Raw genomic sequence first — 69,366 nt, forward strand, 5'->3', positions numbered from 1 at the left:
TTCCTGCTTTATTAACATACATCACCAATACAACTTTACACTTTTCCCTTGCTTACACAATTGCCTTTCCCCAACACTAATACTTTCCTCTAAAGTGAACTTAACCAACAACAAGTAACTAGAATAAGAAGATAAAAGTGACAAAGAGAAGATATAACACCTGTGCAAAAATAACAACTAATTAACCTCCAAGAGCAGACAAAGAAGCTAAGGAACTGATTAAATTCGTCAAAATAAAGAGATGACCAGAAAGCAACAAAAATCTACGAACCAAACCAATAATCAGGAAAACATGGCTGAATCCAATCAACAAACCAATAATCACGAAGGGGAGCAAAACTTGGCACAAGCAATGAAAGATCTCAGAACATTTATCACCGACAAAATTGATGCAGTAATGAAAGAGGTTAACAACATGAAGACATCACTTGGAGGGGAAATTGCAGACATACGCAAAAACATAACAGATATGATGGGAATGAACACCACAGTTCAAGAAATCAAAAATACACTTGCAGCAAATATCAGCAGACTAGAAGAGACAGAGCAGAGAATTAGTGATGTGGAAGACAGTACATCAGAAATCAAACAGATAGTAGAAGGGGTCAATAAGAAGATAGAAAAAATCCAATTAGGATTTAGGGACCTGAATGACAATGCAAAACGCTCAAACATACGTATTATAGGCATTCCAGAAGGTGAAGAGAAGGGAAAGGGGTCAGAAAGAGTGTTGCAGGAAATAATGACTGAAAACTTCCCAAATCTACTGAAAGAGACAGATGTACATATCCAAGAAGCACAGCGCACTCCACAAGTCATAAACCCCAACAGGCCCACCCCAAGACATATACTTGTCAAATTATCCAATGCTCAAGACAAAGAGAAGATCCTAAAAGCAGCAAGAGAAAAGAAAACCATCACATACAAGGGAAGCTCAATTAGATTAAGTGCTGATTTTTCTTCTGAAACCATGGAGGCAAGAAGACAGTGGTATGATATAGTCAAGGTACTAAAGGAAAAAAATTTCCAACCAAGAATACTCTATCCAGCTAAACTAGCATTCAAACATGATGGAGAGTTCAAAATATTCGCAGACAAACAGAAACTGAAAGAGTATACCAACAAGAAACCTCCCCTTCAAGAAATTCTAAAGGGAGTTCTGCAGGAAGAAAGGAAAAAACAGGAAAGGCAAAGTTGGAGGAGAGTATAAGACCAACAACAACAACAAAAAAGACAAAAAAAAATATACAAACAAAATATGACAAACACAAATCCAATCAAAATATGGCTAACACAAATAATTCCTTGATAGTAATAACACTGAATGTCAATGGATTAAACTCACCTATCAAAAGATTCAGACTGGGACACTGGATAAGGAAATATGACCCATCCATATGCTGTCTACAAGAGACACATCTTAGACCCAGAGACGCATGGAGATTGAAAGTGAAAGGCTGGAAAACAATCATACAAGCTAACAATAACCAAAAAAAGGCAGGAGTAGCTATATTAATATCAGACAAAATAGACTTTAAATGTGAAACAATTGTGAGAGACAAAGAAGGATACTACATTTTAGTCAAAGGGAAAATCTGTCAAGAAGATCGAACAATCATAAATATCTATGCCCCTAACAAGGGTGCCTCTAAATACGTCAGGCAAACGCTGGAAAAACTAAGTGAAAGAATAGATACATCTACAATTATAGTGGGGGATTTTAATACACCACTATCAATTCTGGACAGAACATCTCAAAAGAGAATCACCAAAGACACAAAACATCTGAATAGTATATTAGAGGAGCTCGATCTAATAGACATATATAGATCGCTACACCCAAACACAGCAGGATATACATTTTTCTCAAGCGCACATGGATCATTCTCCAAGATAGATCATATGCTAGGCCACAAAGAAAGGCTGAACGAATTCAGAAAGATTGAAATCATACAAAACATTATCTCTGACCACAGTGGAGTCAAGCTGGAGATTTGCAAGGGAAAGAAGCCCAGATTTCACACCACGATTTGGAAATTAAACAACACACTCTTAGAAAAACAGTGGGTCAAAGAGGAAATCTCAAAAGAAATCAATGACTACCTTGAAACAAATGATAATGATAACACAACATACCAAAATTTATGGGATGCAGCAAAAGCAGTACTGAGAGGGAAGTTTATAGCCATAAATTCATATATCAAAAAAGAAGAAAGAGCAAAAATTGAAGAACTAACTGCACATTTGAAGGAATTAGAAAAACAACAACAAAGTAACCCAACAGGAAGAAGAAGGAAGGAAATAACAAAGATAAGAGCAGAACTAAATGAAATAGAAAATAAGAAAGCACTTGAACAGATAAACAAGACCAAGAGCTGGTTTTTTGAGAAGATTAACAAAATTGACAAACCTTTAGCAACACTAACAAAGAAAAAAAGAGAGAAGATGCAAATTCACAAAATAAGAAATGAGAAAGGCGATATCACCACTGACCCCACAGAAATAAAGACTATCATAAGAGGATATTTTGAAAAACTATATTCCAACAAAAATGACAATCTAGAGGAAATGGACAAATTCCTAGAAACACATAAACAGCCCATATTGACAAAAGAAGAAATTGATGATCTTAACAAACCAATCACAAGCAGAGAGATAGAATCAGTTATTAAAAATCTCCCAACTAAGAAGAGCCCAGGGCCAGATGGCTTCACAGGTGAATTCTATAAAACATTCCGGAAAGAACTGACACCAATCCTGCTGAAACTATTCCAAACCATCGAAACAGAAAGAACATTACCCAACTCCTTCTATGATGCCAACATTACCCTAGTACCAAAGCCAAACAAAGACATCACAAGAAAGGAAAATTACAGACCAATTTCTCTAATGAACCTAGACGCAAAAATACTTAACAAAATACTTGCTAATCGTATTCAACAACACATTAAACGAATTATACACCACGACCAAGTGGGATTCATCCCAGGTATGCAAGGATGGTTCAACATAAGAAAATCAATCAACGTAATACACCATATAAACAGATTGAAGGAAAAAAATCACATGATTATATCTATTGATGCAGAAAAAGCATTTGACAAAATACAGCACCCTTTCTTGATAAAAACACTCCAAATGATTGGAATACAAGGAAATTTTTTGAACATGATAAAGAGTATATATGAAAAACCTAAAGCCAATATTGTTTACAATGGAGAAATCCTAGACTCCTTCCCTCTAAACTCAGGAACAAGACAAGGATGCCCACTGTCGCCGCTCCTATTTAACATTGTCTTAGAAGTACTTGCTCGAGCACTGAGGCAAGAACCAGAAATAAAAGGCATTCAAATTGGAAAGGAAGAAGTCAAAATTTCATTATTTGCAGATGACATGATCCTATATATAGAAAACCCTGAGAGATCTACAACGAAGATTCTAGAACTCATAAATGAGTTTAGTAAAGTCGCAGGTTATAAGATCAATGCGCAAAAATCAGTAGCATTTCTGTACACCAATAATGAGCAAGATCAGGAGGAAATCAAGAAACAAATACCATTCACAATAGTAAATAAAAAAATCAAATACTTAGGAATAAATTTAACTAAAGAGGTAAAGAACTTATACACTGAGAACTATACAAGATTGTTCAAGGAAATCAAAGAAGACCTAAATAAATGGAAGACTATTCCTTGTTCATGGATAGGAAGACTGAACATTATTAAGATGTCTATCCTACCAAAATTGATCTACACATTCAATGCAATCCCAATAAAAATCAATGCAGCCTTCTTTAAGGAACTAGAAAAACTAACTATGAAATTTATTTGGAAAGGAAAGAGACCCCGAATAGCCAAAGACATACTGAAAAAGAAAAACGAAATTGGAGGAATCACACTACCTGACTTCAAAACATACTATAAAGCTACGGTGGTGAAAACAGCATGGTATTGGCATAAGGAGAGACATATAGACCAATGGAATCGAATTGAAAGCTCTGATATAGAACCTCACATATACAACCACATAATATTCGATAAAGCCACCAAACCCTCTCAACTGGGAGAGAGTGGCCTATTCAACAAATGGTGTCTGGAGAACTGGATAGCCATATGTAGAAGAATGAAAGAGGATTACCATCTCACACCTTATACAAAGATCAACTCAAGATGGATCAAAGACCTAAATATAAGAGCCAAGACCATAAAAACCTTAGAAAGCAGTGTAGGGAAACATCTACAGGACCTTGTAATAGGTAATGGATTTATGAATATCTCACCAAAAGCACGAGCAGCAAAAGAACTAATAGATAAATGGGACTTCCTCAAAATTAAAGCCTTCTGCACCTCAAAGGAGTTTGTCAAGAAAGTAAAAAGGGAGCCCACACAGTGGGAGAAAATATTTGGCAATCATATATCTGATAAGAAACTTATAACTTGCATATATAAAGAACTCCTACATCTTGAAAATAAAAAGATAAACAATCCATTTAAAAAATGGGAAAAAGACTTAAACAGACACTTCTCCGAAGAAGAAATACAAATGGCAAGAAAGCACATGAAAAAATGCTCCAAATCTCTAGCTATCAGGGAAATGCAAATCAAAACCACAATGAGATACCATCTTACACCCATAAGATTGGCAGCTATGAAAAAAACAGAAGAATACAAGTGCTGGAGAGGATGTGAAGGAAGGGGAACACTCATCCACTGCTGGTGGGAATGCAGAAGGATCCAACCATTCTGGAGAACAGTATGGCGGTTTCTCAAACAACTAGCCATAGATTTGCCATATGACCCAGCAATACCACTGCTGGGAATATACCCAGCAGAACTGAAAACAAGAACACAAACCAATATATGTACACCAATGTTCATAGCAGCATTGTTCACTATTGCCAAAAGTTGGAATCAACCCAAATGCCCATCAACAGACGAGTGGATCAATAAAATGTGGTATATACACACAATGGAATACTACTCGGCTGTAAGAACAAACACACTACAAACACATGTGATAACATGGATGAATCTTGAGAACCTTATGTTGAGTGAAGCAACCCAGACATTGAAGGACAAATACTACATGACCTCAATGATATGAAATAAACAAGCTGCCCTAGATAGCAAGAGACTGAACGATAGGCTTGCAGGAAATCGGAGGGTGGAGGAAGGATATGAGCCGATGTCTGCAGGGGTGGAATTTAAGACGAGATGGTGGTAAGTATGAACATAAAGAAGAGATAAAAGGGGGGCAAGGGGTTGCCTTTGCTTGGGGCTTTGCGGGTTTGAGGGTGGCTGGGGAGGGACGGGTGGGTAACGTTGCCCAAAAGTGGGGGGAGGGAGGGGTAGCATACGAACCAGGAGAGGGTCAGGTGTTGGTGGAGAGTAAAATGCCGAGAAAATCATATCAAAATATAATAAAGAGGGTTACCTGTTTAGAATGCTCGGAGGGGAGGGTCTGATGCAGGACGGGCTCCTGGGGAATGTCTAAATGCTCATTCTGCCAGAGTGGGTGACACCATGGGGTAGAAACCCAAGTAGTGAGAGTGGGGGTGGACCCACATCCTGGGGAGGACTAATGCCATCCAATAGAGGGAACTGTATCCCTCGAGAGAAAGGGTGGCTCCCAGGGCATTGGGGCAGTTGAGCAAGTTAGGCCCTGAACACTATTCCATCTATCTCTGGAAGTGGCTCCTCAGGAAACGGAGGTTGGCTATCACTGAGGGCACTAAGGTGGAAGGGAAAATGGACGTTAAATGTGTGGAACCAAAGTAAATGGGGGGTAAGAGAGGAGTTTCTTGAGAGTACACAAGGATGGATATAAAACATGTAATATTACACCATAACATATAGGAGATGACAGACTGATAATGTAAACCATAATGTAAAACATAGGATAACTAAAAATGTAAAGAACTGTGTATCCTAAAGTATGCACCATAATGTAAATACAGATGTCACCTTGTTAGAAAGCTAATGTCTCAGACTCTGTACATCACTTTAAGTAAATATGATATGAATAGGGCGTAAGAGTATCACTGTGGAAGGGAAAAGGTTTTCTGGTGGATGTGTGGGAGTGCTGTATATTATATATATACATTGCTGTGGTCTAGGACTCCTGTGAAGAAAAGCTGAATAATTAGGGGGGGGGGGGGAAATAGGATGTGGAATTTTTTCAAGTCAACATTCTTTATCTAAGTTCTTTATCTAACTTTATCCAAGTTCTTTATCTATCCTTTAAACTCATCGCTATATGCCATTCCCTAGTAAGGGACCATGACATTATATTGGGCTTCAAATTTCGGGGAGTTCTGGATCACAGAGTGTTTCAACAATGGCAATGGAGGGATACTGGTATGGGATACCAATGACAGATGATATATGACTGACAGGGAGCTGTACAGAACATATGTCCAGGGTGCATGGTAATGTTTGGATATACTCATAGTGGCAACAATTAAAAACCACAGTAGGGGGGGTACTGGGTTCCCGGCCAGTGGTGCTCTGTCGTGGTCCCTAGGGGAGCAGCGACAGTCTCCCAGGTACAGTGGTGGGGACCGGGAGGGAGTGAGGGTTCAACAGTGAGCCCCCGATACTAATGACTATGCTTGTGAGCTGATAAACCCAAAATAATAACAAGGCCTAGAGCAACTTTGTGCCTGGGAATTCCCTTCTGTCAGCCTTCATGTTACTCAAATGTGGCCAGTCTCGAAGCCAAACTCAGCATGTAAATGCAATGCCTTCCCCCCAGCGTGGGACATGACACCCGGGGATGAGCCTCCCTGGCAACGAGGGACCACTATCAACTACCAACTGATGATGCAACTGGAAAATGACCTTATATGGAAGGTTCAATGCGGATCAGCAGAATATCCATGTCTACATAAAATACCATGACTTTAAAATGCTGTTTGACCTAAAGTAAGGGGGAAATGGAAAGGAGAAATGAGTTTATATGGCTACGAGTTTCTAAAAAAGAGTCTGGAGGCTGGCAGAAGGTTTGCCCTCATGCACAACTGAGCAGAGTCAGAGAGACAGATAAAGCAGATACAACCCCCAGATATTGGTTCCTTTGAGGGCTAAAGAGACCCATGGGAGTTATGGTCATGGCCGATGGGGTTAACTACCAGGGCAGATGGCCCCTCTTTGGAAATGGTGTTTATGTGTGATGAATCTGGACTCAGATGGGATCTCCCTTCATAAGACTTTCATGCTAATGTGCTGGAGGTGCAGTTAATGTTGGGGTTTAAGATATATTTAGGGGATTTGAATCTCTGGACTGACAATGTGATAGCCAGATCCTGAGCCTCAACAGACTCCAGCACCTACAATCTGATTTATTGGACTTACCACACTCAGCTAAGATGGAGGTGAAGAAGGACAACCACCACACCATGGAGCCTAGAGTGATTACAACTGAAAATGGGAGGATTGCATCCAGCATCCAGGTGGAATCTGAGCCTCCTCTTGACATAAAGGTGCAATGGACACAACCAATCCAGTGTCCACATAGAAGAGGTGGCATTGGATTGGGAAAAGTGGACATAATGGACAAAGGGTATGGGGAAAGGCAGGAAGAGATGAGAGGTGGAGGCGTCTTAGGGACATGGAGCTGCCCTGGATGGTGCTTCAGAGGTAATCACCGGACATTGTAAATCCTCACAGGGCCTACATGATGGAATAGAGGAGAGTATGGGCCATGATGTGAACCAATGTATATGAGGTGCAGAGGTGCCCAAAGATGTACTTACCAAATCCAATGGATGTGTCATGATGATGGGAACGAGTGTTGTTGGGGGGGGGGAGAGGGGGGGTGGGGGGGTGGGGTTGAATGGGACCTCACATATATATTTTTAATGTAATATTATTACAAATTCAATAAAAAATAAAAAAATTAAAAAAAAAAAAAAAAGAATATAAATGTAAAAATCCTAAGCAAAATACTAGTAAACCAAATCCAAAAGCACATTAAAAGATTATACACTACAACCAAGTGGGATTTATCCCAGTAATTCAAAGGCGTTTCTACATAGGAATATTAATTAATGTAACTACCACATGAATAGAATGGAAGATCACCTGAAATGACACAAAAAAGGCACTTGACAAACTCCAGCAACCGTTCTGGAATGAAACACACAGAAAACTAGAAATAGAAGGAAACATCCTCAGAATCATAAAGGGCAGATATGAAACCTCTGGAATAAGACATACTCAATAGTAAAGACTGAGCGCACATTTACAGGGAACATGGCGGATGGGATAAGGCGATAAGGCTCAGCTCTCACTAAAACAGTGGAGAAAGAGCCAGGGCTGCCTTGAAGCCTGCTTTGGGGAACAGCAAAGCAGGACACTGCTTTAAACTCGCAGGAGAGTGAGGGCCAGAGAGATGGACAAGCCAAAACAAGTAATCGTGAGTTATTAGGCCTCCCGGCTGCCTGGATATTAAGCAAGAGTAAAACTCCTGGCGGATTATATCAACCTTAGGGCAGAGCAGTCCTCTTCCCCCTGCCAGCGCCTTTGGATATATACAGAAGGGGAAGGTGCTCTGAGCCCTCTGGAGGGCGCTGCACAGGTAAGGAAGGCAGGGGAAATCGGGGGTCGCTTGCCTCGGTGGCTGGGAGCGGCCCACGTACCCTGCCCTCAGGACCAAGTGCCTAGTGGAGCCGCGGGCTCCTAGCTCCAAAGAGGAGTGTGAGGGCAGCTCACCCATGAGGAAGAGGGTCTGGAAGCGAGGAGAGCGATTTCTTTCCCGAGAATTTAGTCAGCTGGGCCCCTCTTGAATCTTGGAAGGTACCCTGACTCAACTGGGAGAGGGGAGGGGGATCTCCTCAGAGAAGCTGCCACATCCAGTCAAATGTGTAGAGAGGAATTGCATCAGAGAAGAGGCAGAGACAGGCGGCTGATCAGAGGGCTCCAGCGACCTGCAGGGAATCTGCAGGGAATCTGCAGGGAATCTAACCTGCCTGAGGGAAAGGGGTGGATGCCTTCCCACAGGCTAAGCAACCTAGGGAGGCAGAAGAGCTCAGTGCAAGAATTCTGCCTAGCGCGTGTGAGGTCCCTGGTGCAATTCCTGCCTCTTCTTTGAGAATTCAGGCATCTGGCTGAAACTTGATGACAGGAAAAAATACAGACATTCTCTTTGTATTAGCTTTTCTCGGATCTCTTACATATAAAAAAAAAAAAGTTCCTTTTTAAAAATTTCCCTAATTTTATTGACTAAAACTGGTTCAAAACTTGCCTAGGGCAGGCTACAGGGAAGTGATTGATGAACATCAGCAGCCTGAAAAGATGCTTAAGGGTCTGAGAGAAAGATGTTTTTCCATGTTTATTTTTGTTTGTTCGTTTTTAAATTTGTTCCTTCTGTCTCCTTTTTAAAAATGATTCACTGCTGTCCTGTTTCTTGTTTGTTGTGTTTCCCCTTTCTTTTTTCCTCTGCTTGTTTTTCTTTTTTTTTATTCTTTTTTTATTTTGTTTACTGATTTACTCTACCTGTACTATTTTTTTCTCTCCTTCATCTTTATATTTTCTGTTTTCTATTGTTGTTCTTTCATTCCACCTTTTATTTGGTCTACAATTTTTGTTGTTTCTTTTTCTCTTTCATTTTTTCTCTATTTACTTTCTTTTTTACTTTTTTCTTTCTCTATTTTCTCTTTTCTTGTCCTCTCTTCGCACCCTTCAGCCTTTTACTTCATTCGGTATAGTTTTCTCTATTTTGTTTCTTCTTTCATTGTTTCTAATCTTATTTGTCTGTGCTTCTTATTTGTGTTAATTTATCAATTTCCTACATCTTGTACTATTCCTCTCCTGCCTTCTTCTATTATTATTGCAATTATTCTTTTTCTTTCCCTTTCTCTGGTCCTAATTGCTTTTCTTTCACGGAAACATAGACAACAACAACAAAAGAGAATAAGAGCAATGAAGGTCAAAGTAAAACCTTACCACACACAAAAAAAACAAAAGCAAAATAAAATCAAAGAATAGAGAGAGATGCCGATCAAATGAATAAATCCATCAAGATAAACAGATGCGTAGATTCCAAAAAAAAATTTCCAACCCATACTAAGAAACAGGAAGACATGGCACAGTCCAACAAACAAACTAAAAACCAGGGAGATGCAGAACATGGAACAACTAATCAGAGATGTCCACAAAAATATCATGGATCAACTTAATGAAGTGAAGGAAGTGATTAAGAATATTGAAAAGATACTGGAAGAGCATACTGAAAAAAATTGTAAACATACATAAAAAGATAATGGATATGATGGTGATGAATGGCACAATCCAAGAAATAAAAAATATACTGGAAGCACATAATAAAAGATTTGAACAGGCAGAGGAAAGAATCAGTAATGTGGAAGACAGTACATCTGAAATCAAACAGATAGTAGAACAGATAGATAAAAAGATATAAAAAATTCAGCAGGGACTTAAGAATTTGAATGACAACATGATACACACAAACATACACATTATAGGCATCCCAGAGGGAGAAGACAAGGGAAATGGGACAGAAGTAGTGTTGGAGGAAATAATGGCTGAAAACTTCCCAACCCTACTGGGGGAGATGGGCATGCATGTCCAAGAAGCACAGTGCACCTCAAACAGTATCAGTTCTAACAGGTCTACTCCAACACGTATACTTGTCAAATTGTCGAATGCTCAAGACAAAGAGAGAATACTCAAAGCAGCAAGAGAAAAGAGAACCATCATGAAAAAGAGAAGCTCAATAAGATTAAGTGCTGATTTTTCACCTGAAACCATGGAGGCAAGAAGGCAACAGTATGACATAGTCAAGGTGCTAAAAGAAAAACATTTCAGGCAAGAATTCCCTATCCAGCAAAGCTGGCATTCAGAAATGATGGAGAGTTCAAAATATTAGCAAAGACTGAATGCTTTCTCCCTAATTTAAAACCAAGTCAAAGATGCCCACTTTCACCAGTGCTATTCAATATTTTACTGGAAGTTTTAGCCAAAGCAATCTTGGAAAAAAAAAAAAAGGAAATAAAAGATATGCTAATTAAAAAGGAAGAAATAAAGTTGACCCTATTCACAGGTGGCATAATTTTGTTTATAGAAAAATCCCAAAGAATCCACTAGAAAGTTCTGACAACTTGTAAACAAGTTCAGCAATAAAAGATAAGCATTTAGACATCATTGGGTTTCTATATACCAGCAATGAACAACATAAGTTGGAAATCAAGAAATCAGTTCATTTACAATAGCAAATAAAACCATAAAATACATATGATAAATTTAACTGAATTGAATGACATGAACCCTGAAAACTATAAAACATTGCTGGAAGATATTAAAGAAGAACTACATAATTGGAAAAACTTCCCATGTTCATTGATTGGAAGACTTAATATTGTTAAGTTGTTGACACCACCTAAAACAACGTATGAATCCAGTGCAATCTCTATCAAAATTCTAGAAGCCTTTTTTGCACAAATGGAATAGGTGACCTGAAATGGATAATGAAGCAAATGGATTGTAGGCCAATCTCTCCCAAACACACTTAAGAAGAAATTCCAACTATAATTTTATTAGGAAATAGAATTCATTAATCTAAAAATATTACTATAGACCAAGACCAAGTTAGGTGTATGCCAGGAATCTAAGATTAAACTAACATTAGAAAATTTAGTTTCCGCCTCCTTCCAGCAGGAACAGGAGGCACCTTGGCTAGGGTTGGCTGTGGTACCTTAACAAGGGAATGTGCAGTAGTGGGGAGGACAGCAGCATGTGGGGCTGAGGGGGCTTCCAATTGGCTGTTCCCATGGACTTAGATAACCAGGAGAAATGACAGAATTAAAGTATGAGTTCAGATGGCAGTCAAGGTGTGATCACTCCTCCTCCCCCTCCCAAGGTGACTCACAATGAGAAGTGTTTGACCACATTAATGAAAATGACTGAGAATATATCAGGGAGAGGAATATGTGTCCTGATCTACGATGGGATTTCAATATGATGGAGCAGAGGAAAGGAGTTACTCAGATACTGCAGAGTTCTACCTTTGGGGAAGACCTGAATTGTCATAATTTCTTAGTACTTACAGTTACAAATGACAACTGAAGGAGTGCTGAGTTCCTAGCCAGGGGAACCCTGTCACATTCCCAATGAAACAGCATCAATCTCCCAAATGCAACAACAAAGAATATGAAGAAGGGTGGTCCAATGAGGAGCACATGATACTGATGACTATGCTTATGAACCTGTGTGCCTGAAATTTCAACTAGGCCTAGAGCTGCAGGGTACCTAAGAGTTACCTCCTGAGAGCCTCCGTTTACTCAAATGTGGCCACTATCTAAGCCAAACTCCGTATGTAAATGCATTACCTTCCCCTCAGCAAGGGACATGACTCCTGGGGATGAGCCTCCCTGGCACTGAGGGATTACTACCAATCACTAGTTGGTGATGCAACTAGAAAGGGACCTTGAATAAAAGGGGGAAATGGTAAAGATAAATGAGCTTATATGGTTAAGAGTCTTCAAAAAAGAGTCAGGAGGTCATCACAGGGGTTGTGCTTATGCATGCTCCAGCAGGATCGCAACACCCCAGCAGGATCCCAACTCCAGGTACTGGTGCTCCTGAGGGCTATGGGGACACACAGGTTCTATGATCATGGTGGCTGGCTCTAAAGTTCATTGCCTTGTTAGTGGGCCCTACCTGGTAGTTTGTGTTCCTGAGTGTGATGGTGTTGGACTCAGATGTGAGCTTTCTACACATGCCTCTTCTATCACTTTTACTGAACCTGTGGTTGGTTCTGGGTTTGGTGTATACCCAAGAGAGTTCAATCTCTAAACTGGCCAAGTGCCAGTTGGGCCCTGAGCCTCAGCAGAGTTGCAGCACCTACTCTCCAGTTTGTTGGACATACACAGGTCAGCTAACAGGAGGTGAAGATGGTCAACCACCACACGAGGGAACCGAGTGTGCCTACCACTCCAAGCAGGAGAATCACATCCAACAACCATGTGGGATCTAAGCCCCCTCTTGATATAGAGGTGGAGAGGACATCACCAACCAAGAGTCCACAGGATGGAGGAATAAAATATGGATTAGAGTGAACTTACTGGTATGCTACTATAGAACTATTGTGACTAGTAAGGGAAGAAACTGTAGCAATTATCTGGAGAAAGTGGCCAAGGTAGTTGCTGAGGGTATGGAGAGGGAAGTAGAGGTGATATATGGTGGCATTTTATTGCAGGGACAGATGCTTGATATTATATATCCTGCCATAACCCATTGAACGTACAGGGGGAGAATGTAAACTACAATGTAAACTATAATCCATGCAGTGCAGCAATGATCCAAAATGAATTCACCAAATGTAATGAATGGGCCACAGTGATGAAAGAGGTTTTTGATGTGGTAGGAGTGGGGTAGTGGGAAGTGGGGTATGTGGGAAACTCTTATATTTTTTAATGTAACTTTTTTTTGTGGTTTCTGTACCTCTTAAAAAAAACACGATTTATTATTCAAAAAATAAAATTAAAAATTAAATAAAAAATTAAAAAGAAACAGTCTCCCAGGTACAGTGGCGGGGACCAGGAGGGAGTGAGGGTTCAACAGTGAGCCCCTGATGCTAATGACTATGCTTGTGAGCTGATAAACCTAAAATAAGAACAAGGCCTAGAGCAACATTGTGCCTGGGAATTTCCTCCTGTCAGCCTTCATGTTACTCAAATGCGGCCAGTCTCGAAGCCAAACTCAGCATGTAAATGCAATGCCTTCCCCCCAGCGTGGGACATGACACCCGGGGATGAGCCTCTCTGGCAACGAGGGACCACTATCAATTACCAACTGATGATGCAACTGGAAAATGACCTTATACGGAAGGTTCAATGTGGATCAGCAGAATAGCCACGTCTACATAAAATACCATGACTTTAAAATGCTGTTTGACCTAAAGTAAGGGGGAAATTGAAGGAGAAATGAGTTTATATGGCTACGAGTTTCTAAAAAAGAGTCTGGAGGCTGGCAGAAGGATTGCCCTCATGCACAACTGAGCAGAGTCAGAGAGACAGATAAAGCAGATACAACCCCCAGATATTGGTTCCTTTGAGGGCTAAAGAGACCCATGGGAGTTATGGTCATGGCCGATGGGGTTAACTACCAGGGCAGATGGCCCCTCTTTGGAAATGGTGTTTATGTGTGATGAATCTGGACTCAGATGGGATCTCCCTTCATAAGACTTTCATGCTAATGTGCTGGAGGTGCAGTTAATGTTGGGGTTTAAGATATATTTAGGGGATTTGAATCTCTGGACTGACAATGTGATAGCCAGGTCCTGAGCCTCAACAGACTCCAGCACCTACAATCTGATCTATTGGACTTACCACACTCAGCTAAGATGGAGTTGAAGAAGGACAACCACCACACCATGGAGCCTAGAGTGATTACAACTGAAAATGGGAGGATTGCATCCAGCATCCATGTGGAATCTGAGCCTCCTCTTGACATAGAGGTGCAATGGACACAACCAATCCAATGTCCACATAGAAGAGGTGGCATTGGATTGGGAAAAGTGGACATGGTGGACGATGGGTATGGGGAAAGGCAGGAAGAGATGAGAGGTGGAGGCATCTTTGGGACATGGAGCTGCCCTGGATGGTGCTTCAGAGGTAATCACCAGACATTGTAAATCCTCACAGGGCCCACTGGATGGAATGGAGGAGAGTATGGGCCATGATGTGAACCATTGTCTATGAGGTGCAGAGGTGCCCAAAGATGTACTTACCAAATCCAATGGATGTGTCATGATGATGGGAACGAGTGTTGTTGGGGGGGGGGGAGAGGGGGGGTGGGGGGGTGGGGTTGAATGGGACCTCACATATATATTTTTAATGTAATATTATTACAAAGTCAATAAAAAAAATCTAAAAAAAAAGAGAGAAGTGACATTTCATATTCTTAATTATTTTAACTTATTTGTTCTCTTATGAGGTTAAAATCATTATCTATGATTGTCTATTTCTCCCTTTACTTAAGTCAATTTTTGTATTTTTCAGAATGTTATTATATTTACATTAAGGATTTTTGTGTCTTTTATTGAATTGTGTCTTTTATCATATCTAAATGATACTTTTTTATCTCTGAAATACACTTTTTGTTTTAAAATCTACTTTTAAAAATATTATTAATATAGCCACAACTCCTTAATTATATATAGGGTTTATATGATGTGTATTTTTCCATTCTTTTGGCTTGATCCTGTCTGTGACCTTCTATTTAAAGTGATTGCCTTACAAAAAGCTTTATTCCAATCTGGCAATCTCTGTTTTTAATTATTTGAGAAAGAAATGCCTTTAATGACTGTTGTTTTTTTGTTTGTTTGTTTTAACACTTCAGCCCTTTAAAATTATCATTCCATTGTCTCCTTTTTTCCATTTTGTTTGATGAGAATTCAGCATCATTCATATTTATGTTTTACTCAATAAAGTATATCATTTTTGCTTCAAAAAAAAATTAAACAGAAATAGAACAGATGGAGAAAGGCCACAGCCCAACTGGATTATGAGCATTACAACAGATTGCAGACGGCATCACAGCCAGCCCTTTCTAGGCTTTACTTCATCTCTCCTCTGTCCTGTCATGGCCAAACCTATTCACTACCTTCCTGGTGAAGACAAATCCTAATATGTGAAGGGAGAAAAACTTATGCATTGTAAACCTGCCTGCCTATAAGGATTTGTTCACCTTTTTGGATGGGCACACCTGGAAAAACATATCTCAGAAAGAATGAGGAGCAGGACTTCATTGTAATAATTCCTAAATGCTTATCTTTTTCTGAAGCCACAGCCTCTAACTTGGGAAAGTAATATAATAAGAGATATAGGTTGACCAGCAAAGTAGTCATTTGAAAGCTGACCATAAATACAGAATTGAGTCCGTGTGCTGCAAACTATTCAACTAGTCCTGATGTTAAATGTGTGACATACATCCATACCCCTGCAACAGGAGCTGTGTTCTCCATGACATGTGTCTTCAATCCATTTCTCAAAGTCCTTGATCCTGGAAGAACTCACCTATTACAAATTTCAAGGGTTACTAGATGAACCAGAGGAGAGAACTCAACTACAGAAAGTTCTGGAGCCAAGTTGCAAAGTGCTGGTTCTCAAGAATTATGGTGTGGTAGCTCTTAGAGAAACAGTTGAGGAGGTTTTTCACTATATACTTAATGCACAGATGCCTATGAAATGCAGGTGTGGGCATTAGCAGAGGAAGGTGGAGTAGACAATCTACTTTTACTGGATCTTCAGAAGCATAAAGCATTCAGTTACACAGTTACAGGTTTTAGAGGAGGAGGTGTAAATAAAAGTGTCCATAAAAAAATGGAATTTTGGCAAAATTAAGTTTGAAGATGGCCTCAGAGTAAGTCAGGCAGGGTGATGCTCTCTTACAAAACAGAGAGGGGTAATAATTGTCCAATGGAGCTGCTTTGGGGATCTGCACACCAGGAGAGTGACATATGTAACGTTTAGGAGAGAATGGAGACAGTGAGGTGAAGAGGCCAAATGAAAACTAAAAGTTACTGGTCCGGCAACTGGGAATGCCACCGTGTACTTCATTCTCAAGGGAAAAGGCCTTGGCAAAACATGCGACTGAGAGCCACCAGAGGAGGGCAAAGTCATATTCATCCCTGAGAAGTGGGAGGGTGTGGTGGAGGGCTGAGGATATTTGTCTTCATGAGATTAAATAGCAGAGCCCAGCTTAGAATCACTGACTCAGAAAATCCAGTGTGGTGGAGACTGAAGGATTCTTCTCTGTGAAATGGTTTCCCAAATAGTGTCATCTGCTGGCAAAGGGGCGTGAAGTCAAGGGTTGTCTAGTTCCTTCCCAGACCCCATAGGTCTCATCAGTGCCCTATTGCTGGGTCCCTGGATCTCTTTTGATAACTTCAACAGGACAATCTTAAAGTTTGAGGAACAATTGAACCAAAAATCAAAGAGTGTAAAACAAAACCACCAAGCAACTGAGAGAACTATATTGTAAAATCACCAGCATAATGAGGTGCCTATATATGAGCAAAAATTTACAAGGCATACTAAGAAACAGGAAGATATGGCATAGCCAAAGGTACAATCCAAGAATCATGAGACACAGGATTTAAGACAATTAAGCGAGAAGCGGACTTGGTTCGATGGATAGGGCATCCATCCACATGGGAGGTCCACGGTTCAAGCCCCGTGCTTCCTTGCCCTGTGTGGAGTGGTCCCATGCACAATGCTGATGAGCGCAAGGAGTGCCCTGCCATGCAGGGGTATCCCCCGCGTAGGGGAGCCCCACGCACAAGGAATGCGCCCCGTAAGGCAAGCTGCCCAATGTGAAAGAAAGCGCAGCCTGCCCAAGAATGGCACTGCACACACGGAGAGCTGACACAACAAGATGAAAGACCAAAAAGAAACACAGATTCCTGGTGCTGCTGATAAGGATAGAGTGGTCACAGAAGAACACGCACCGAATGGACACAGAGCGGACAACTGGGGGTGGGGGGAGAGGAAAGAGAAATAAATTTAAAAAATAAATCTTAAAAAAAAAAAGATAACTAAGCAATGATGTTCACACAAAGCTCCTGAATCAATTCCAAGAAGAAACATAATAGATAAAGAGATAATGGATATTGAGAAGACAGTGTTAGCCCTCAAAGCCAGGCCTTTGGAGATAACAAGAGATGTAGAGGAAATAAGAACTTTAACCCAAGAGTTGGGTAGAACTTATATTTATTATGTCTGCAGACAGGAGCCAAGGTCTAAAGCAACACAGACCTAACTCCCATGCTACAGGTTCATTCTTGCTTAAATACCTAAGTTCCTACTTAGCATTTGTTTCACTTATGCATATGGATGAACTTTTATGCATATGGATGAACATACACAGCTAGTTATATAGTTGTATGATTACTATGTTTAGGAAATCTTGTTTGCATATATATTTAATGTACAAAAAGGGGTGGATAACTCCACCCCTGGATGGAAATTTCACTATGTTAATCAGGCAAGTTGAAGTGAGGACAGCAAGGGGCTTTTTCTGCACCAGTTGAAGCTGATTTTCATACTTCATTGCTTCAATAGGATCTTCTTCACCTCAAGAGAAGATTTTGGCATCAAGAGCGGGTTGCCTCTCATTACCTTCCTTTTTTTTAAAAAGATTTATTTATTTATTTATTTCTCTCCCCTTCCCCTCCACCCCAGTTGTCTTCTCTGTGTCTATTTGCCACATCTTCTTCTTTGTCCGCTTCTTTTGTTGTCAGCAGCATGGGAATCTGTGTCTCTTTTGTTGCATCATCTCATTGTGTCAGCTCTGCATGTGTGCAGAACCATTCCTGGGCATGCTACAATTTCTTTTGTGCTGGGCAGCTCTCCTTATGGGGCGCACTCCTTGTGCATGGGGCTCCCCTATGTGGGGACTCTACTGCATGGCACCGCACTCCTTGCGTGCATCAGCACTGTGCATGGGCCAGCTGCACACGGGTCAAGGAGGCCCTGGGTTTGAACCATGAACCTCCCATGTGGTAGACAGATGCCCTAACCACTGGGCCAAGTCCGCTTCCCCCATGTTTTTTAATGTACTGTTTTTTGTGGTCTATTAGCTTTAATTTTAAAAAGTTTTTTTTTTAATGAAGCCAAGGATATCATCAAGTACAATTAACAGGAAAATGAAATAATAATGATAGGTTTAAACATAAGAAATAAAATAAATAATAATTTAGAAAAACTGAAGTTAAAACTCAAAAATTCAGATATTAAAAAATACTGGAAAATGTTGTTGTTTTTTAAGTTTTGGACTTTTTGCCTTCTATCACTGTAATATCTACTGTCCTGTATGTACAGTGACATTATTTTATTCCATTTATTCCCCCAGTGTCTTACTTTTTTTTCATTTTGTCTTCAAAGAAGTTTTAGGTCACAGTAAAGTCACATACAGAATACAGGATATTCCCATATAACCAACAGCCTCCCCCTTTTCCCCTTCCCATATTAATAACCTTTCTACATGTGGATGATATGTTTTTTACTCTGATGTACAAATACTGAAATATAGCTACTAGTGTGGTCAATGGTTTACATTATGGTTTACATTTTGGACCATACATTTTATAAACTTTTGATGAAATTACGCATGGCCTGTATCCATCACTGCAAGATGACGTAGAACACTTCCGTTGCCCCCAAAATGCCCCTGTTCTATTCTACTCCTCCCTGCCCCTCCCCTTGGTGCCCATGGTGACCACCAGGCTTCACTCCTTGAAGGACAAGATTCATAATTACTTGCAAAAACACTGGTCTGTCCTCCCCTGTAAGGCTCTGCCCGTGCTCTCAAGAGACTCCCGCCCATCTGATGGGAACATAGCAGGCCTCGCCAGGATGGGAACCCAAGACCATCTTGTTCATTATGAGGATCTTTACCCATTGATACAACACACTATGACAAAAAGATCTCTTGAGCACTCCCTGAAAGCCTGTCCCAATTATGCCTTTGCCCAAATGCCCCTCCATCCAACACACTAAATCAGTAAACCTTCCTTGTCATATTGACAAAAGAGTATTCCCAACATTGTACTTTTTTTAAATTAAAATGTCTTTTTTTAAGGTACATAGATCACAAAAAATGTTACATTAAAAAATGTAAGAGGGAAGCGGACATGGCCCAATGGATAGGGCATCCGCCTACCACATGGGAGGACGGTGGTTCAAACCCCGGGCCTCCTTGACCCGTGTGGAGCTGGCCCATGCACAGTGCTGCTGCACACAAGGAGTGCCCTGCCACGCAGGGGTGACCCCGTGTAGGGGAGCCCCACACGCAGGTAGTAGGCTCCATAAGGAGAGCCGCCCAGTGCAAAAGAAAGTGCAGCCTGCCCAATAAAGGAGTCACACACATGGAGAGCTGTCACAACAAGATGACACAACAAAAAGAAACACAGATTCCCAGTGCCACTGATAAGGATAGAAGCAGTCACAGAAGAAGACACAGCAAATGGACACAGAGAGCAGACAACTGGGGTGGGGGGAAGGGGAGAGAAAGAAATAAAAAATCTTAAAAATATATATATGTATATAAGAGGTTCCCACATACCCCACACCCCACACCCCGACACATCATTGTGGCACATTCATTGCACTTAGTGAATACATTTTGGAGCCTTGCTGCACCGCATGGATTATACTTTACATTATAGTTTACACTCTCCCCCAATACAGTAGGTATTGGGTTATGGCATGATAGATAATGTCCAGCATCTGTCCCTGCAATATCATTTTGGACAATTCCAGGTCCCAAAAATGCCCCTGTACCTCATCTCTTCTTCCCTCTCCCTGCCCTCAGCCACTACCATGGCCACTTTCTCCAACATTGTCTTTTAATCATGTACCCACCAGTCCCCAGTGTTCACCTGCTACCTTCCCCAACCATCCCCCCCCCCAGTTCCAAGGACCATCTAACCCTCCCTCCCCACCCTTCCCCATCAGGTCTACACCACCCTACCCATAGTATCACTACACCTCTGCCATTTCCCTTCACTGTACAACTACACATTTCCACCTTATCATAGATTTCACCCACATGGGCATTGGCTTACACCCTTCTTCTCCCTTTCTGTTTCCTGTAAACCTATCTTCCAGGCTCTTGCTCTTTGAGTCTGCTCAATTTGCTTAATTTATATCAGTGAGATCATGTAATATTTGTCCTTCAAAGCCTGACTTGCTTCACTCAACATAAGGTCCTCAGGATTTATCCATGTTATCCCATGTGTTTGTGCTGTATTCTTTCTTACAGGTGAGTAATAATCCAATCTATGTATGTGCCACATTGCTTTTATCCATTTATCTGTCGATGGGCATTTGGGTTGATTTCAACTTTTGGCAATAGTGAATAATGCCACTATGAACATCAGTGTGTACGTGTCTGATGTGTCCTTGCTTTCAATTCTTCTGGGTATATATCCAATAGTGGAATTGCTGTGTCATACAGCAGATCTATAGTTAAGTTTTTTGAGGAACTGTCAAACTGTCCTCCAAATGGCTGCACCATTCTACATTCCCACCAGTAATGGATGAGGGTTCCTGTTCCTCCACATCCACCCCAATACTTGTAGTCTTCTGTTTTTCTGATGGTTCCTAGTCTAATGGGTGTAAGATGATATCTCATTGTAGTTTTGATATTCATTTCCCTAATAGCTAGTGATTCTGAGCATCTTTTCATGGGCTTTTTAGTCATTTGTATTTCTTCTTTGGAGAAGTATCTATTCAATCACTTGCCCATTTGTGAAATGTTTTTGTTTTATTTTGTTTTGTTTTTTTGTCTTTTCATTTCAAGGTGTAGGATTTCTTTATATATGCTGGATATTAGGCTCCTATCAGATATATGGTTACTGAATTTTTTCTCCCATTGGGTAGGTTGCCTTTTCACTTTCCTGACAAACTCCTTGGAGGTGCAAACATTTTTAATTTTTTTCTATTTTTTCTTTCCTTGCTTGTGCTTTGGGTGTGAAGTTGATAAAACCATTTCCTAATACGAGGTCCTTTAAATGCTTCCCTACATTATCTTCCAAGGTCTTTATGGTCATGGCTCTTATATTTAGAACTTTGATCGATCTAGACTTGATTTTTTTCTATAAGATGTGAGATGGTGTTCCACTCTCATTCTTTTGAATATGGAAACCCAGTTCTCCAAGTACCATTTGTAGAAGAGGCCATTCTCTCCCAGTTGAGTGGTCTTGGTGGCCTTGTTGAATATCAGATGACTGTATATGTGAGGATCTATATTAGAACTCTCAATTCAGCTACAGTGGTCAGTGTGTCTTTGTGCCAATACCATGCAGTTTTGACCATTGTAGCTTTGTAATATGTTTTAAAGCCAGGTAGTGTGATTCCTCAGATTTCATTTTTCTTCTTCAATATGCAATGGTTATTCAGGGCCTCTTGCACTTCAAAATAAATTTTGTAGTTTTTCCAATTCAGCAAAAAATGCTGTGCTTATTTTTATTGGGATTGCTGTAAATCTGTAGATTAGTTTGGGTAGGATAGACATCTTAATGATGTTTAGTCTTCCTATGCATGAACAGGAAATATTCTTCCATTTATTTAATACTTCTTGATTTCCTTAATGGTGTTGTGTCATTTCCTGCATAAAAGTCATTTACATCTTTAGTTAAATTTATTCCTAGGTGTTTGATTCTTTTAGTTGCTATTGTAAATGGTATTTGTTTCTTGATTTCCTCCTCAGATTGCTCATTATTGGTGTACAGAAATGCTACTGATTTTTGCACATTGATCTTATTACCTGCAACTTTACTGAACTTAGTTATAAGCTCTAGAAGCTTTGTTGTAGATTTCTCAGGGTATTCTATGTATAGGATCATGTCATCTGCAAATAGTGAAATTTTTACTTCTTTCTTTCCAATTTGTATGCCTTTTATAGCTTTTTCTTGCCTAAGTCCTTGAGCAAGTACTTCAAACACAATGTTAAATAGGAACTGTGATAGTGGGCATCCTTGTCTTGTTCCTGATCTTAGAGGGAATGCTTTTAGAATTTCACCATTGTATATGATGTTAGTTAGTGGGTTTTTCATAGATACCCTTTATCATGTTGTGGTAGTTCCTTTCTATTTGTATCTATTGTAGTGTTTTTTATCAGGAAAGAGTGTTGTATCTTGTTGAATGCTTTTTCTGCATCTATAGAGATGATCATGTGATTTTTTCCTTTCCATCTGTTTATAAGGTGTAAAACATAGATTGATTTCCTTATGTTGAACCATCCTTGCATATCAGGCATGAAGCTCACCTGGTCATGGTGTATAATTCATTTGATATGTTGTTGAATATGATAAGTGTTTATTTCGCTAAGGATTTTGCCATCTAGTTTCATTAGAGAGATTGGTCTGTAGTTTTCCTTTCTTGTGACATCTTTGATTGGCTTTGGTATTAGGGTGATCTTGGCATCACAGAATAAGTTAGGCAATGTTCCTTTCACTTCTATTTTTTTTGGAAGTTTAAGCAGGATTGGTGTTAGTTCTTTCCAGAATGTTTGGTAGAATTCACCAATGCAGCCTTCTAGTCCTGGTCTCTTCTTAGTGGGAGGTTTTTGATAACTGATGCTATCTCATTGCTTGTGATTGGTCTGCTGAGTTCATCGATTTTTTCTTTCATCAATGTAGGCTGCTTGTATGTTTCTAGGAAATTGTCCATTTCCTCTAAATTCTCCATATCATTGGCATATAATTTTTCAAAGTATCCTCTTATGATACTCTTTATTTCTGTGGGGCCAATAGTGATATCTCCTTCCTCATTTCCTACTTTGTGTATTTGCATCTTCTCTTTTATTTCTGCTAGTCTATTTAAGGGCTTGAGCCTCTTGAAGAACCAGCTTTTGGTTGTTTTTTCAGTGTTTGTTTCTATTATTTTTAAAATTTTGATTTTATTTAAAGCTGTTCTAATCTTTGTTATTTCCTTCTTTATACTTCTTTTGGGATTAGTTTGTTGTTCTTTTCCTAATTCCTTCTGGTGTGCAGTTAGGTTTTTAATTTTCACTCTATCTTCTTTTTTGAAATATGCGTTTATAGCTATGAATTTCCCTCTCAGCACAGTTTTACTGCACCCCATAGGTTTTGATATGTCATGCCATTTTCATTCACTCCAAGGTAGTTACTGATTTCTTTTTATATTCACTCCTTGACCCACTGTTTGTCTAAGAGTGTATTGTTTAACTTCCCTATCTTTGTGCCTAATCTGGTTCTCTGGTCCTTACTGATTTCCAGCTTCATTTCATTGTGGTCAGAGAGATTACTTTGGGAAGCACTGTCCTGGTCTACTGTACCCCAAAGTAGGTCAGCAAGGCAGCTCTTGACTCCCTCTCAGTTGTTCTAGTAAGAGCTAAGTTTTATCTGCCTACCTCATCAGCCATGTTCACACAATCCTCTCATTCTTCTATTTAAATAATTTTTTGTCTATTCATGGCCACTTACCCTTCCAAATAAAATTGTTAATTGGCTTTTCCATTTATGCAAAAAAGGAAAAAAAAGACTGTTGGCATTTTTATAGGGATTGTCTTAAATCTATAAATCAGTTTGGGTAAAACTGGCATCTTAACAATATTTAGTCTTCCAGTCCATGAATACACAATGTCTTTCCATTTATTTAAGTCTTCTTCAGTTTCTTTTAGCAATGTTTTTTAGTTGTCTGAATACAGGTTCTTTATGTCCTTGGTTAATTTATTCCTAAACATTAGATCCTTTTAGGCACGTTTGTAAATGGAATTTTTTCTCATTTCCTCCTCAGATTGCTCATCAGTAGTGTATAGAAACGCTATGAATTTTTGCAAATTGATCTTGTATTCCACCACTTTGCTGACCTCTTATATAGTTTTAGGATATTTGTTGTGGATTTTTCTGAATTTTCTAGCTGTAGGATTACATAATCAGGGAAAGTTTTCCTTCTTTTGTATCTATTTGGATGCCTTTTATTTATTTAACTAGCCTAATTAATTAGCTAGATCTTCTAGCAAAATATCAAATAACAGTGGTGACACAGGGGATGCTTGTTTTGCTCTTGATCTAAGCAGGAAAGATTTCCATTTTCCACTGTTCACTACAATGCTAGCTGTGAGTTTCTCATGTATGAACTTCACCATGTTGAGAACACTTCCTTCTATTCCTATTTTTGGAGATTTTTTTTTTTAACCAAGAAAGGGTGCTATATTATGTCAAATGCTTTTTCTACATCAATCAAGAGGATCATGTGATTTTTCGTGGTAATACCATTAATTGATTTTCTTGTGTTGAAACACCCTTGTATACCTGGGATAAAACCCACTCAATTGTGGTGTATAAATTCTTTTTTTTTCCTTGTTGTATTGAAGTTCATCATTCGTACATGAACATCCATAAACAATACGTGTATAAGTTGTGAACTACAAAAAAACATGCATATCATCATACAGGGCTCCCATACATTACCAACAATCTGCATTGTAAAACAATTATTACAAACTATGAAAGAGCATCATCGAAACATTACTACAGCAAATATCTTATATTTGGTGTATTTTCCTCCAATGTATCTGGTAAATAACAGCCTGTATTAGTATTATATACTTGTTGTAGATCATGACAGAAGTTCTCATATGTGTTTTGTTAATCATGGTCCACCTTCTACCATAGGATTCATTGTGTTTTATAGTCTCATGCTTTGTACAATCTATTCAAAGTGCACACTTAGCAGCCCTCATTTTCATCACAGAGCTGTACTCTCAACACCTCAGTAAATTTTAGAACAATACTTGAAAATGAAATGAGAGTTACCCCTTAATGACATTTTTTTCATTCCTTTCTTTTTAGGAGTAACTGGGGATCAAACCCAGGGCCTCATACATGGGAAGTAGGTGCTCAACCACCTGAGCTACATCCACTCCCTCAGTGTAGTTTTTTTGTTGCTGTTGTTTTATATTATCTCTTTTTTAAAGAAAAATAGATCACACAAAATGTTACATTACTAAATATAAGAAGTTCACATATACCCCCACTCCTCCCACATCAACAACCTCTTTCGTCAGTGTGATACATTCATTGCATTTGATGAATACATTTTGGAGCACTGTTACACAGCATGGATTATAGTTTACATTGTAGTTTACACACTCTCCCAGTCCATTCAGTGGGTTATGGCAGGATATAAAATTTCCTGCATCTGCCCTTGCAGTAGTATTCAGGACAACTTCCTGTTCCAAAAATGCCCCCATACCACACCTCTTCTTCCCTCTCCCTACCCTCAGCAACTCCCATAGCCACTGTCTCCAAATCAGTGATAGTTTGTTCCATTGCTACGGTTACAACAATTCTATAGTAATACCAGTAAGTCCTCTGTAATCCATAATTTATTCCTCCAACCTGAAGACCCTGGGATGGCAATGTTCACTCCATCTCTAAATCAAGAAGGGTTTAGATCCCATATGACTGGTAGATGAGATTCTCCCGCTTGCAGTTGTAGACTCTCTCATTTCCATGGTGTGGTGGTTGACCATCCTCACCTCCCTGTCAGCTGACCTGGGTAAGTCCAATGAACCAGAGAGTAGTTGTTGAAACTCTTCTGAAGCTCAGGTCCCAGCTGGCACATGGACAGTCCAGAGATTCAAGTCTCCTGAGCACACACCAACCCCAGCGCCAACCACAGGTTCAGTAAAAGTGACATAAGAGGCATGTGTAGAGAAGTCACATTTAAGTCCAACTCCATCACACTCGGGAACACAAGTTCCAAAGTAGGGCCCACTGGCAAGGCCTGAACTCCAGAGCCATCTATCATGACCATAGGACCTGGGTGTCTTCATTGCTGGCCCATTTTTAAATTGGGTTGCTTGTCTTTACATCTTTGAGTTGTGTGATCTCTTTCTATGACATGGATAGCAAACCCTTGTTGGATATGGGATTGTCAATATTTTTCAAGAGTTTATCCCATTGAGTTACATATATATTCATTATAAGTATTGGTCTATAATTTTGTTTTTTGTAGTATCTTTATCTGGTTCTGGTATTAGGGTGATGTTGGCTTCATAGAATGTGTTTAGTAGCATTCTCTCCAGTTTGGTTTTTTGGAAGAGCTTGAGGATGATTAGTATTGGATCATCTTTGAATGATTGGTTTTCTTTCACAATGGCTCTTTGAGTTTTGGTTCAACTCACTCTGTATCTTTCAAACTGCCCACATTATGTTACCAAAACCAGGCCAGGGATTCAATAATGGGGTACAGATATTTTTCCCCAGAGTTTGGGGAAAAAGTGACCTAAAAGCAGTTTTTCTCATTGCTGTTTCCCAACTGGCCAGCAGATGGCACTCGTTGGTGAGCGCTTCCAAGGAAGTGCCTCAATCCCCTGCTTACCCTTGTTTCTGGTCTGGTGAGAATGAGGTTCAGAGCTGGCTGTGTGGTCAAACTCACTAAAGTGAAACCACGCTGCCCTCTGCCACACCCTCCCTCTTCCCAGGGAGGAAGATGGTTGTTCCCTTCTCAGTCAGCTGCAGTTAGCCATGGGTTTTATTGTTGGGGTCCAGAAGTGGGAAGAGTCTTGGCCAGCAAGACTCAGATGCATGCAGAAAGCACATGCATACACACAGTTGTGTGCTTAAAGAAGAAGCTCCCTTTATTGGTTTTTACCCAGTATATATATATATGTATATCTTAGTTTCAGCTATGATGTAGAATTAACAAGTGATCATGACTTAGGAATTTGTTTCCCTGGTTAATCATAAGCATTTCTAACTTAGTACAGCTTGTGAATAATGTCTCATTGTGTGTTTACAGCAGGCTGTGTTCTGAACATTACAGTTACTTTCATCCCCTTGTGTACTGAACAAATTTTCCTGGGTACTACATGACTTACAAGGCTCCTCAGACAGACATGATGGTGACTGCGACGGCTTGCTCGGTCGGTAGAGGTGGGGTCTGGCTGCGGACGAGGGGTCGGTCCCACTTGGGATGAGGGGTCGGTACCGCTTGGGACGAGGGGTCGGTCCCACTTGGGACGAGGGGTCGGTCCAGCAGCAGACAAAGGATCGGTCTCACAGGGGTTGCGCGGTTCGGCTGACGGGGTCGCCCGGCGAAGCCGGCGACAAGGGGGTCACCCAGAGAAGCAGGCGACGAACTGGGGACAAGGGAGGCCAGGCCCTTGTCGGGGGCTCTCAGGACTGGAGGGCGCACGGCAGAAGAACTACCGCGGAGACAAGATAAACACGCAAGTCCACTTTATTGAGGGAGAGGCAACAGTTTTATAGGGGCTGGGGAAGGCTGATTGGTCGAAGCCATGCCCTGTTCTGATTGGTTGCCTGAGAAAGGTCAGTGGGCGGTACTGGACGGGGGAGGGTGGTGGTTAGGGATTGGCTGTCGCTGTTGCTGGGGGAAGGGGCAGGGTTTAGGGATTGGTGGCTTCTGTTGCTGGGGTAGAGGGCAGACTGGAGTTTCCCGCCCACGCCTGGCTGTTGCTGCTGTCGGAGGGAGGGAAAAGGCAGACTGGAAATTTCCACCCTGCGCCTGCGCAGGGAGAAAGAAGAAGAAGGGTGTTGCCTCATAAGGCATCGTGTGGCGCTATCCGGGAGGAGGGGCGGCCGCGGAAGCATGGCTGCCGAGAAGGGGAGACCCGAGGGCACTCTGCGCCCATGCCGAGCTCCCTTCAGGGGTGGCGGTGAGTCCGACCAGCCACCCTATTATGGGGGCAGCGGCTTGGAATTAGGCCTATGGCGGCTGCTCCCCCGCCAGGCCAGCAAACCACACTTCAGCCCGAGGGGTGACCGCAGGTGACAGTCATTTTCAACCATCTCCGTTCAAAGTTTTCCTTGAACTTCCATCAGGGTCTCACAGAGGCAGCCTGGTTTGCCACATTTCCCCCTTTTTTGTTTGTTAGATCAGTTAGAAACAAAGAATATATCATCTTTTGATCTTTTCTATACAAATTTGTAGCATAGATAAAGAATGGCTGCAATCACTAATATAATGAAAGCAAAATTTATCCAATTGTGTATATTAAGATGTGCAAGCCAGTTGGAAGGAGAGAGATGTTGTGACACAGATGAAATTACATTAATATATCTTTTATTATATTTATGGCAATTATGAAACAAATAGGTTTGTAATAAGGCAAGCTCTTGTGAAGTATTCTGAGGAAAAGCTGCGTTAAGATTATGCTGGACAGTGTGCCAGGTTTCACTCAATAAATCTTGTGAAAGGGGGGTTACACAAATATGAGAAAAGTTACAATCACATGACAACTTAGTTCGCACAAAGCTTCTTGTTGTCCTATCCACATAACAGAAGCTTCTGAAGCATCTAATCTAAACATAATTTCACTATCTATGTTCATTTGAATCAACAGTTCATTGGTTACATTGTCCATAAATGAATCTAATTCTTCAGCAGTTTGAAGTAGTAGCGCCTAATGTGGCAATAGTTACAGTGGAGATTATGGCTGCTATCAGTGTGCCAAGGAAGCACTTTACTTGCAACTTGTCAAAAGCTTCAACCAGTAGGAAAAGTCCTGTCAGAGGTTGCCATTCACATGTGAGGTTAAGGGGTACCCACTGTTGTGCCTGTCATTGAAAAATAAACAAAGAAGTAATATTTGAAGTAGTAACATTGTGATGAGTCAAGCAACTTAAATAGTATATAGGAGGTTTAAATGTAACATTATAAACAGCTCCTTTAAAGGTTAGGGAGTGATCAGTAGCTGCAAGGAGCACAAAAAGATGGGTTGTACAAACAGTAACAGAACCTATAGGACCTTTAGCCACAATAGTGGCATTGCACTGAGCATTGTCAGGACAGGCCACAGCATCCTTCGGATATTGTACAATCCAGTGTTCTCTAGGAAAAATGGCAATCCCAGTCTCCAAAGTTTCAGATGCCATGGAGACTTTAAAAGGTTAAGTAACTGAACTGACGGACTGCCACTACCAGTGCCACTCCATCCAGTTGTCTTATTGACAGGAAAATTACAGTTAGTAACATTTTTTACATAAACTTCCAGCCCAGGTCGTCCGGGGTTATAGTTATTTCCAGTTTGCAAGTGGGAGGTCGGAGACCCTTCTTGGAGAGGTCCATGATATGGCTTTATGTTCTGGGCTGGCAACCAGCAGATCCCTGTAGAAGTAGAAACACAAGCATACCCCATCCCCATGTAATGAGGAAGGCAGGTCCCTGCCCTTCAGGCCCAAGTTAGGATCCTTATACCAAACCAGAGGTTGTGAATGAGGATGTGAGGAGCTAGAAATGCCTTTCTACTGTAGAACAGGAATGAGCATCGTGATTTAGAAAATTTAATGTATATAAGACTTTTTGTAACTGGTTCCATGGTTGGGGGGGGAATCCATATTCTCCCTTTTATGGTTTTTAAGATAAGTTTTCAGGAGATGGTGGGAACACTCTACAATAGCTTGTCCTTTTGGATTATGAGGAATGCCAGTAATATGTTGAATATTCCAATATTGTAAGAAAACATTGAAGAGCCTATGAAGTATAAGCGGGACCATTATCAGTTTTTAAAAAGAGCAGGGATGACCTGTGATGGAGAAAGCTTGAAGATGTGGACACACATGAGAGGAGCGTTCTCCAGTGTGTAAAGAAGCAAATAAATAATGTGAGAATAGAATCGTAACATGAATATACTTCAATCACCAAATGAGGGTAGTGAGTCACATCCATCTGCCATAATTCATTCATTAGGTTGTAAGCCACGTGGGTTAACAGCCAGTGCAGGTTGCGGTGAAGTCACAGCTCGGCAATCAGTACAGCTGTGGACTGTTTGTTTAGCTCAAGCAAGGGACAACTTAAACTGTTTTATGAGAGCTCTGGCATTTTGGTGAAAGAAATCATGAGATACATGAGATTGTTGAAAAGCAAGTGTAGAAGTCATGACTAAGTGGTCAGCTTAGGCATTTCCCCCTGATAATGGTCCTGGTAAAGAAGTGTGGAAACAGAGGTGAGTAATATAAACAGGGTTAATTCGAGCATCTGAAAGAGATTGGAGGGTAAGAAAAAGTACGTGTAAAACTTTGTATTCCAAAGGCTTAATAAGTACAGTTTGAAAAGTGTGAACAACATAGACAGTATAAGCAGAGTCGCTAACAATGTTAGAGGCTGCGAAGAAAGATACTGTAAGGATGCGATGACTGCAGCAAGTTCAGCCTTTTGTGTGGGTGAGTAGCCCTGCAAAGTAAATGATTGCCAGCCTTCTGGCATTTTCCAGGTAATAACAGCTTTAGCGGTGTTTCCAGATCCGTGGACAAAAACAGTGAGAAATTAGATGAGAAATAACAATAGGGAGAGTAAAAGATAAGTATGCAAGTGTTGGAGGAATTTATCAGCAGGAAGGGAAAAGTTAACATTCCCCTAGCACTCTATTAAAGCAACTTGAAAGTCATGAGAATGCTGTAGCAAAGCGTCCAACTGTGAGGTGGTAAAGGGAATGAATACTGATGAAGGCTCCTTTCCACTTACCTGCAAGCAGTGATTCTGTCCCTTTATGATTTAAAAGGTAACAAGTTGGGAAGCGGACTTGGCCTAGTGGTTAGGGTGTCTGTCTGCCACACGGGAGGTCCAAGGTTCAAACCCCGGGCCTCCTTGTCCCATGTGCAGCTGGCCCATGAGCAGCGCTGATGCGTGCAAGGTGGAGCTGGCCCATGAGCAGCGCTGATGCGTGCAAGGAGTTCCCGCATAGGGGAGCCCCATGCATGAGGAATGCGCCCCGTGAGGAGAGCCGCCCAGCATGAAATAAGTGCAGCCTGCCCAAGAATGGCGCCGCACATATGGACAGCTGACACAGCAAGATCACACAATGAAAAGAAATGCAGTTTCCCGGTGCCACTGATAAGGATAGAAGCAGTCACAGAAGAACACACAGCGAATAGTCACAGAGAGCAGACAACTGGGGGGGGGCGGGGAAGGAGAGAGAAATAAAAATCTTTAAAAAGGCAACAAGTTGAACATATGGAGTAAGTGATTTCTTTGGGATATGGGATAAATAAACCCACTCGAGAATGTGAAGTGCTGGAGTCAATCGGTCTATCAATCCTGTTGGAGAATGTGGTGTAAAAAGACAGAAAAATTTATTGGGAAGTGACCCTATTGGAGAATGTGGTCTAAAAAGACAGAAAAAATGTATTGGGAAGTGAGGGTTAAGATGATGTAAATACCTTCCTGAGATGGCTTGTGACACCAAGTTGAGTTCAGCTTTGGCTTCATTTGTTAACACCCTTAAGGGCGTTAGACAGACGTAGCTGCTATGTAGGAATACCTAATGTGGGTCTTATCCAATTTATGACTCCCAAAATATGCTGCACATAATTTAAAGTAAGTTCAGAAGGAATGGTCAACTTAAAGGCTGACAGCTGCACATTTCTGTTGGCTAAAATATAACCTAAATACTGCGTCCGCTCAACTCTCTAAATTTTTTCTTGAGCGACAAGTAACCCATTAATTTGGATGATGTGAAGGACTTCATGTAAAAGAACCTGTAAGCTTTCTTCTGTATTGGCTGCAAGTAAAATAACATCCATATAATGATAGAGAATAACTCTTGGATATTTTTCACAAATAGGCTGTAAAATTTGATGAAGTAGATATTGACAAATGGTAGGTCTATTAACCATGCCTTGAGGAAGCAGAGTCCATTGATATCTCTGCATGGGAGAAGCATTGTTAATAGCTGGCAAGGAAAAAGCAAACCCAGGGTGGTCTTGCACAGCTAAGGGAGTAGGAAAGAAACAATATTTCAAGTCAATAATAATTAGATGTCAATTTGGGGGGAGCAAAGCGGGGTTAGGGAGACCTGATTGTAGGCCTCCCATGGGTTGAGTCATTTTGTTAATTTGTCTAAGATCATGAGTAAGTCTCCATTTTCTGGATTTTTTTGGAATAATAAAGATAGTGTTCCAGGGACTGTGGGACACTTCTATATAAGCAAGGGCTAATTGTTCTTTCACCAGTTGATGAGCATGAAAAAGGTTCTCCTCTAATAAAGGCCACTGATCAACCCATACAGGCTTGTAGAGATCCTTGTAAGGGACAGAGGAGTTAATCAATCAGTGACCATCATCAAAAATGTGGAATGGTGATTTGGGCATTCCATTGGGGTAGTCAGTCTCTTCCCCACAAATTAATAGGGATGGGGAAAACATAAGGTTGAAATGTCCTTGTGTCCCTCTGGCCCAGTTACTTGTAACAAAATGGAACTGCCCTGTGTAGTTGTTGAGCCTCCTATTCCTTGCAAAGGAAAGGAGCAAGATTCTTTAGGCCAGGCCGATGGCCAAAACGACTCTGAAATAAACGGTACATCAGCTCCCATGTCATCTAGCTTAGGAAACTCTATTCCATTTATGGATGTTGTTAGCATAGGTTTATTCTGCTGTGGGGCTGGACTATAGAATTGTTGAACAGTGGTAACTGCCAAAGCCCCCAGCTCAAGCTTTAGATTCTGATTCGATAGGAGGCATAGGAAGCAGCAAAAGTTATGCGATACACTGCCCCATTGGAACAATTTGAAACACATTGGAACTAAGCATAATTTTTATTTCTCCTGTATAATCATTCTCAGTAGCACCAGGGTTAACACTGAGCCCATTAATACAAGTACTGGATCGTCCTACAAGAAGACAAAGGTGTTTTTGGGTAGAGGGCCCCAAACATCAGTTGGAACCAATTCAATCTTATTCGTTTTTTTAAAATTATTTCTTGAGTGGAGCAAATGTCAAGTCCAGCACTTCCTCGGGTGCTTGCTTTAAGGTCAGAGATTGAGGACTGGGTGTTTTCCAAAACGCCTGAGGTTTTTGCTCTGGTATTTTTTGGGAGCACCAGGAGCCCTGCTCCTCTGGGCATTTCCGGATAGGGGTCGCCCTTGACTGTCAGACCAGGATTTGCATTGATTAACCCAATGTTTTCCTTTTTTACATTTAGAACAGACTTGAGTGGGCAAGCGTTCAGAAGGAGAAGAATTTTTAACAGTACAATTCCTCCAAACATGTCCTCTTTTCCCACATTTAAAACAAGTGACATTGATATTAATAAGAGCAGCAAGAACTTTTGCTTTATGGATCTCAGTACCTACATTTTGAAAAGCATTTAGATAATCGCCTATGGCAAGTGCGGTGGGTTTGATAGGTAACAGAACCTGCTGACAATCAGCGTTAGCATATTCATAAGCCAATTGCATAAGCAGTGTATCAGCAGCCTGAATATTGTCTATTTGCCTATCATTAGCCTCTTTATGCCAATCTATGAAATCCATATAAGGTTCATGGGCACCCTGTCTAATGGAGGCAAAAGATTTCTGAGGACATTTACCTTCTGGTAGAGCCTTCCATGCCTTTTGAGCAATTTCAAAACATTGAGTAAACAACCTCTGATCTGCTTGCGCCTGAGCCGGAGGATTGGCAAATTGGCCTTTACCAAGAAGAGTTTCAAGAGTAACAGGAATCTGGTGATTAAGATTTGGAATATGTTGCTGTTCGCTCCTTCATGATAATCAGTTAGCCAAATGCTGTTTCGAGCCAGCACAGAGTGCAGACTAACCTTTTCCAGTCTACTGGTATCATAGCATGAGCATTTGCCAAGGCTCTGAGGACTCCCTCCGTATCAGGGGAGTGTGTTCCATTGTCTTTTAGACTCCTTTTTTTTTTTTTTTTTTTTTTTTTAAGTTTTTTTTTTTTTTTTTTTTTTTAAATTTTTTTATTTTTTATTGACTTTGTAATAATATTACATTAAAAACATATACGTGAGGTCCCATTCAACCCCACCCCCCCACCCCCCCTCTCCCCCACCCCCCAACAACACTCGTTCCCATCATCACGACACATCCACTGGACTTGGCAAGTACATCTCTGGGCACCCCTGCACCCCATATACACTGGTTCACATCATGGCCCATACTCTCCCCCACTCCATCATGTAGGCCCCGTGAGGATTCACAATTCTTTAAAAACATTACTATAAGGCAGGGGCTCATAAACAGGCTGTTGTTGAGGATTTACCACCACCGGATACAAACTGGCCTATCTATCCCCCTCCTTTAAGACTTCTTTTAAACATTTTTGCATTTGGGGAACAAAATTACGAACACCTTCAGAGATATCTCTCTCAAGTACAGAGGCTTTGGGAAGTACTTCTTTGGAAGCCTCAGTGACCGAAAGCTCCAGGAAAGGTTCACATGGTTCAGGATCTGAATCCAATTGTACTGGCTCAAGGGCAGATTTAATGAAACCACAGAGGGCTAAGTGCTCACCAGTAACCTGTCCTCCTGCTTCATGATGATAATTCAATTTCTCACCCACCTTATTCCAGTCTCACAATTCTAGGCTCTCCTCATTGGGAAACCAAGGACAGTAATCAAAAAGACATTGAAAAAAGATACAAGTTGCCCTGTGCTACCTGAGTTCTGGCAGCTTTGAGCACCTACTGCAAAACCTTAAGAAATGTTGACTGTTCCTTAGGGAACTGTGCTCCCATAGTTATAACAAGTCATGGACATGAATTATCCTGCTTCCCTTACCAGGAATGTATGACTGCAGTCAGTATTCCTCCTTGTCCTCGACATTGTGTGGGGTCCCTGTTCAGGCACCGTTTGTTGGGGTTCAGAAGTGGAAGTCTTGTCCAGCAAGACTCAGATGCCTGAAGAAAGCACATGCATGCACTCAAGTTCTATGCTTAAAGAAGCTCCCTTTATTAGTTTTATCCAGTTTTATCCAGTATATATATATATATCAGGCTCTTAGCTATGATGTAGAATTAACAATAGATTCCAGCTATGATGAGGAATTAAGTGATCATGACTTAGGAATTCATTTTCCTAGTTAATCATAAGCATTTCTAACTTAGTACAGCTCGCGATTAAATGTCTCATTGTGTGTTTACAGCAGGCTATGTTATGAACGTTGCAGCTGCTTTCATCTCTGCCTGTACTCAACAAATTTTCCTGGGTACTGTATGACTTACAAGGCTCCTCAGCCATACATGATGGCAACGTCATTTTCAACCATCTGCATTCAAAGTTTTCCTTGAACTTCCATCAGGGTCTCATAGAGGCAACCTGGTTTGCCACAGGTTTTATAAGTCTTCATGCCTTGAGAATGGGTGCTGGGAACCCTTTCCTCCTGCCAGGGGTGTTTAGTAACTCACAGTTGTCATTTCGGGTTCTTCGGCTCTCTGTCCCTTGCCTTCCTGGGGCTTGGGCAGCACTGTCCAGGTTTGTCAACCCCAACACAGGTCCTTCCAACAGCTCTTTGCCCTTTCTCCATTGCTTTTGTGAGAGTTGAGCCCTGCCTGTGTACTCTGATGCCATCTCCCCAAAAGTCTCTAAGCTTTACTTTTTGATGCATCCCATAGGATTTGATATGTTGTGTTTTTTTTAGATCAGGTAAAGATATTTAGCAATTTCCCTGTAATGTCTTCATTGACCCATGGATTATTCCAATGGTTATTATTTAACAATCAAATATCAGGAGGTTTTCCAGACTCCTTTCTGTTGTTGACTCTAATTTCATTCCATTGCAATTGGAGAACATACTTTGCATAATTTCAAATTTACAGAGACTTTAGGTTTTTGTTCTGTTGTTGTTGTTACTTTAATTTGAACAGCAGAAATTGTAACTGGAGAACATTTCTTATGTACTCCAAAAGTATGTGTATACTGCAGCCAATGGATGGAATGTTTTCTTCATGTCAGTTAGGTAGAGTTGGTTGATAATGTTGTGCAAATCTTCTATACCTTGCTGGATTTATGTCTAGTAGTTCTATCAATTATTGGAAGTGGGTATGGAAACCATAGACTATGATTGTTCAATTATCTCTCTTTTCAACTCTCGGGTTATTTCTTCAGGCATTTGAAGTCTCAACTGTTAGGCATGAACATATTTTACAATTGTCATGTCTTTAAGATGTAATAACATTTTAATCATTATGAAATATTCCTTATTGTCTTTATAAAATTTATTGCCTTAGAGCATACTGTCTTAGTTTGCTAAATCTGCCAATGCAAAGTTACCAGGAATGGATTAGTTTTTACAAAGTTTCTGGATGCTGCTCACTTTGGAAAAAGAAGGTAGAGGTGAAAGAGAAATGGTGGGCATAACTGTGGGTAATATGTGAAGATGATGAGGAGAGAGAGTCTTGATATGTGTCTGTTTCTATCTCTAGTTCTTCACTGGCAGCAGGCATGGGGGCCAGACAACCTTGGTAAAAGAACAGCTTTATCCCCATTTTTCCTCTTCTGTTGGGACACCACCCTGAGACCCCAGCTGTGCATGTGGGCTGTGCCAGGGGACACGCAATGGGAGCCATGACTTGCATGAAACCACACAGGCAGTGGGCAAGGCATCAGAACTTAGAACGTGGAGAAGGAACCAGTGGCCAGGAACAAGTGTGAGTGTCAGGGAATCTCAGTGTCTGTTAGGGCTGAAAGAATGAGTGGAGAGAATGGACCATGGACACTTCAATTTGAGAGGTTAATTAGCAATTGGAGGGTGACAAAAACGGTTTCAGTACAAAGAGTGGGTGCATCCTATCTCCTTGATCTCAGCTCTTTTTCTTGATTATATTCTCATATGACACCTCTTAATTCAGGTTCAGAACATGTCCACCCAGTGCTCAGCTAAACTCCCCACATCCCTCAGAATCAAAACCTAGTCACTAAATGCCACATCCCCAGGCAGTCTAACTGCTCTAACCATGGGCCTGGACAAGAACCCAGGGAGGGGTTGACTAAGTACCTCAGCCCTTCTCCACCTTCCTCCTGGCTTAAATATACCCTGCACATGCAGGGCAGCCCACGGCTTGCTAAACAAATCAAACCATGTATTTTTCTGTTTGGTTTTTTAACAATCAAGTTGGTTTGACTTTCATTGGAAAGAAACAATTTTAGACCTGAATATAATTTTCTGCATGTATTCCATATAAAATTTTCAGTCATTATTTAGGGAGGAGAGAAAACAGTGGTTGTGGAATGATCCTTGGAAGAGGCCAAAGGCTCCTGAGCCTTTGTCCCCTTAGCCACAAATGCGAAACCCTCCCCATCTAGTTGGACAAGACTCATTCCTGCACAGAAATACACAAAGCAACTTCATATCCTCCCTGCCTATACCATATTGCATACAAATAAATTTTTATGCACTTGTGAATCTTCTTTTACCCCATACACTTTTTCTGTCCTTATTAGCATTAGGAAATAGGCCAACACTACTTACACATTTAGTAATCCTGAGTCTGAATGTGCTATGTCTATACAGAGGCTGGAACACACAGAGCCATGCCCCTGGGAAGGCAGCTTGGTGGTCTCTGCTCAAACCAACTGAACAGCAACTGGCCTGCATGTGCTGAGGACCATGGAAGGCACAATGTCTACATCCTTTAGGTAAGGAAAACACACTTATGAAAGGTGTCGTCTCACATATCAATTATAGAAAATTAGCTGAAAGTCCAGAAGTTAGAAAGGTAGAAGAGGAACTCTCCATCAGGAAATTATTAGGAGATACAGATAATACTACGATTTCCATCCAGTGATGGCCACCCGCAATGGAGCCAGGGCTTGTGAGAAGGCATGATGAAAAAGATCACAGGGGACCTGTCACTTAACAGCAAAACCACGAAATTTCTCTTTACCCAGGAGCAGCCTGAAGGAAGACAGACTGAAGCAGGAGGGCAGCACTAGGTCAGTCACCCGTGGATGCATAGAGACTTCAGCCATCCGTATCCTTCCACCTTCACCATGCCACCATCCCTCAAGAGCAGTGTTGGATGTATACAATATTGCAGCCCTGAGAGCATTTTTAAGCAAAACTACCTTTATTTACATTTACTATACAACTCCTAAAACTACCACTCCTCATCCCCCACCATGGGGATCACGTTCACATTGGAAAGTCTTTGAAGACCCCCACTGCACTCCCCACAATCTCTAGAACTGCCAAGGAACAGCAGGAGGGCCAGGAAGCAGCATTTAGAGTCACTTGGCTAAAGCAAGAGGAAAAGTACTCTGGGGGTCCACAATGGAAGGTCTGATATGTGGAGAGTTTGGTCCCACTGCTCCCTACTCTCTACATCGGGGCTTCTTCCTTCTATGATCCAAAAGTTGGTCACATGTTCTTTTTTGAGGATGAGAAGATTGACTTGCACCCAGAGCCACTGTTTGCCTGCCAGAGGCCTCAAAGTCAGCTATGAGGTGGGATTTGCTTTCAGCAGAAGATGGACCTTCAACTAAAGCTGTGTTTGGAGTCTTGCCATCAGGTCGAGGAGTTTGATTGTGACCTCTTTTCACAGATGATGCAGGCAGGGATGCTCCATGGGCTCCCTTTATTCCAGAGGTTTGACGGCCAGAGTGAGGGGGGGGACTCATGACAAATCTCCATGGCAGCAGGTGATGTTGTGGAGCCAAGAGGAATGCAAGGCTGGGGAGTTGCTCATCTTCCTCTTCATTGGACCCATCTGCAGGCTTGGATTTTGCACTTACAGAAGAGATTTCTTGCAGAGCCACATCATCTCTGTTTCCGGATCTAGGGGAAGAGTGTCTTTGGTGTTGGTGAGGATAGCACATTTGTTTCTTTATGATTTGAGGATCCTCTTGACTCCTTGAAAAGACAGCAATGTCTTCAGGGATAGCCAGGCTGTTGTCTGCTCTGCCATCCAAATGTACGGTAGCACTACTGACTTTAACCCCTAGAAGTTGGCCGTGGTCAGCTTTACTCTCTGCATCATTTCTACACTTGCACATGGAAGGAAATGAGCCCAATCCAGGTGTTTCATAAGTTGGAGGTGCTTCCACACCCTCTTTCAAGGACAGCAGACGCTTCTCAACCAGCTGTGTCAAGGAAATAGACAATTAATGATTCTACAGATGTTGCTCATATGAGGTGGCTGAATGGGTAATGGAGATGACTGCACTTGGTCAGAAGGCAGGTCAATTTTGCATACATATATTGTAGTTCATTCTGCCCATCTTCCTATGCATTATTCCCAAACTTTCAATCCCAACCACTCCTACCCCACACCTCTACATAATTTCCTCCCTACTGGTTCCCCACTTGCTCCCACACCTTCAGTTGTTTTTCTCCAGAAGCCATGCCACCCAAGACAAAGTAAGTTAGACAAGGTCATGTGGATTCCATGTTGTGAGATTCCCTCCCAACATTGGTTTACCTGGTTGGGTGTGAGTCCTTGCTCTTGCTGCAGCTCCTCTGTTAGGGACAAGAAGTCTACATGAGCTCCTGGGGAAAGCAATTCTGCTAAGAATCGAGGGTGAATGACAGCCTCCACCTGGGAACAGTAATAAAAGGGGATTGAGCGCCCTTGAGAAAGAGCCACCTGTCACTTTTGGAAGCAGGAGGGAATTCATTGTCACTGCACCTCAGTCTGCAATCGGTGGATGTTTTGGACCATGACCTCCACCAGCTACACACATACACACTCACACATGCACACACACATACACACACACAAAGAGTCAGAAACTCATACATGTGCACACTCCATGCTGCACACGAGAAAAGGAAAAGACCCAAGTTTCAAAAGACTGGGAAAGAAGCACAGACTTTAACATGCTGACAGAGCTAAAAGTAGGGAATCTGCTAGACACCACACCTAAAATCCACCCACCTTGGTGATGAAGTCTTCCTCTGCACACAGCTGGTCGATGTAGCTGAGGAGATCCGGGTCTGCATACATTCCATCATCTTCCTGCTGCCCATGTTCTTCCTCTTCCCATTTTCCATCTTCCCCCTCAGAGGCTGGGTGCACAGACCCCACCAGCCCTTCCATGAGGTCAATGTACTCCTTTACAGCTTCAGGTGGTATCTCCTTGGGGGCCTTTCTCTTCACAGTCCGCCGGTGTCTGCGTTGTCTCTGGCTGGTAACCTTAGCCTTGGGGCCTGACCTTTTTGGAATGGGCACTAAAGGTAGGGACAGAGATCCAGAAGTGAAAGTGGCATGAATCTCCAACTTTTTATCTGCCAACCATGTATTGGTTAGAGCAATATTTTAGAGATAGGAAATGCTTCCACTTGGTTCAAGCTAATCTGAAACTAAATGAACATTTACAGGATAAAATTTAAGAGAATAATGATCTTAGAGACAGTTTCTATACAAGAAAAAGAGGAACTTCTGACATTCAAAGATATCCCTTCATCCATCCCCTAATCACCAGGAATATTATATAAATGTGTCTCTTTGACCGTCAAGATGATAGTGTAGTTATGACACCTGAGAAAATTGACCTAGCCCATGACAAAGGTTAACTGAGAACCTAGGGCCTTGATGGGTTTCTCTGTTAGAAATACAGAAGCAAATCTTGAAGGGAATGTAGCACATGTCAGTCCTATTGCCTTCCCTCAGTCCCCTTTGGGCCTTGACTTCTCTTGGAATGTGGTGAGCCATACCTGGCTTCTGGCCTTCCACAATGCCTGGGGGCACCTGTGGATGAAGATATGGAGGGGCTGGTGTTGGAGGGTGCTGGAAACCTTTCCTCTCCTCCAACATCTGAACCTGCCTCTCTTCTTCAATTTCAAATTTTTTGAACCTAGCATGGGCGGAAGGCACAAACAGTGTTGAGAAGATGGCCTGGCCCACTGTGATGCCTAGAAAGAGAGATCAGCACCAACAATATGGGAAACTTAAGTGTCTTGGGTGGGTTATCATGGTCTTGGATAACTGCTTTTCCAAGAGGGGTGTTACTTCCAGCAGTACAACCACAGTTCTGGGGTACTTCATGAGGTCACCACATCATCCCTTCACATACAACAAAACTCATCATCACTTAAGGGGAATGTTAAAGAAATGAATCAATCCAGGACTTGGCAGTTTTTCAAGGTCGAGTCTACAGGTTGTAATTGCTTCAATAACCCTCCTTCAGCTAGGATCCAGTGGACTTAAGCAATCTTGGTATAGGTTGTTTAATTAAATTAGCCAATGTGATCTATGGCAGGATCACAAAGGTGAGCCACCACCCCCAAGCCAATGATGTCATAGCATAAACTATACAGATGAGCTGACAGTCCCAAGCTGGGATCTGGGATGTTGATACTGTAAATAAAGCAGGGATCAGTGCCCAGATCTATGAATCTGAGAGCCTTAGAACAGTAAACCTAATGAAGAATTGCAGTGAAGAAATGCTTGGAAAGAAAGTAGAAGGAAATATTATGGAAGAGATTCAATTTCCAACGCTGACCTTTTTATTTCTTTTTATTTTTTGTCATTGCTTTGTGTGTTAGTCAAGGGTTTAACATGCAGTAAAAGCTGAATGACTCATTCACAGGATGTCTGAGACCCTGGCATCCCCTAACTAACCTCATCCAACTCTATCTCATTCTGGGATGACAGGGAGCAATTTGGACATTATCTTATGAGAAGAGGTGGGCCCAAAGTTCTATACCAAGAGGCTCCAGGTGCCCAGACAGCTGGAACATGCCTTGTAGAGCATGTCACCACCACACAGTACCTACAACCTGGAGGCTTAATGCCATTGGGATCTGCAGGAATTACCCCCAACCCCATCCTAAGACCTTCAATTTCATGATACCTGCAGACCCAATATCAGAGACAGGTTGAGCATCTTATGAACAGATGGTGTAAAAAAGTCCCAGTACTCAAGGTGAAAGTGACTGCATGGAGGAGTTGATCCTTCAATATCCAGGGAATTCTGCCCTAGTTGACACCCCCTACTCTAAATATTCCTTCTATTGACAACCAACAATGCAAGACGCCTGTCTGACTTCATCCTCCTCCATTACACCCGGCCACAACACCCCACAAATTAACAAGGATCCTGGAACTCACTTTGCTGCCATCTCATAGTAGATCATCCGGTCAAAGTTGCTTGTGTGCCGCCACTCCTGCACGGCCAGCTGCAGTCCTGCCTCCAGGGTCATGGTAGGCTTCCGACGGGCCAGCGATCGAAGCACTGGGCTAAAATTCCCCATGTCAGTAATATTCTACATGCATCTCCTCCTACCCCTTCTGGCACCACCCAACAAACATGACCTGAACCCCATCATATCTATCTACCATCTGTCCATTCATGTCCTCCTTGCAATGTGTACTCTGTAATTTTAAGTACATCTGCCTTAGACGATCCCTGACTGAACATCAAATATCAATACTAGCATTCATTTCTGAAAGACCAGCTCAATGAAAGGATTATTTTGGAATCCCTGACTTCCCTTTGTATCTTCAGTGGCACTGTGTATTGAATGAACTGGGAGAAAACATTAAAAGCAATTTTTGCGCATATACCCAGGAGTCAAAAGTCTGAGCATTTAAGTTGTATCCCAGGTGATTATGAAGTTATCAGTCTTCGGGAAACAGAACATCAGAGTATGAAGAGGCGGATTTAACGTCCAAAGCCAAAGGTCGTTGAAGCCCATGCCCACAGAGAGCCCTGGGCTGGCTCAAGATACAGCGGATCAGGCTGCTGACTGCATTTGAGGGTTTGCTCCAAAAGGGAAGATAGAGTGTTCAAGAATGTGGGAGAATAATTAAGACTGTTAAACTGGAAATTTGGTGGACTTCCTTGAATTATTCACTGGGGCAGAGGATATTTTTAGGAGTTCCAAAATTGAAAAGAGGGAAGTGGATTTGACCCAATGGAGAGGGCGCCCATCTAACACATGGGAGGTCCAAGGTTCAAACCCAAGGCCTCCTGACTCATATGATGAGCCGGCCCATGAGCAGTGCTGATGCGCGCAAAGAATGCCCTGCCACACAGGAGTGTCCCCCACATAGGGGAGCCCCACACACAAGGAGTACACCTATAAGGAGAGCCGTCCAGCACAAAAAAACTGCAGCCTGCCCAGGAATGGCACCGCATACACAGAGGGCTGGCGCAGCAAGATGACTCAACAAAACAAAGCACAGATTCCAGGTACCGCTGACAAGAATACAAGTGAACACAGAAGAACACACAGCAAATGGACACAGACAGGAGACAAGCGGGGGGGGGAGGGAGAGAAATAAATGAAAAATAAATTTTTTTTTTAAATTTGAAAAGATGTTTTAATAAAAAATAAGTGTGCTGTTATTTGATATAGGCTCTATTGCAGTTGACCTATAATCTTACTGGGGCAGTGCAGAGTAGAGACATGGCAGTTCTGGGTGGAAAGAGAACACTATCATCATCACTAATGTTTCTATCTTACAGTAAGAATAGCCCATGGTCTTGGACCACATTGCTAACCATCTATTCACACTCTTTAGCTAGGATATTTTGCCTTTTGTGAGGTATTTTTCTCTTCTCCACTGTCTTTTCAAAACCTTAAAATGATAATAATAATATAACAATAACAAAAACTAAGAATTATAATAATAAGACAAAAGACTAGTTATCATGTAATGAAGCAAAGCATGAGCTGTTTAGTCGATGAAGCACTTAGTGTTTTAGCTCATGTAACCATCTCAGCAATAATCTGAAATAAATGGAAGAAATCCTTAGAGGTGAAGTTACCAAGTGAGGTCACCTCTCCAGGATTACAAATTGAGTGAGGGGGAGCCCAAGCACTTCATGACTATACAGTTTTTACCACCTCCCAGTTCTGGTTGGAATTCTCCAGAACAATGTGGATGGGGGCAAACTAGAGTGATTTGCCTGATCCCTGCACCCACCACCATCATCTGTGGGTTTGGCTTTGTCTGGACAACACATGCTCAAGTCTTGTGCTGGAAGGTAGTGTGCAAGGGGAGGTCTGTGATGTTCGTAGTCACACCTCCATTCAAATCAAGTCTCCTCACTTTATCACAGGACACCTCTCTGATTGTTACTTTTTATGTAAATGGTTACTAGGATGATAGAAAAGTAGAAAATGTCTGGACACCCAATATATGGAGGTTAGTATCAATTGTGATAGACACCTGAAAATAAGTCATAAGCTAGAAATACATCTTCTCTCATCATGACCTACTGTCAAGTATTTCTAGAGACCTTAACCTGGGGAATCCACCCCCTAGTCCTCTGTATCTGAATGTTTCAAAACAGTCAAATGTGTCTCCAAGAGGAAGCCACTCACATGAGAAAGCAGGAAAGAGCTTCAGCATCAGGACTTGGGGGAATGTAACTCCCGGCCAGGGACTTGAAGCGCTGCCAACGTCGGAAGTTCTGGTAAACACTCTTGGGATTACAGGAGTCATCCGTTGACTGGGTGGAGGGAGGACCACCCTTCCTGGAGGGCCCCTGTGGCCTGGAGAAAGCATTCCCTGGAGGAATACTGGGGGCCAGCTGGGCAGCTGGTGGTGGAGCTTGAGGAGGAAGGCCTGGGGTCCAGCCTCCCTCAGCAGCCTGGGTGCACCCCACAGCCAAGCCTGGGATAAAGGGCTCCCCAGCAGAGGCTCTCAAGATCCCAGGAGGGGCCTGCTGAGCACCCCCACAGAGGATCCTTGGGACAGTCGAAATGTGGGGCATCTGAGGAAGGACAAAGGGCTGAGTAGGAGGGGGCTCTGCTGGTCCCCCTAGTTTTCTGATTTGGATAATGGCTTTGTCACCTCCAGTCCCACTGGTGACAAGGCCCCCATTTCCTGTCACCAACTGTGGTCTGGGGAAAGCAGGCAGCATTGAACTGCCAGGAAGGAAAGATGGATTCAAGACTGGGGGTGGGTGCTGCCCCCAGGGAGGTGGGTGTGGTGGGCCAGGAATGGGTGGGGGGATTGGCAGGGCAGTGATGGGATACAGGGAGGCTCCAGAGTTCATGGTCATGTCTGGTCCCAGCACTGGAGATGCTGTAGAGACAAGGAAATGCATGTATTTAGAGGCCACAAAGGCTACACTCTTGAGGCTATCAGGGACTGTCCTTTACTCATTAGGAAATTGAGAGCTGTAAATGTGCTTATTAAACATTTCTTCCCCTAAGCGGCTCTAGATCTATCCAGACATAACTAAGATAGTTTTCTATTAATCTAATCATAATAATTACCCTTCATTCTTAGTTCCCAAAAGGACATTTACCAGAACATCCCAGTTCTGCTTACAGGAATAACAAGAATAAAATGTCAGCTCAAAGCGAAACCACAGAAAAGCATCAGAAACACCAATCTCTAAATCTACACTGTCACTGATAAATCACTGAAACTGGGAAAAAGTTAGGAGTTTAACATGCTTGAGATAACAGAGGACTGAGAAATTGCATGTACCCTCCTCAGAACGCCCTGGAAGATCCAAAGTCATCACTTGATTTTTGTTTCTTGTTTTTTGTTTTTGACTTGCTTTTCTTCTCAGCTCTCCCATTTTTTTCCCTATAAAAATTCGAGTTCCAATCCTCACTTTGAACTGGTTTTGGGAAGATTCTCCCAGTTCCTTGCTTGTGCACTTACAATAAATCACCTTCTCACTGAGAGACGTTTCTCCTTTGTGGTGCTGGATCACGCATGTCATTCTATTGGAAGAGCCATGCATATGGTAAGAGAATCAGAATGATGAATTTCAATAAGTGAGCAGGCACATAGTGGAGAAACTTCAGAATAGCAAGTGTCCCTCTAGTGATTTTAGGTTCCAGAACTCCAGATGAGAGTCTTCCCAGAAGAGAACTTGCTCCCAGTTCAGTGAGGCTCCCAGACCTCTCAGTGCCAAGGAGAAAGAAGTCCTTGCTATCAACAGATGAAAGCCCCTCTCTGAGGAAATCGCTGCCAGAAATTTAGCCTGACTCAATATCTCTAGTGAAGACATTCAGTCAGCCTCTTGACCAAAGACCTGGTATCTTTGGGAAAAAAACCCCTTAGCATGCTCACAAGCAGATGAGGGTTGGTCTCTTGGGTACGTTCTAGGCTGCACAGGGATGTTATGAAGGCAGTAAATTCTTAAGAGTATTGTCCCCATCATCTCTTCAGACTGTTAAAAACACTACAACTACTACTACTACTATTAGTGATAGAGGAAAGTATACCTAATTGTATCTCTTCTCCTTCCCCTCTTTGAAAAAGAAATCACACATCATTGAGCTTTTTACTGAAAACAAATAGCACCCACTGTCTATCCCAGACCATGAAGTATTCGTGGAATATGAGCAACATCTTCATCTCAACTTTAAAATGAAGGGCAGAGGGCTCGCCAAGAGGAATAAGAGAAGATGAAGTGGTCTGAACATCTGAGTTTGTACAATTTAAGAAAAAGTCATAAAATTCAGGTGAATCCAATCTCTAAAACTTGCTGAAGTTACCAAAACTGCCCTGGCAACATCAAATCAAAGAAAATATTTGCCAGGAGTGAAAGCAAAGATGTCTCTGGGCTGGTAGGAGCTTAGAGGCGCTGGCCTGGGGCAGTTTGAGTAACTTCCAGGCTAGCTCACAGACAGGATATTTCACTGCTGCCTTGGCCAAGATAACTCCACTGAAAAGTTTTTTACATTAGACCATTGATTCTAACTGTCCCCGTATGATCTCATTTATTCATTTACTCCAGGTCATATTCCAGTAAAATCATAAATTCCTAGGTGCCTGAGGACATGACAAAGTATGGAGGCAAGCCTCTCTATGCCACCACACAACATAATCCCATGAAAATTTACTATGCTTGTGATGTGATTTTATTCTAGAGAGAATCTATTCCTGTTCCCATCCTTTGTCTTACCCATTGTAATTACTCTGACATATCTAGATCTACCTTTTAAGGAGACCCCTTCCTCAACTGTAAGTCTCAGGTTTCCAACCTACCCCCCAAATTCCAGGTGAGAGTTTCTTGGTGGAGTCCAGTGATTTCTCCTTCCTCTAGTACATCTCAAATCTTGTCCAAAGAAGACGGGTGAAATTTGAATTTCTATGGATTTGAAGGTTATCAGGGCCAGTGAAAACACATTGCCTTATCATAAACGCTTACCTTCTTTTGAAGTCACCTCTGTACACTTGGACACTGACCACTGCTATCTGGCAACCTCTAGGGAAGATTCAATTCCACGACTCAGAGAGTGACCTGCTGCCAACAGATTCTCAGGAGCCCAAGGAAAGGATGGAGAAGTTTGAATCTAAACAGGACTAGAATGTAGCACTGAGATATTCTACAGTGGGGGAGGGTCAGAGGGCAGGTGGGCCTGAGGTGGGGGAGGGGAGAATTTCATCCAGGACTCTGACAGGGGAAAATGCAGGTGGTCCCTTCAAAGTATAAATGGACAGCACAATTATTATGTACTTCATTAGAGCAGTTTATTGATTCTTCTTAATTTATAGCACGAAGGCTTATTCCTCGGTTCTATACTTGAATTTTTTATAAATACACATAGGTTTGTGCTGCAAAGTCCCTCTACATCAAAGAGCTCGATGCTTGTAGGCATACAGGAAAAAACTTTGCTTTTTTTCTCTTTTAATGGTTTTGATTGCTTTTAACAGGTAAACTTTACATTGTCTGAAAGTCCAATTTTGCAAATGGAAAAGGCAGTGACAAGTCTTGCACCCACCCCTTTCCACTGGCAACCCAGTCCACATCATCAGAGGAAATTAATATTAATTGCTTGTTTTTCATTTTTCCGGAAAAATATCATGCAACTAAAAACAAACACAGTGTAAATTCATTGTGAACGTTTTCAGTTTTATTTCTGATTATAAATAGTATATACAATAGCATATATATTATCTAGTGTCAATTTTACTGCAATTACTGTCTTTCGGCTGGTACCTTGTTTTCAACTTTGATTTCCTTAGGATAGACTACAAGGAAAAGTTCTTCAATTACTAAAACATTAAAAATATCCCTAAGAATAATGTTGCCAGATTTAGAAAATAAAGATGTATAAACCCCAGTAAAATTTGAAACAACAAATTATATTTTATCATGTCTCAAAATGTATATGACAAATATATGCCAATATGCATTGTTTTTCTGAGATTCAAATTTAATTAAATGTCCTCTATTTTAGCAGGCAACACAACATAAGAGGTGTAACCCATTAAGTTCTTAATAGTTACTCACCCCATGCAGAAAAAGAAAGCACTGAACCTACAGTAAAGACACCTGAATTAATATCTATGCTCCACCCAAATACACCATTTTTACATTTCTAGTGAAACAGAAAACAGTCACAGGAAGTATAACTAAGTCTGCATTTTTAGTCTACTTCATCGCTAAGAAACCACCTAAGAATTTTGCCTCAAGATTTAAGGACCCAAAAAAGCGAGGAACTAGTTTCTGGGCTCAGATGATCAAATGTCCTGATGAAAGCTATAAAAAATATAGCCTTCAAAGAAAATCTTGCTGAGTCCGCACTTACATCGCATATTAAATAAACACACTAAAAAAATATTCTAATATGGAAAAAGTCCCAGGATACACACTAGCAATGGAGTTCAGAGAAAGCACAGCTTTGTAGGGTTTTCCAGGTCTAAACTTCAATGCCAGGATTGTTCTATAAGGCACCCTGCCTCTGATTATGAAAAGGAGCATATTTTATGAAAGGCCATGAACAAGAAGAAAATAAGTGCAGCCAAGGCGTGCACAAGCAATTCTTCCAATCTGACGACACTGCCCTAGGCTAGACCTCTTCTAAAAATACTTCATAGAGGACCCTATCTCAGTGCAGGGAACTATCTTGCAGATCTGTAAGTATGAAAGTTGTGAGTGGTCCTTTCCCACGTGCTCTTTCCCAGCGCCATGAATGGCTGCTCAGGTTCCTGGAGAAGAGGCGTGGCCTGGACACGCCCCACAGCGCCTTCTGAGGCTCCACCTCCCGCCTCTCCTCCAGGCCCCTCCCAGGACCCGTCCCTGCAGGGCTGGCAGCCTGGCGCATGCGCACGTGGCTCTGGGGGCGGGGCTCTGGGGCACAAGCTCTCTGGTCCTCCAACCGCCGCAGGCGTCGGTTGGGAACCTTTTCCTGAAAGGAGACGCACGTGCACAGGGGGGAGGGCGCGCCCCTAGCGGTGACGCCGGGGTGGGGGGAGCGGGGGAGAGCAGGGGTTGTGCCATGACCCTGACCCCCCCCACCGCTTCCACCCCCCCTGCTTTTATATATCAGTTGCATAAAAAATAAAAGTGATGCTATGCAATCTCATGGCTTTGTAAGGGTGTCTCTGAGCTCACGACTGTGCGTGCTACTGTGCATCAGGAGCTGCTTGCTAAGGCTGTAGCCCTGCCCTCAGCTGCCCCGTCCACTGCGGGGAGCATCTGTACCGCGGGAGGAAGGAGCGCTGCAGACCAGCTCCGCTGCATTTGTTGACAACTGGATGGTCTACAGTTATATTAATTTTTAAATTTGAAAAATGTGGCCTAAATGTGCTATCTGTTACATTCTGATGATACAAAAAATGAAAATATCTTCAGTATTTAAAAAAATATTCTTCTATTGAGGAAAGAGTGAACACTAAAAAGTAAGTGAAATTCCGCCATCTCTTCACTATATATTTTTAAGATAGAAATATTAACCAGTGTTCGTGGTGAAACCACTACTTTATCAAGAATATGAGAGTCTTTGTTTGATGGAATACTAAGCAGTTTTTCAAGGTCTGGTGTCAATTGTGATGAAATTTCAGGCACAGGTTTTATTTTTTTTTTTTTTTTTTTTTTTTTTTTAAAAGATTTATTTATTTATTTAATTTCCCCCTCTCCCCTGGTTGTCTGTTCTTGGTGTCTATTTTGCTGCGTCTTGTTTCTTTGTCCGCTTCTGTTGTCGTCAGCGGCACGGGAAGTGTGGGCGGCGCCATTCCTGGGCAGGCTGCACTTTCTTTTCATGCTGGGCTGCTTTCCTCACGGGCGCACTCCTTGCACGTGGGGCTTCCCCACGCGGGGGACACCCCTGTGTGGCACGGCACTCCTTGCGCGCATCAGCACTGCGCATGGCCAGCTCCACACGGGTCAAGGAGGCCCGGGGTTTGAACCGCGGACCTCCCATGTGGTAGACGGACGCCCTAACCACTGGGCCAAAGTCCGTTTCCCCAGGCACAGGTTTTATATAATAGATACAAGATTTGGGCAAAAATGAACAAAGGTATGTGAGAATTGGCTAAACGGAATGTACAATAGATAATGTATATTTTGTAATTATTTTTAAAATTTGTGCTGCACATGCATTCTGTTATTAAATTTTTAAAATATATTCTATATCTGTGTTTATACACACAGAGAATTATTTTAGCGAGAGTTGGATCAGGTGGTTAAACCTAGCTACATACCGCTATATTCATATCTGGGACTTTATGCTTGTATCCAGGAGCTGAGGCTCTGCAGGTAGAAGTGTGTTTCCTGGGGTTGTTACAGGTCAGTTAGTGTATCTGAGGCTAGAAGGACGTTTTGCACCTGATTGTGGGTATGCAGAGAGGAGGTTGGTTGTGTATCTGGAAATGTGATATTCTATATGTGCATGTGTGGGCCTCTTGGGGATTGTAAAAATTCAGGGAGTGTGAGCTCTATTGTGCATGTCTTTTGGAACTATGTTCATATGAATTCAGAGTTTGGCATTTGTGTGTGCATTTCATAGGTTGGTTGGAATGTGATAGACGCATTGAAATCGGTCAATTAGTGGGTGTCTGTGCGGATATTTGAGATTAAGTGGAGGACATGACTGCTTTTTCAGTGAGCCTCAGGCATTGTGTTCTTAGATCCTGTGAGATGCAATGTATGCATATCGACAAGTTGGTATTATGTATTTGTAATTTGAGGCTTTGGAAAGATTATATATACATAGTGTGTGTTTTTCCCCTGACTCTGGGGTTTTTGTGTGTTTAAGTGTGGATTTGCCTCTGCATGTGCATATGGGAAATGCTAGGGAATGTGTCAGTGTATTAGCTGGTAGGGACGATGCCTTCTGTATATTGGGGGGATGTGTGGGATCATTTGAAGGTGCTCAGGGCATGCTGAAGGGTGATGTATATTTGGTGACTTTCAGGAGCTGTGTATAGATACCTTGGTGTTTAGGGGAAACCGTATAATAGTTTATGAAGCTGGCAGTTCTTGCATATGTTCAGATGAAGGATTGTTGTGTTTCATGTGCCTATTCTGGAAAATGCTGGAGGTATTTTGATCATCAGCAAGTGCAGGGGCTATGTATATGCAGATAGTGTGGAGCTATGTTTGTATATGGTGATATATGGTGGTATTTTTTCAATTTGTGTTGTGCAGGGGAATTGTGAGTAAACTTGAGGCATGTGGTACATTCTGCATGTAATAAGTGTGTATTCTGGGTCACGGTGGTTTGGATGTATATTTCCTACTGCTGTGTTATTAAAACTTTCAGTAAATAGTTATTAGTATGTATTGTGGGCAGTTAATATGTATGTATCTCTCAGTGAGTGCTGGGGTTGTGTGTTTATACATGGAAGTGAATATCTTAGTTTGCTTGAGCTGCTCTCACAGATCCCACACCATGGTTTCCTTTAAACAGCATATATTGGTCTCATTTGAGATTAGAGGAAGTCCAGATCAAAGTATGGGGGAAGCTTGCTTTCTCCCAAAAACCCGTAGCATTCTGGTACTGTGTTCTGGGAAAACTTCGAGCTCCTTGGATTATATCTCAGCTTGTGGTCACTGGGTTATGTCCTTTCTGTCTTAGCTTCTGTGACTTCTTGCTCCTCTTCATAAGGCCTACTGCCATTTGGATTAGGATCCTCCCTCGGAAGTGGACACAACCATCCTGGGGTCCACAGGATGGAGGAACAGAGTATGGATTAGAGTGGACTTACTGATATTCTATTCATGAACTATTGTGATTAGTAATCGAAGAGGATGTGGCATTGGTGTGGAGAGGGTGGTCATGGTGGCTGCTCGGGGTGGGGAATGGGAGGAAGAGGTGGGATGTGGGGGCATTTTTGGGCCTTGGACTTGTCCTGGGTGGTGCTGCAGGGATGGTTGGCAGACATTGTGTGTCCTCCCATGGCCCACTGGGTGGACTGTGGGAGAGAGTGGGCTATGGTGTGCACCATTGACCATGGGGTGCAGCGGTACTCGGAGATGTATTCACCGGGTGCAGTGGATGTCTTGTGATGATTGGGGAGGGTGTTGTGGGGTGAGGAGTGGGATGAGGGGGTGGGGGTGTTTGGGAACTCATTTTTTTAATGTAACATTAAAAAAATAAATAAAGACAAAAAGAAGAAAAGACCCACCCTCAGGTTTAGTTGGGTCACACATGAACTGAAAATGGAAACCAGAGGAGATCCTGTTTACACTGGGCTCACAGCCGCAGGAAAATGGATTAAGATTTAAAAAGATCTAAACTGCAGTGCGTAATTCAATCTACCACAGTGGGATGATTTTATGTATTGGAAGTATGTCTAAGAATTCGAGCTGTGGGAGTGGGGGTACATAATTGAGGACGTGGAAGGGGTTTTATGGTACTCATATTTGGTGGATTGGAGATATTTCTTTGTGCATTTGGAATGTCCACTGCTTTGTGTGTGTATCCAAGACTGGGTAGAGGAATTATGTAAGATTTTTCTTAGGATCCAGGGTGTAAAGAGGAGTCACAGTGTTCTTTGGGGAATGCTAGTGTTTTCACATGTGTGGTTGGGAATGTTTGTGGGTTGGACAGGTGGAGCTATAAAGGATATGGGTTATGGGGTATAATGTTTGAGGAATGCACATGTTGAAGGATTGGGACTATTTGAATGCTTGTGTGTGGGTTTCCATGTGTGAGGCAGCCGTGTCTGTACATTGGCAATAGTGCAGGAGTGCTGGTGTTTGTGTGTTTTGTGTGACTCTTTCTGAGTTTTGTACTGTATATACCTGGGTCATGAAGAGACAACTCTATTTGGAGTTTCTGTGTGAAATTAAGGGTTCATTGAATCAGTGGGTTTATTCTGGGATGTAATGCTTGAGGAATTTGGTGTATTTGCTTGTATATGTGTTTTCAGTGTTGCTGGGGTGGTCTTGAATCTCATTGGTGTCTATGTTTGTAGCTATGGTCCAGTATGTGTGTTTGAAGCTAAGAGCCTGCGTAGGTTGTACGTGTATTTAGAAATGGTAAAGTATGTGTATTTGATAGTTGTGTAATTGTTTGTGGATGTATTAAATGCAGTGCATGATATAAGACTTCATGTACTTGGTCATTTGAGAGCCTGTGTGTATATTCAGGCAGTATATTCCTGTAGTGTGTTGGTTATTCATGTTTGTATCCAGACTGATGTTGGGTGTGTGTATAGTTTTAGGAGTGGCATAAGAGTATCCAGTGTGGGTAGGGTTTTTACTATAAAAAATTAAATATAATTAGTGAGGTGTATGTGTAATTAGGATATGGATAAGACTGTGCATGTGTGTTCAGGATATATGAGGGGCCGTGTGTTCCGGAGATGCATAGCCTGGCTTTGCTTCTACATCTAGGATGGGAATGATGTATCCCACTCTTGTGCAATTACATCCTGCACACACAGTCACGTAAAAGGGGATCAGGCTAACTGTGGCTGGCTCATACTAACTTGGGATAGTTTATGGTACATATCTCTTCCCAGCTCTGGATTCAGCAATGTCAGGTTGGTAACTTGAAATTGGCCATAGGGGGAATATTTGCACTACAAATCAGGGATTCTCCTTCTCTTCCTGCAGATACAAATCAGGGATTTTCGGTCTTTTCTCTCAGAGCACCTTTCACGTGTGTGTGTGTTCCTCAGAATGTACATTTAGAGCAAAAACACTTGGGCAACTTTGTAGGAGTTGCACTGGCAAATCTAAGGGAATTGTGAAGGGGCCATTTGTAGGTTTGGGTTCCTTGTTTGTGTGCATCCACCCTGGGTCATTCTGAATTATTTGGTTACCCCTGATCAGGTTGGTCCATATTTTAGGGCCAAAGAATTCCATTCAAGTTTGATTTCCTGCCTGTCCTCATTCAAATGGGTACAGTGTGTCTGTACCTTAGCTGGGTGGAAGGTCCTGATGCATTCCTGTGGTCCTCGCACCAACGGCCCCTGGATGTATGGAGCAGCTAGAAGATGGCTGTGGATTGCAGAACCTCATGGGTCACTTTTCCACTAGTGCTCAGCAATCTTGAGGTTTCAGGATTCCTGGATAGGAGGTCAAATGGGGCAAGTCCTGTCCCAGAAAAATATTTTTCAGCATCATCTGGACAGCGACAGGTGCTACTGGCTTCTCTTGAGCATGACTGTTGGACAAGGATGCTGTCTTCTAAGTGTCCTGCTTTGGAAAGCCTGCAGAACCATGTGCCCCCACTCCACACCCACCCACCATCATCTTCCCTGGTAGGTAATATTGGGTACCAAAAAAGTCAGCTGTATCACTAGTTCTCAGCCAACCCATCTCTGTGGAAACCTGAGTCTTCAGGGATAGCGGGGCCTCTAGGTGTCAGTGAGGGGACACTGGAGGAATTGGGAAGGCTCTGTCCTTGAGCTAGGGGTGGAGAACAATGGGGATTATGATGAGGTGGCACCAGTTGGTCCAGCTAGGGGGAGATGTGGCTCTGACTCAGAACCCTTTGGACATGGACTTTTTCTCTATCTGGAAAGGAAGGCTCCCCTTGCACCGGGAATGTCACCTCACCTTCATGTTTTTCTTATAGGTTTACTGTACCTTATTTAGTTTCTCTAATTTAAATGGATCTGAATTCTACTGGGGGTGACTAGGAATGGTGGCCACCCCATGACATCACACTTGCCTCCTGCCTCCCTCAGTCCCACCCAAGGATTTCCGGGCTTCACTCCTAATGGTGAGTCTCCTTAGGGCCTTTTCTCCTCTGTGATGAATTCTCCTGACCACAAAAGAAGCAGACGCCCCATTTATAAATGCTCCAATAAATGTTTCCCTGTGGTACAGAAGGATTCTTGTGGCCTCCATGTCCCCTTTTGTATCCTAACTTCAACTCAGTGGCAATTTGCTGTACTAATTATACTGCACTTAACTGGAGAATGGTACTGTGCTTGCTTTTATGATTTAAAGCATGATAGCACAACACTGTGAATATAATTAACAGCACTGTATTATGTATTTGATTGTGGTCAAAGGGGAAATTTAAGGATGTAAATATGGTACAAGAAGAAAATTTGAAAAACAAAACAAACCTAGGATTGTACAAAAGTGAACCCTAATGTAAACCATGAAATATAGTTGGTAGTACAATTATTAAAATGTCATTTAATGAATTGTAACAATGAGCTACCTTAATGCAAGGTGTTAATCATCCTAATATATTGGACTCTGTATTTTATGCATGATTTTTCTGTAAACCTACAATTTCTCTAATTTAAAAAAAATGTTCTTAAATCCCCCTCCAAAACCGGTATAGGTTATAGCAGTTTCATTCAGAATTGAAAGGAATTAAGATGGCCGTGTAACAAACCACCATGTGGGGAGACAGAGGGTGTTCCTTGACCTGGGAGGATGGAGCGTGGACTTAGGGCTGCAGACCCCAGCCTGGCATTGCTGCCCCAATGTTGGATGCCAAGATTGAGGCCTGGAGGGGAGCGCCCTCACCCTGGGGGCAGGACCACCAGTGTTACCCTCCACCCACATGTCGGCTCCTCGCTGAGTGGTCCTTATGGCCAGGCCTCCTGGAGCCCCAGACTGTTCTGCTCTCCAAAGGCTGATGGTGACAGGCCCTTTGCCCTTCAAATTCCACACCAGGACATGGGGTCCCACAGGCCCTACAGTAATGCACTGGTGAGGGCTGAGGAGACTCAGAAGGTTGTTGTGCCGCCACTGGGCAGCTGCTCCTAAAAGGAAGTCTTTCTGATGTCTGCTGCAGAAGTGCAGGATTGAAGGTGGAGGTTGTGTTCTAGGGGCCAAAGGAAGGAGCCCAGGACCTGCAGATGTGGAAAGCAGAGCAGGCTCAAGGGAGCCCAGACAAGGGCTGACAGAGGCCAGGAATTGGGGATGGGGCCTGAGCCACGTTTAGTTCTGCAGTAGGAGGTGGAGAGAGCAAGTCAAGGAGAGAAGCCCCCACCCCAGCCCTAGAGACACCCACACCTCCCCTTTTCCCAGACTCACCTCCTGGCTGCTGCTGCCTGGAGCAGGAAGCCCTGCGGGATTGTCAGCCTGGAGCTGACTAGTCTAGGTTCCACCTGCAGGCCAAGTTCGCTGCTTACCCACCCTTCCATCAGCAAATATGTCTGTGATGGACTCAGATGAGAACAAAATTAGTTATAAACCTCGATGTGATTTAGAATCCTCAAGCACTGGGACCTGACCTATTCACCTTGAATTCTCCACAGTAGCCTTTCCAGTGTCTGCACAAAGGACACCACAAAGAATTGTTTGCTGAATAAAGATTAGATGACCAGAGAATGTGTTTTTAGCTTTCCCCCAGGGTAGGAGTGCAATAACCTGCCATAACATTCTCCTCTCCAAGTGTACAACCTGGTGAGGTAGAAGCGACAGCTACCTGTTGCAGAAGACAAAATGACAGAGCTCGTCCCTCCAGGCCTCCCTGCCCTTCCCCTTCTCACATCGCAGTGCCTTCCCCCTCTGCCTCTGGGACCTGGTTCTGGGACTTCCTTTTGAATGTTGGCCATTGACAGGTGCATGTTCTCAGACTTTCCTGCTGAGGGGGAGATGTGGAACAGACTGCGTCTCTCTACTAAACCCTGACATGTGAGGGAGCCTAGAGCAGAGGAGAACTTTCCAAGAGGGCCAAGCTGCAAACCCTAACCCTCAGATGCCTGAGGGAAATCTACACCTATGGCTGTAATCCATTGAGCTTAGATGTAGTTTGTTTATCTGCACTATTGTGGCAATGGATAACTGGTAAACCTGGAAAATAACTTGAACCTCAGTGCCCAGATTGCAGATATCCCAAAAAGAGGAATCCACTATAGAAGTGATTTTATATGAGGAAACTGACTCCCCTTGGTGATTTAATTTTCTCTTACATTTTCAATCAACAAGTGTTTTTTGATAACTCTCATCTTTATTTTCATCCCCTGTATTAGTCAGCCAAAAGGGTGCTGATGCAAAATACCAGAAGTCTGTTGGCTTTTATAAAAGGTATTTATTTGGGGTAGGAGCTTACAGATACCAGGCCATAAAGCATAAGTTACTTCCCTTACCAAAGTGTATTTCCATGTGTTGGAGCAAGATGACTGCCAACATCTGCCAGGGTTCAGGCTTCCTGGGTTCCTCCCTTCCCAAGTCTTGCTTCTCTCCAGGCTCAGGGTTCCTCTCTTCCTAGGGCTTGCTTCTTTCCAGGCTTAGGGTTCCTCTCTTCCTGGGGCTTGCTTCTCTTTCTTCTATGTGCTTACTTCTTGGGGCTCCAGCTTAAGACTTCAGCATCAAACTCCAACATCAAAACTGCAAAATTAAAAACCCCAACTCTGTCCTTTGCCATGCCTTTTATCTGGGAGTCCCCACCCACCAAGGGTGGGGACTCAATGCCCTAGTGGCACAAGAGATTTACTTGATTATTTAATCAAGTAAACCTCTGAATCCAATATATTTTAATATGCCCAGAGGAACAGACCAGTTTACAAACATAATCCAATATTTCTTTTGTGAATTCATCAATAATATCAAACTGCTACATCCCCCCATTTCTATCTGCAGAGTTCATTACATTAGCAGCACTAAATCTCATTGCTGACTGGACACCTGAGAAATTCATTGTGTGCATGAATCCAGCCTAGTGCTATTTATTTATAGCCTGCTCGATGCTCTACAGTGTAAGACCCACATGAGGCATCTTTCCCATGTCGTTGATGCTCCATGAATAATTGTTGAATGAAGGAATGGGTGATTGTTGTCTGTTTGGCTTGTCTGAAATGCAGACTGAGATACAGAAGTTAGTGAACAAGCTGGTTAGTAAAGAATCTATGTGAAAGGTAGAAAAGTAAAAATAAATCAGGATTGGACAGAGAGAGAGAAGTCAATTCTGCCATAGACCCCAAAATTGTCTCAGCTGGCCCAGATGGACTGTGGCTCTACAAAGTCTACTCTTTCCTCAGTTGAATTAAGTAGTCCAGGTCTTTCTCACCTGCCTCCATCAACCATTGGATTATGAGCCTTCCTGGGAAAGGGCGAGACCTGGAGAAAGTAACTCCCTCTCCTGATGCAATCCTAGCAGGGGCTGACAGCCGGGCTGTCTGCCAACTACATTCCCATCACCTAGGGAAGCAAGGTGTTCAGGGCAGAGAGATCTGTGGCCCCTCCCACTGTCCACCAGACTCATCTCTTTCTCAGTTCAGAGCCATTTATATATATTCTGGGTGTGTGAGTTTGTTTTCAGGGTTGTGGGAGATGTGTTTAGGGGAAGTGGGTGTTTCTGTGTATGTAAGTTGAGTTTGTACATGTAAATTCAAGGGTTGGGGATGGCTGTGTGTATAGGATGAAAATTTCGATGGTATATGTATCTTTGAGGTAGGGTTGGAGGCTTGTATATATATATTTTTACATATATACATATATATACACACACACACACCTGCAGGTTGTGGGCAGTGTGTGCTAGGGTTGTGAGCAGTTCTTGTGACTATCAGGGAGTTTGTAGGAAGTTTCTTCAGGTTTGGAGAATGTAGGGAGCTCAGGTTGAACTCTGGGCTGTGTGTTATTTCACAGAGTTATGTTTACCTTTCTAATGCATGAATTTAAGGATTGGACAAGAGTAATTTGTGGGTGTTCAGGCACCAAAGCAAGTCAAATGGCCATAGCAGGGTTTAATGGGGAGTGGCTAATAGTATTTTCTCTTCAGAGACACTGCAGAAAGGAACAACAATTATTCTGCTTAGCAACAGTCAACCACTTTGGGAAAGTGTGTGTGTTTCTATGCATATTGAGTGTATTGTGAGATACTGTAAATATGTCTGTCTACACAGACATGTATGTGAGACAAGGTAGGGTGATGGGTTTACTGAACTGTGAGCTGGATCTATATATATTGAGAACACACATGTTATCTGTTCATAGCACCTAGCCTATATTTTTTTCTTTTGCTATATTTTTTAATCTTTTTAATTTTTGTAGTACCTTTTTTTTTCAATGATACATAACTCACACAAAATGTTACAAAAAAATATAGGGGAAGCAGCTGTGTGGCTCAATCATTTGGGCTCCCATCTTCCATATGGGAGGCCCTGGGTTTGCGTCCTGGGGCCTCCTTGTGAAGGCAGGCTCGCCCACACACTGAGCACTGCCTGGCCCACAAGCATCATGGAGTGCTGACGCAGCCGGGTGACACAACAAAAAAGAGAGACAAGCAAAAATTACAGAAGAGTGCACAGTGACTGGACACAGCAGAAAACAAGCAAGCTGCAAGGGGGAAGGGAAATAAAAAATAAATACAGACACAGAAGAACACACAGCAAATGGACACTGAGAGCAGACAGCACACAAAAAGACACAAGGGGGATAAAATATAAATATATATATATAGGTGGTTCCCATATACACCATTCCCCAATCCCCCCACTCCTCCCACATGAATGCGGTACATTCATTGTATTTGATGAGTACATTTTAGAGTCCATGGATTATAGTTTATGTGGTACATTACACTCTCTCCCAGTCCATTCAGTGGGTTATGGCAGGATATATAATGTCCTGCACCTGTCCCTGCAATATCATTTAGAATAACTCCAAGTCCCGAAAATGCCCCAATATCACAACTCTTTTTCCCTCTTCCTGCCTTCAGAAACTCCCGTGGCAACTGTCTCCTCATCAATGATGTAATTACTCCCATTGCTAGAGTCACAATAATTCTATACTAGGATATCAGTAAATCCACTCTAATCCATATTGTATTCCTCCATCCTGAGGACCCCAAAATGGTGATGTCCACTCCACCTCTAAATTGAGGGGACTTACATTCCACATGGCTGATGGATGGAATTCTCCTGCTTGCAGCTGTAGACTCTCTCAGTTCCCTGAGTGGTGGTGTGGTGGTTGACGGTCTTCACCTCCCTGTCAGCTGACCTGGGTAGTCCAATGAACCAGAGAGTAGAATTTGCAACTCTGTTGAGGCTCAGGGCCCAGCTGGCACATAGACAGTGCAGAGATTGAAGTCTCCTGAGTATACATCAACTATGGGTTATTTTTTTTGGTATGGAGGAATATGGAGAAAGCAGGGTGGCTGCGGGTTATTTGGTGGTCCTGTTCTCTAGACAGAAGGATGGACTCTGTTCATAGCTTCTCAAGTTGGAGTTTTGTGCAAGTCTGTATTTCGGGGTATAAGATTATCATGTGCATTTTGGGGTACAGAGGGGCATCATGTGTGAGTATTTAGGAGAATGTTGATGTGTCTGTGTCTTTTTAGGCATGTTACTGTTTATCTTCACCTCCTGGGGCATCATATGTATGTGTGTGTTCGCAGGATACAGGGGACTGGATGTGTAACATTTGGAATTAGGCAACTGTGTTGAGTATTAATAGGTGGGTTTGCCTGGAATGTGTTTGGGTGTTGTCAGAGGGTCTGTGCAATTGATTTGGGGGGTTATATGAGATTTCAAGATTTTTGTGGGATATGAGGATATTTGTAACACATAAATGTTTGTTTACTCAGGGCTTTGGAGGACCTTATGTTTTTGTATTAAAGACTATAGATTGTGATTTTTTGTTACTTGTGTGGTTTACATCTTTTTGGACAAGGGATTCTGAGTGTATATTCAGGGATCTGGTAGGTAGGTAGCTCGCCTCTGAGACTCTTCAGGGGTCTGTGGTTTTGACTATTACCATGTATATCCAGCAGGCACAGGGAGTCCCATATGTACGTGGTAACAATGGGGCTGTGGGGCTGTATGGGGATTTGTGGGTGGAAGATGCTGGCACTGGGTGCTTGAGCTGGGGGACCCTGAGGGATGTGAATGTAATCAGGAAATGTGGTGAGTTGGGTGTCATCCTAGTGCTGCGAGTCAGGGGTACGTGCTGCTGCTGGGGGAGTGGGGACAGTTCTATGCATATGTGGGACTGGGGCATTTGTGGGGTGCTTGCAAATATACCTGTGGTGTATGTGTATGAGCAGAGGGGGTGCGAGTATATTTCTCAGGATTGAATTTGGATCCTTGGGTGTAAGCCTATATATGCACTTTTTTTGTTTGTTTGTTATTTATTTCTCTCCCCTTCCCCCTCCACCCCCCAGTTGTCTGCTCTCTGTGTCCATTAGCTACGTGTTCTTCTGTGACTGCTTCTATCCTTATCAGTGGCACCAGGAGTCTGTGTTTGTTTTTCTTGTATCATCTTGCTGTGTCAGCTCTCCATGTGTGCAGCACCACTCCTGGGCAGGCTGCACTTTCTTTCTCGCTGGGTGGCTCTCCTTATGGGACGCACTCCCCAACATGGGGGACACCCCTGCGTGGCACGGCACTCCTTGCGTGCATCAGCACTGCACATGGGCCAGCTCCACACGGGTCAAGGAGGCCCAGGGTTTGAACCACGTACCTCCCATTTGGTAGGCAGACGCCCTATATCCATTGGGCCTAGTCCGCTTCCCTATATGGATGTTTTAAAGGTGATGGGATTTTTGTTTATAAAGGGAAGTGTCTGAGGGGTTTGAAACCTAGAAGAGGATTTGTGTTTATATCAGGTGTGTGGAAGAATTTAATTGTGCATGGGGGCTCTAATTGGGTTTTGTATTTGGAAAATGAAGGGTGTTTATGTGTGTTTATTCTTAAGGTGTGAGGTTTTTTTGGGTCTTCAGGATGTTTTTGGATAGATTTGGTGGGTTTTACATATATTTTGAGTATGGGGGAACATCAGGGCTTTCTGGCTTTCAGCCATTGACTATGAGAGTTTCTGGTGTGGTGTCTTCAATCAACTTGTGTGTGTATAGGAATTGTAGGAGTTGTGTATATCTGGGGGTGTGGCATATTTACAGTTTACTGTATATGAATATTTTAAGTTTGAGTGAGTTTTTTGGGAGTTAGGATCCTGTTTATTTGGATTCTGGCAGGTAGTAGCATGCACACACATGTGTATGTGTGCACTTTCAGTGTCTGATGGTGTCACTTACAGGTGTGGATCCAAGGAGTGTGGAGTATATGAGAAAGCACACGTGCATATTTGGGGAGGTCCAGCTTGTAGCTGCGAGGATTTCAGCCCATGGCAGTCACAGTTGCGTATCTGGGGTGTGGTGACTACATATTCGTGGAAGGTTAGAAGTTATATGTGCATTCGGGAAGCAAGGAGATCAGAGGTGGTCTGAGTGTCCGCGTTTTAGGGAGTTGTGGGTCCCGTGTCCATGTTCACATGGCTTCGTGGGCAGCTGTGCAGCGTGTGTGTGTGCCCAGGACAGGGAGCAAGTAGGTCAACAAGGCAGGTGGATGTGTGTGGGGTCCAGAAGGGGGACAGGGACCTGAGGGGGATTGTGCAGCTGTCGTATGTGACCTGAGCCTTGTGGCTCTCATCATATATGTTGCACCTCCAGTGTAAGGATGGCACTGGCTAGTACCCCTTCCTCATTAGCATTCACTGTGCTGAAGCATGCTGGGGACTCCCAATTCCCCATCTGACACTGGAGATGGAGACCTCCCGGCCAGCTGGCTGAGTCACCCCTAGAACTCTGCTTCCTAGGGCTACCTCCAGTACCAACTGCCATAGGTGAGGTTCATCAGAAGCAAAGCTTAGATGGGGATACCTGTAGATGTGACTTATTGAGGGAATGGTCTGGAAGGTGGGAAGCAGGAGAGGTCAGGGGAAGAGACAAAGCAAGGGTGGGTTTCAACAGACAGCAGCTTCAGACAGTTTCTGGCATGACCTCTAGACCATGAATCTTACAGAGACACCTGGAAGCAAGAGAGGGGCCTTTGGCACTTCCCATTGGTAACTGGCTGCCAGCTGCTCCCAGGACCATGTGACTTCCAGGAAGGGGTCAGCCGTGAGGACCAGCAGTGCTGGTGATCACAGAGGAGCACAGGGGAAGGCATCGAGGTGGATCTCTAAGGGCCTCCACTACAGAGGTTTACAGGGAAGGACAAAGAACTTTAGGGGCAGACAAAGGGCAGAACTAGAAGGGGCAAGCACTGTCTTGACTTTGGCTGGAGCTCCCTCCCCAGTTCTCAGTGCCCCAGGGGGGGTCCAGGTCTCTGAAGAGGATTCTTCTGGCCTCTGCAGCCATTGGAGGTTGAGATCATGACCTAACATCATGAGTAGCCAGTTCTTTCCCCCAAAGACTCACATTCCTCACTGTGGGGAGAAACCAGTGGTCCTCAGAAATCCTGGAGACACTTGTCCCCACGTCCCACCCTTTCCTTCCTGGACAGATTCTTCTGAAAGTCTTTGGTACACTTGGGTCTTATTCCTTCTGGGATGGAGCTGGGGGTGGGGGTGTCACGGGCCTCCAACCCCCTCCTTCCCAGGACACACAAGAGGGAGTCAACAAGAGGTTTGGTGAGGAAACCCAGAATCTTCCTCTACCGGCCTGAACACTGTCTGCCCTTCATCCTGTGCTTGGCCGGGCCCAAACCAAAGCTCAGGCCTGGGTAAGGCCTCTAGGAGACTGTGTGCATTGTCACAGAACACAATTGCTTTCCTTTCTTTCCATAATTTTTATGAAGAAGTTGCTTTTTAAATTTTTGTTTCCATATGGGAGGAAGGGAAGTGGCATCACCTTTCTTGAAATGAGACCCCATTTTCTCTGTCCCTAAGAACATGCATGACCAGTGATTCCCTTCTGTTCCCTCTTCTTTCATCCATTGCCTGAGATTTTCTGATTCCCCAAAACAAAATCCCTTTTTCATGGAAAATGTCCTCTGTATCAGTAAAACCCATGGGGCCAGGGGCGACTGACCACCAGTACAGACTCGGTGGCCAAAGGCCAGGGGCCAGTACTGGGCTGAGGAGGGGCTGGGGCATTTACTTAGCAGTCAGAGGCACATGGGTCCTGGGGGTTAGACATGCCGTGAGGGGACATGGGCTGACGGGGCAGGTCCCTGGATGGGATCTAAAGGTGGAGGAGCTCAGAGCCTGTGGTGGAGGACTAGGGAGGCTGTGGCTCAAGAGCCTTAGCCCTGGTTCTGTCACTGGCATGTGGATATAGTTGATGGCCTGGGCCTTAGGACAGAGAGCTGAAGGTGTGGTCACATGCACTTAAATCTGGTGCTGGAGGACCACTGTGAGAGCATGGCGGGGGGGCCTCATCACTGCTACTGGGGGACTTAGGAAGGGGCGAGGTCAAAGGCCATGATACTACCACTGAAGCGCTGAACTTCAGGCCAAGCTGCTGGGACTTAGCCCTTTTGGTGGCACTCTGGTTGCAGGTGTGCCTAAGAGACTGAGGCTCGAGAGAGCGGAGGGCGCCTGCTGAAGGGCCCAGGCAAGGGAGGGAGAGCTGTGGAGAGGCAACGGGAACAAGTTCCACCAGACAAAGGGCTGAGAAACAGCAAGACTTGGAGGTGTGGTGAGAATAGGAGGATTCAGCAAAGGGGACTAAGGAGCTGAGAGAGAGAGGAAGAAAAGACCAGAGCTCTCATGGCAAGGCTATCGTGGAAGGAAGCTGTCATTTAGTAGAAGAGGTTACATTTCCTCAGAAAATCCAGGGATTTCGGCTCCTCTTGGATCTTCTGTTCCCAGATCTCAGACCAATTGCGTTCCCACACACAGATCCAGGGGTCAGGAAAAATACAGAGCGACTCCCTCACAGCTCCGGAGGTTGGCTGCCATTGGGAAGTCTGGCCGAGAGCTTGTGTTCTCTTGAACCCTCTCGTGCTTGTTTCCACTGACAGATGAGCAACTGAGGTGCAGAGCCTGCTTTGTAAAGAAGCAGTTTATTAAACAAGAGGTCATAAAATATCAGGAGAGAAGCCATAAATTAGCTATCCTTGGTCATTACAGACAGCAAGATTTTCCCCCTCCATTCTAGAGCTGGAAGTTAAACAACACTTCAGCAGGGATGTGTGCCAGCTTTTCCCTCAGGAGAAAACCCCTGGTGGCAGTGGCTTCCAACAGTGGACTCTGTCCTCCAGTGCCTGTTGAGGTGTGGAATATACAAATTGTCCTAACAAGGTATATTCAAATTCTATTGCCAAAGTATGATTTGAAGAAAATTTCTGGTTCTAACCTACCTGGCAGAGTCCTACAATGAGTCCCATATGCATCCCGGCTCCCATTCCCTTCTATTAGTTTCCCCACAGTAGATGATCTTGAATCCTACATTCTACTTCTGTTATTATTCAAGGCTTTCCCTCTTTTACTTGGATTCCTGAATATTTCCTGGAAACAGGGCTCTTTCTGGTTCCTGAACTTGACTTCTCATCCTGGAAACTGCAGAGAGGTGTAGTCAGTGCCAAGCTGTGGGATGAATTCAGAAGACAGTAAATCTGTAGGGTAGGGAGTGTTGTCAGAGTCCCTGGAAACCCTCAAAACCTTGGGAATTCAATTTTGGCTTTTCCCCATGGGACAGGCTTTGGGCTGAACTAGAGGAAAGATTGTGCACTGCACTTCACCAAGGATATCACACCTGTGGAGGTTGGACAGGTAGCCAGTGCTAGGCTGACCTGGGAAATGAGAGGAAGTGACACAGGTCCTAGGGCTGAGGATGCAGCTCTGAAGTCAATGCCTCCTGTATGGAGTAGGATGACCTCAGGCCTCATTTCCCTGCTCAGAGCCTGGCACAGTGCCCATGCTTCACTCCCCAGCTGATAGGAGAAGCAGCCCTGTGATCAAGGGCAGCAGCTCAGGATGAGTTGCTTGTGCCCATGGCTACTCCTGCCCATGGGCCACAGACCAGCCCTCCCTTTCTGAGACTCAGGTTCATCTTCTCTCCAGTTGGAGCACACACACCATGGCGATGAAGAGGGAGGGCTAAGTAGACAGATCTGAGCATGAGCTCCATTTTGACGATTCTAAGCCAGTCCCTCGGCATGGGACCCTCAGCCCTGAGCCTCAGTTTACAGCTCTGTACATGACTACAATACCTTACCAGATCCCAGGAAAGTCATGTCAGATATACAAAGGGCCTCGTACAGTTCCTAGCACAGAGTGGGAACTTAGTGGAGGCTGACAGTGGTGTCATCATTGTCACTGTAATGCCCTGAGGTGGTCCTAACCTCTCCTCCTCCACGAGGCATAACTGCCTCTGCTCCTCATGCTGGAACCTGGGACCCTAAGGTCCAGTCCCCTGGCCCCACAAATTGACATTAGCTTCATTGGAGACCCTGCGTCCAAGAAGACTTCACACCACCCAAGGACCTCCAGGACCCAGGCCTGGGAGGTGCTTGTATGCTGTGACCCTGCCCCCACCTCCTTGACTGGGATCCCACCATTACAAGAGCCTGCAGGTGAAACTAGTCCAAAAGTTGTATGCTGAAAACCACAATACAGTTTTGAAAGAAATCAAGGAACATGTAAACAAATATTTTGGACTAGTTTCATCAGACTTACATCTAAAAATTATTTTCTTTTTCATGAGGGATTACAGACGGCATTGCATTTTTATTTGTTTTCATGTGTTTGTTGCAATTGTAGAGAAAACTATTTTTCTCCTTTTTTCTGCTCTCTTGCAACCTGTTCAAATTACTTAACTACTTGAGGATGTTTTGTGTAGATTCCCTGGAATTTTCTACATAGACCATGTTATCTGCAAATACGGACAGTTGTATCTCTTACTTACTTTAGAGACATCTAGTGGTCATGGATTGGAAGAGTAACATAGAAAAGATGTGATATTCTTCCAAAGTGATATATACGGGTTACACACAATTCCTTTGAAATTCCCAGCATGAGCCTCTGTAAATACAGACTGTTTTCTAAAGCTCATATCAAAGTTAAAAGAACTGCAAGAATTAAAATAAATTTGTAAAAGAAGGAAAAACTGGGAGGAAGTACACTACCTCAAGGCATACTAAATAACTGCTTACACCAAGATTGTGTGTTTTTGGAAAAGAGACACATAAATCAAAGGAACAGAATAGAACGAAGAGGAAACCCAGAAATAAACATGCATGAGTACAGACAACTAGTTTTTGAGAAAGATATACACAATGGAAGAAAGATATTTTTTCAACAGAAGGTGCTACAGCAATTTGATAGCCAGAGCACAAAAGGGAAAGAAAGAAGGATTAAGAACATCAACCTGAGAATCATCATAGTATAATAGGTAACCAGTACAGATCATAGCGTTTATTACAATATACAAAATATAAATAGTTCAGAAGATATTTTAGAAGAAAATTTTGGGACATAGAATCCAGTGAAATGTTCTTAGATATGACATTAACAGCACGATTCATAAATACAAATTACATAACTGGACTTCTCCAGAATCAAAACGTGTTGCTTTGTGGAAGATCTTGTTAAGAAGATGAAATGACAAGGTCCAGACTGGGAGAAATGTTTGCCAAACACATATCTGCTGAATGAATGATAGAATGTATAAAGAACTCTCAAAGCTCAAGTGTAAATAATCAAGCATTCCATTAACAACAAGGGCATAAGACATGAGGAGACATTACACCAAAGAGGAAGTAAAGATGCTCTATAAACACGAGAAAATATGTCAACAATGCTAGTCATCACACCATAACAAGATAGAGGTAAATACCTATTAGAAAGGCTACAATAAAATACAACGATTATTTCCAATGTTGTCACAGGTGGAAAAAACTGGATTTATCATGGATGGCAGTCAGGACTGTGAAATGGTATGGATGATCTGTAAAACAGTGTGACATTCCTGAAAACACTAAAAATGCACTAACCAAAAACCAAGCAATTGCAGTCCTGGGCTTTTTCCTCAGAGACAAGAATACTTCCTTGCATGCAAATATATGTATGATATGATTACTTAGGAAAGCTTAAATTATAATAGCCCAGATTTAAAACTCCTAAAGTCCTTGATATTCTTCAACTGATAAATGACTAAACAAACTATGGTACATCCATAGCATGGAATGATACTCAATATTCCATAAGAATATAAGTGCAAAAGTCCTAAGCAAAATACTAGCAAGCCAAATCCAAAAGCACATTAAAAGATTATACACTACAACCAAGTGAGATTTATCCCAGTAATTCAAAGGTGTTTCTACATAAGAAAATTAATTAATGTAACTACCACATGAATAGAATGGAAGATCACCTGAAATGACACAAAAAAGGCACTTGACAAACTCCAGCAACCGTTCTGGAATGAAACACACAGAAAACTAGAAATAGAAGGAAACATCCTCAAAATCATAAAGGGCAGATATGAAACTTCTGGGATAAGACATACTCCATAGTAAAGACTGAATGCACATTTACAGGGAACATGGCGGATGGGATAGGCGATAAGGCTCAGCTCACTAAAACAATGGAGAAAGAGCCAGAAGCTGCCTTGAAGCCTGCTTTGGGAAACAGCAAAGCAGGACACTGCTTTACAACTCCCAGGAGAGCGAGGGCCAGAGAGATGAAGAAGCCAAAACAAGTAATCGTGAGTTATTAGGCCTCCGGGCTGCCTGGATATTAAGCAAGAGTAAAACTCCTGGCGGATTATATCAACCTGAGGGCAGAGCAGACCTCTTCCTCCCTGCCAGCGCCTTTGGATATATGCAGAAGGGGAAGGTGCTCTGAGCCCTCTGGAGGGCGCTGCACAGGTAAGGAAGGCAGGGGAAATCGGGGGTCGCTTGCCTCGGTGGCTGGGAGCGGCCCACGTACCCTGCCCTCAGGACCAAGTGCCTAGTGGAGCCGCGGGCTCCCAGCTCCAAAGAGGAGTGTGAGGGCAGCTCACCCGTGAGGAAGAGGGTCTGGGAGCGAGGAGAGCGATTTCTTTCCCATGAATTTTGTCAGCTGGGCCCCTCTTGAATCTTGGAAGGGACCCTGACTCAACTGAGAGAGGGGAGGGGGATCTCCTCAGGGAGGCTGCCACATCCAGCCAAATGTGTTGTAAAGAGAGGAATTGCATCAGAAAGGAGGCAGAGACTGGCGGCTGATCAGCTGGACTCCAGCGAACTGCAGGGAATCTGCAGGGAATCTAACCTGCCTGAGGGAAAGGGGTGGATGCCTTCCCACAGGCTAATCAACCTAGGGAGGCGGAAGAGCTCACTGCAAGAATTCCTGCCTAGCGCGTGTGAGGTCCCTGGTGCAATTCCTGCCTCTTCTTTGAGAATTCAGGCATCTG

At 42.8% G+C, this 69,366-nt stretch overlaps 1 protein-coding gene, 1 long non-coding RNA gene and 1 pseudogene across 3 annotated transcripts; 1 reads left to right on the forward strand and 2 right to left on the reverse strand.

The window, feature by feature from the left end:
• The first annotated feature begins 11,826 nt into the window (after nt 1-11,826).
• LOC131279564 (gamma-adducin pseudogene) lies at nt 11,827-16,363 on the forward strand (annotated as a pseudogene).
• Nucleotides 16,364-35,061: 18,698 nt separating this feature from the next.
• Nucleotides 35,062-40,515, reverse strand: LOC139439401 (uncharacterized). Of its 2 annotated transcripts, none has more exons than XR_011649309.1 (3): nt 40,118-40,515; nt 39,662-39,778; nt 35,062-35,143 (listed from the first exon to the last, which is right to left on the reverse strand). It is a non-coding gene; the product is annotated as an uncharacterized lncRNA (long non-coding RNA). The 2 variants fall into 2 exon arrangements; XR_011649310.1 differs by lacking the exon at nt 35,062-35,143 and adding an exon at nt 39,175-39,323.
• A 219-nt stretch (nt 40,516-40,734) lies between these two features.
• Nucleotides 40,735-55,865, reverse strand: LOC131279565 (NUT family member 2G-like). Its single transcript, XM_071216518.1, has 6 exons — nt 55,827-55,865; nt 49,147-49,293; nt 44,515-44,906; nt 42,293-42,421; nt 40,897-41,036; nt 40,735-40,784 (listed from the first exon to the last, which is right to left on the reverse strand). The coding sequence occupies exons 1-6, from the start codon at nt 55,863-55,865 to the stop codon at nt 40,735-40,737; spliced, it is 897 nt and encodes a 298-aa protein (XP_071072619.1).
• Nucleotides 55,866-69,366: the final 13,501 nt, after the last annotated feature.

This window comes from Dasypus novemcinctus, chromosome 8 (genome assembly GCF_030445035.2).
Source record: "Dasypus novemcinctus isolate mDasNov1 chromosome 8, mDasNov1.1.hap2, whole genome shotgun sequence".
Lineage (NCBI taxonomy): Eukaryota > Metazoa > Chordata > Mammalia > Cingulata > Dasypodidae > Dasypus > Dasypus novemcinctus.

What these genes read in the sequence shown, in the direction of transcription:
- LOC131279565 (XM_071216518.1), bottom strand. Translation starts at nt 55,865, where the DNA reads ATGTGGGTGGAGGGTAACACTGGTGGTCCTGCCCCCAGG. An exon ending in CTGGTGGTCCTGCCCCCAGG is followed by an intron (nt 49,294 to 55,826) that starts GTGAGGGCGCTC and finishes GTCTCCTTTCAG; the next exon opens with GAAAAGGTTCCCAACCGACG. An exon ending in TACTATGAGATGGCAGCAAA is followed by an intron (nt 41,037 to 42,292) that starts GTGAGTTCCAGG and finishes CGCCCATGCTAG; the next exon opens with GTTCAAAAAATTTGAAATTG.